The following is a 72,089-nucleotide window of genomic DNA, read 5'->3' on the forward strand; positions in this document are numbered from 1 at the left end:
AAAATTACAGTTTCAGTGCAGCTTCAAAGGGCTTTAAACGATACCAGACGAGGAATAAGGGTCTTATCTAGCGAAACGATAGGCCATTTTCTAAAAAAAAACAAAAAACAAATGTATATGCTTTATAAACACAAATGCTCGCCTTGCAGATCGTTTCGCTAGATAAGACCCTTATTCCTTTTCTGGTATTATTTAAAGTCCTTTGAAGCTGCACTTAAACTAATTTTGACCTTCAACCATTTGTAGACCATTGTCCACTATAAGGAGAATAATCCTGGAATGTTTTCATCAAAAATTATTAATTACTTAATTTCTTTTCGACTAAAGAAAGAAAGACATGAATATCTTGGATGACATGGGGATGAGTAAATTATCAGGAAATTTTCATTCAGAAGTGAACTAATCCTTTAATATGTCAATGTAACCCTTCTTATTCAATTATTTATTGTGTTTTGGTAGTGAAAAAACTGGGGAAAGGAAAAATATTCCAGAACTTTCTGAAAATACAATATGAGAATTAACTGCAGTTACTAGAAATGCGTACCTTGGATATTATACAATTTGCATATACATACAAAATTTGTGGGAAAAGACACATTTTTTCAAGATGTTTCCAAATCTGACTTTGAACCAGTTCTGCAGAATGGCCCATATAGCAATATAACTGACCTAATAAAGAGATTTTTTTTTTTTTTTTGGAGATCTTCTAAAGTGTTTATACTTCAGTGTAGATCAGGGGTGTCAAACTCAGCTCCTGGAGGGCCACAGTCCTGCCACCAGCCAGAATTAAGGAGTTTACATACCTTGACTAGCTGGTTCAACCATGGAACAGTAACCATCTTGTCGAGGGTCACCACAAGACAGTTATCATTTCAATCAATAAAGGGCAGAGTTTATCTTTCACATTAATTGACTCTACATTACATCAACAAAACAAGAACCTAACCTACTGTAGAAACAAACTAATCTGAAAGTCTTTTCATTTGTTGCATTATCCACATATTCATAAATTATGTTAAAAATAATAAAGTCATTCCTGTATAAACCATTATCTGTGATATTTAGAATTCTTTATAAAGAAAATAATACAAATATTTCATATCACAACATTTAAAAAAAAAAAGGGAAAATAATATTAGTCAAATGTTATGTTGTGTATTCCACATAAGAAGGGAAAATACAGGAAAATCAGGATACATGATTCAAATAGTCCTTCAGTATTTTGGGAATGTCCAGACAATCAATGGAGCACATTTTGTTTTCCGTGGGAAGAAACTTCCATAAAGCAAGTCGCGTCTGAGACATCAGTGTTTTTGGACAAACTGTGTATAGAGAGGATTTGATGTTACAGTTACATAGGAATGAATGACAGAATTAAAGCAGAGCACACACACACAATCACAAACAATCTTTGAGACTGTATTGAACACTTCTCATTTTCATACTAAGCTACTACAAGCTAAGGTCTACATCACTGGTTCTCAACTCTGGTCCTCTGCACATTTTTTACTGTATGTCTCTCTTACATGACACGCTAGCTGCATCTGAAAATGTAGGCAGCTGACTTGTTGCCTCACTGCCCTATCAGGCAGTGACTTTGTAGGCAGTGTTTGCGTACTAATGTACTTCACAAAACTGATTTAGGACACTATTCTGAGGCAGCATAATAGTTTAATGATCTACAGCAAAATAGAGAGAGATTTGGTGATAACTAAGAGAATTTTTACTACAATAGTAATTTCTCATTTGAAATGACATCAAAAGTTAAAAAAAACATCAGACAAAGTGTACATTTGCATACAAAGTGGCCAACAACCGCAACTTTCAGATGCCATCTGTATTTATTTATTTTTTGCTTAACTGTGACAGAATGGAACACACAGGATTGTGGGATATCAAAGGCAGTGAAGGATACATCTATGCTGCCTTCAAAAATCGATTAGATGAAGGTATCTCAGAAAACAGGAAGTGAAGCTAACATTGGATTCGGGCATGCCTTGATGCCTTCTTATCTTTGAATGCATCCTCCAAAGACATTGTTTTTTTTAGTTTTTTTTTATTTAGGACACAGCCACATGGAGCTCTCAACGAGCGGATGATCACAATCAAGTGTGTTAAATGGGTCCCTAGGACTGGAGTTGAGAACCACTGCTCTACGTAATTGCTCCACCCTAAACTGCTACTGACATTTGGGATGGGAGGGATGGGTGGATTACTGAAAGCACAAATGAGGTATAAAACATGTAAATATTTAATGAGGCAAGCACCGTTCAGTTTATTAATTGTTGTTTGTTTGTTGCTAAACAATTTAATTCTATCATTATGTACTGTAACGCTTAAAAAATACCACCACATTTTTATTTATTTATTTATTTTTGAGGTTAAAAATGCAGTGTCCTATCTAATTAACAGTTATAAGCCTTATCTTTCAATTGAAAATCTACCTATGCACCACAACTGTCAGTCAACAATACTGTTGTCCTGATAGGCTACAAACCACCAAAGCAGATTCAGCTACACTATGCAACAAGACTTTGAGAAAGAATTGTATTATTTTTATTATTATTTATTTTTTTTAAATTTATTAAATTAATTTAATTTAATTACTTTGTTTAATTTGGAGTTGCAAATATTTGTATTTATTTATTTTAGTAATATCTTTATTCATTCAGTAGAACAGTAAAGAAGATTTTTAGCTGAAACCATGGTCTTTGGTGAATCCTAAAATGCACTTCAACGGCTACCGTCAGTTTGACAGTCAAAAAAAAAAAAAAAGAAAAAAGAAAAAGAAACATATACAAGCAAAACAAAATTAATATCCGTGGCTCCTGATGATACTTTGAGGTCTTATGAAGGGAAATGATCAGTCTGTTCAAGAAACGGAACATTATTTACAACATTATTACCTGTAATCCACAGCCTTGGCAAACAGTCTTTAGCGCTTTCACGACAGTCTGAAGCATGAGCTTCCCATCACATTATGACGTATGCGCAGGAGCAAACTCAGACATGAGCTGACGCATTTACCCTATTAGTATTTTACTTCTGCGAACGTAAAGGGTACATTATTTATACATGCATACTAGGGGTATAACAGTGCATGTATTCGTCTCAAATCGTCACAGTTAGGACGTCACGGTTTGGTGGATACAGTCGGATGACGAATACAGTCAGTCACAGGGGATCCACACTCCAATGCAGAAGGGGGCTTCCACGGTTATGCAACACTGTTTAGTAAGCGCCATAAAAGAAAAAAAAAAATGCTGCAGAAGAAGAAGAGACAATCTTCTTCAGCATCTTCAATCCAGCATCTTTTCCTCAGTGCATAGAAAAGTGCATGTGTAATCTCTCAGCCAGTGTCTCAACCACGGAAAGACATCAATAAAACAGCTTGAGAAGAATATCTCATGTAGCATTACATTTACCTCAGGCAAGTCATTTACTTTCCATAGCATGTTAGTTCACTAGAGAAATAAACTGTAGAGGGGAGCAATTCACTAAATATATACACTATATTAGCTTATATATTCATTATATTTACATTAATTGTTAGTAAAATCTATTATTTAATGTTTAAATAAATGTGTTATTAAAACAAGCTATGACAGTAACTGTGTAAATGAACATATTCCAAAAATCAATTGAAGAAAAATAATTGAAAAATAATTTTAAAATTAGATTTAGAAGTTAATGCGAAATATTTCTTATGTGTTCACGTTTATTTATTTTTTTTATTATTCTTATTTTATTTTTTATTTTTCATGAGTGTTAATTATACCAAAAAATAAATAGCAACTGAATATAATAGTTTGGGCTCTGTTGTTAAATGTAACCTGTAATATTATAGTAATGTGCCAGAAAGTAGCTAAATATCTTCTTTACTGTTCTACAGAAGAAAAAACTCACCTACATTTTGGATGGTCTGAGGGTGAGTTAATTAATTTTTGGGTGAACTATCCCTTTAAGAAGTTGAGATAAGTGTAGATATCACAGATGTGTGTACAGACTTACCTCTCTCTTTGAGCAGAAGCATTACTGCGTCATTTTGTTTGGCTGTTTTGTCAATGATTAAAGCGGGTAGATACACGTTTGCTCCAAAGTCTATGAGCAGCTTAATGTATTCAAGCCCACAGCCATATCTCAGACACATCTCCAGAACAGTTTTAGGCTGTTTGATCCTTGTCAGCATTTTTTCCTCAGTGCAGTTGTAGTCTGGGTTTGCTCCATGCTGCAGTAACAATCTGAAACAATCCAGATGGCCATAAACAGCTGAAATGTAGAGTGGTCCTCGGCAGGTCGTGGCGTTTGAGGCCCAGTCCGGCATTTTGGGCTTGACGTCTACGTCAGCTCCATGTCGCAGGAGCTCCCTCAGGATGTGCACGTCACCCTCTCGGGCTGCAGTGAGCACAGGGGAGCAATTGTTATACAGGCTACCATTAGGGTTTGCACCAGCTTCTAATAAAGCAACAACACAGTCTAAGTGTTTGGCAGCGACTGCCGTGAAAAGTGGAGTCTGAGCTTTAACATCCAGGCTGTCCACCTCTGCCCCGTGAACCAGGAGGACCTCTAGACAGCGCAAGTGACCCTGAGCCGCAGCAGTGCGCAGTGGAGTAACCGGGATGCCCCAGCCACTGCGATGGTTGATGCATTTCCTGTACTTATCCTGAGACAGGAGATCAGTAAGGAGTTTGTCGTCATCCTTAAAGACAGCTTGATTCAGTTCCTGGCAACAGTTGGTGTCTTCCTCCTCATCTTCTTTGGGTTGAAGAAGAGAAAAGATCTTAGAGATGTCCATCAAACTCATGCTGGTGGACTTATCCAAAAGCATTCTTCAGCAAACTGCTCAAGTCTCCATTCGATCAAACAGACAGCAAGAAAGAAAGAATTAAAATTACACTCAAGCTCTACAACATAAAAGAGTACAACTGTTTTTACATTTAAAGCAAAGAACACTCACAATCAAATAGAATCCTTTGATTCTAATTTCACAGCCTACACTTAACAGCCTTGCGGATATTTAGAGCAAGATATTGCTTTTATAAACAAAGTTAATATTGATTAACTTACTTTTTAGTCTCAACATCACCAGTTACTTTGTCTATTTTTGATTACTTTTTCTATTTTTATTTAGTTCCAAACAAAACAGGATCAACCATTGCATGTCTCTGAGCAGCAAAGTATTGGTGCTTCATTACTGAGTCAGTGTTTTTGTGCAAACTGGGTGAGTGACAGTCACTCGTTGCCACCTACTGAAGTAGTGATTCGGTCACATTTACGCTTGCACAGCAAATTCTGTGGGGAAAATACAGTCATCTCAGTCTTCTACAGTCAACTGGACTTTTAATAGCAGAAAAAGTGAATTTCATGTTTCATTCAAGTTTGTTGAACTTTAAAAATCTCACCACAAATGCAGAGACTGATAATCTACACTATCTGGAGTAGTCTAAACACAGATAAGTGAAATGATACAAACAGTTAAAAGTCCTAATGCTGCTGGATTTAATATCAGCAACTGGGCAGTCAAATTTGATATTTACTGTTTTCCCCCTACATGTATAATTTCTCTTGAAGATAAGGAACGCTTTTTGGTAGAACTGTCCTCATGCCCGGTACAGAACTCAATTTTAATGTGCTAAATTAGATACTGGGTAAACATTTAAATTAAATATACTAACATATTTTATATATTTATGTTATTTATTTATTATATATGTTTATTTTACTTTGATCGTTTTTTAAATATTTATAATGTATGCTTATATATCAGTTCAGAATTTTTTTAATTTTTTTATTATCTTAGCTACCTGACACATTAGCATGTCCCAAAGAAAAAAAATGTTAATTTGACAAAAAACAAACAAACAAACAAACAAAAAAAACTTAGAAAACCGACACAGTTCATGATCAGAAAGGAATAACAATCTATTCATAATGAAAGAGGAGGAAGTAAATTTAAAACAAATTCTCCTTTAAAACAACTTTTTGCAGGAATGTGGACTACACACTAATGTTAATGTCTGCACAGATGAAAATTCTGTCTGTATCCTTTATAACTGCACTCTGTCTACCCTATATACGTAATGAACATACACAGCTACTGTTTATACATAGTCCAGTACAAGCCTATGCTATAGTAAATATCTGCAAAAACAAAAAAATTTCATGTGTGGGGGATTGGGTTTAAGTAACACACTATTTTTACTATTTTGTTTTGATGTGGAAACCTGACATTAAAAGCAAATTATAGCCTAATAACAATTATGAAGTACAAAGCAGCTGACAAAAATGCCAGATCACAAATATTTGATAATAACAATATTTAAAACACATGGCAATTTGCCATGATCTGACATTAATGAAAAATGTATAGAAATTTGACTCAAAACCATATATTTACTGATATATTGCCCTCTGACAACTTTCCGCTGTGATTCCAATGTGAACTAACTCTGGTGTCCACTATATATAGCTTCTGTTTGAGTGTAGTCACAGTACCAAATGCCACCCATGAACAGAAATCTAAAAAATAAACGTATACATTTATTCCAATATAAGTCACTGCTGCTGTAAATACTTCAAAAACAAACTATGCCAGTGTAATTTTTAAAGTAAAGTCACATTCTGTCAAATGCCATCATTAACAACATTAATAATGCAGCAACAAACAATTCCACCAAGAGAAGTTTAGAGGTCCTTTAAATAATATTAATGCAGGTTATTTAATGCTTCTGCTAATAAAGTACAATTTCTTGTGTAATTGTAGCTTACCTGTACAGTGTGTAGTATCCACAGAGAGAAACACATGTAAGCTTTGTAGCACTGAGGGTCAGTGTGACACATACAGATCTGAGCAGCCACAGGGGCTAAGTTTAGGCCACAAATGGATCGGACCAAACTTCCATTCTTGGAGGGCCAGGGGATGGAGTTATAATTAGAAAGGTGATAGACCTGTGACAGTCTCAGACAACACGAGCTGTTAGTGTAAGTTCGGAATGTCATTGGAATGTGATCTATAAATGTACAATAACCGTTGAGAACATTTGCAAAACAACAGTATTGTGCTGAAACTATTAAGGCTGTAGTAGTTTGTGTTATTAGTGTCATTTGGTACTTTTGTCATGATAACTGTCACAGTGAGTTGCAGCTGTTGAGCTGTCAGGGGCTATAGATGATGTCAGCTGCTGATGTACCTAAGGCCCTGACAGACAAATGTTCTGAAGTTATTTTTGTTTTATTACTGTTTTATAGTTCCGATTTCTACTGCTAAACAGACTATAAATAGATTTGATGGGGAGGGGTTGGGTCCTAAGTCCTAATTTGAAACCATTTTTCAAAATCCACCCACTCATGCTTTTTCACTAAATTACATTACATTTGTCCCAAATCAGTGTTAATATAAAATAGTTTCTAATATAATAATGTTAACATTGTTTAATGACAATGTTTATAATTTAATAGAGCAAGCCCTGGATTCTGTAGTCACTGTAGCGCTGTTTCATGATGAGGCTAAATACTGGGTCAACAGTGGAACATTAATCTACTGTGGGTCTATACATATATAAATATAGACAGGCAGTCAGTACAAAAATTGTTGCTCAAAGTGTTGAGAATGGACACATTAAAGAGTTTTCATGAAGCAAGTGATTTATTGATCTATTGATTTATCATAGATTTATTTATAACAAATAGATTTATTCATTTTATATAAAGGATAAATTGTTACATCAGTGCTTTTTTTAATCATGTCCTATACATTCTGCATTTGATTTTTTCCAAGATCTTTCAGCTTTTGATTTCCAGTGTTTAACTATATCGATTATAGATACTTGCATGTAAAATGCTACAAATAGCTAACTATCTTCAACTAACAACATGTCTATGTGACTGTGTTGAACCTCAACAGAACAAAACAAAACAAAACAAAACAAAACAAAACAAAACAAAACAAAAAAAACTAATAAAAAATTGCATAAATAATTACCGTAATTTGGTTTCTAATCATTTCTTTTTGATTTCTTCCTGCAGTTAAATTTCCTACACAAGGGTTTAATCTGAAGAGAGATTCCAGGGCTGCCAATGGATTAGAGGTACAATGGACCATATTAACTAGGGGTAATCCTGGCAAATATTGCAAGTCCTTTCATATGACTCTGACGAGAACAGACCACTACAAGAAGACAGCAGTCAGGACTCAGGAGCTCTAAAAATATAGTCAAATGTCTGTGAGTACTGTTTATATATTTATTATTACAATAATACAGATCATTTTCCTTTTAAAAACATTAACCTCATGTAGTACACAACTATGAATTTGTTAAATTAGTAATTAGTAATTTATTGTGCTATACTTTTATTTTCTTCAAATACTGTTTTGTTTAACACATATATTTATGCTGAATAGCATTGCTGAATAATATATGTATATTTGGCTGCATAAATGTTTTAGTTGAATTGAATGGAATGTGGTGGTTCACAGCTTTTCTTTCCCCCACAACCTAGGATTTCTGCCCAGTGTCCACCATTTTGTTAAATTTGATGCTATTGTAAATTGTGTCAAATTATAATAAACCAAATAAGGCTACAATCCTAATCATAATTTACTCTAGGTGTGGCTGTAACAAATTCTCCAAGTTCTTAATGCACCTTCTCTGAATACTATATTTCTCCAGTACACTTTCATCTCCATATGTTTTGAAGTTATTATTATTATTATTATTATTATTTTTATTTTTTTATTTTTTGTTTTTGATACTAGAAATTTTAGTGCAATATTCAGTTATTCAAATTAGAGCTGTCATGGTATCTAATTTTTCACTACATGGTAATCATGGGCAAAAGAATTCATGATAATGATGTATTGCGATATCTATAGAAATCTTGAAAAAAAATAATAATAATGCTGTCAGTCAAATAAAACAATAAAAAAAAAAAAATCTATACTATTCCATACAGGCTATGTTGATTGACTTTGCATTATAAATATACATTATCCTTATGATAATACCAGGTTGAAGATGGGTTGAAGAAAAAAGATAATGGTGTGTTAATTATCTTCATGTTTAATCATTCAATATGTCTCTATCTGCATTCAGCTTCAGTGATCGCTGAATGTCTTTGTCCATATTAGGGATTTCCTGGAACTTATTAGTATCACTTGTGGACTTTCAGCATGAGGGCACCATCCAGCATCAAGTATAAATGAAACATTAATTACATGTGAGAGTTTAGTGCTCAATAATGTTCACATTGTCCTATTTTAAGTAAAAATGCTCTCTAAAGATATTTGAAGTAAACATATGAAGAAAGTTTTTATCCAAAACAGCACATTTTTGGACTAAAAGCCTTGAGGCATGTAAATATAATAAAACACAGAAAGGCGTCAGCAGTTAACAGGTTAATGTAACATTTCCAGTTTCAGGACTAGCAAAATAACCAAATCTGAAAGATACTGGAGGCAGAGGAGGGTGAAGAGGTTAGTGGTTTTGTGCCCTTTTGCGCTCATTGTTGATCGGCAAGTCCTGCAGACTGGGGTGATTAACGAGTCATTTTCGCATAATCCAAAAAACTTCCACATTGGCAAGCTAAAGTTTTTTGGAGTGTGGGTAGAGTGTCGTCTGTTATATCTGACGACATCCTTTACGCAGCAGTAGCAGCTGTGTGCTGTGTCTACTTGTGTTTTTTATGACAGGTGGCAACCAGTGTTAAGGTGCAATTACAACACTTACTGTACATTGGGATGTCAACCAGATACTGTACTGGCGCTGGATAATTTACATGCCATATTATCATACGTCTACTATTCAGTTAAAATAATATGGTTATCGCCAATTCAGGTATATTGCGACACCCCTAATTAACACTACAATAATATTTAATTTTTTAAAATATCACGTTATTGCAACATCCATAGTTCAAATGAAGTTAAACTTATGACGGATCTTTTTACAATGCTTTTAACAATGGCATATATTATTGTACATGTATTTGCTCTTTTCAGATAAACGTACGGGTCACTACAATGGATGCTGAGCTGGAGTTTGCCATTCAGCCCAGTACAACTGGTAAACAACTTTTTGACCAAGTATGTATTTTTAGACAAAATTCGATAAATGCAACATCAACATATAGACCATAAAGAGTGAACAATTAGTGACAGCATTACATTTGTCCTTTTGAAGGTTGTGAAAACTATTGGACTCCGAGAGATCTGGTACTTTGGACTGCAGTATCAGGACAGCAAGGGCTTCTCTACATGGCTGAAACTCAATAAGCGGGTTAATCTTGATCATACTTGCATATTTGACCATTTTTTTGCCATACGCTATCTGTCTTGTAAACAGGGCTCAAGAAACAAGAAACAAACTAAATTTTGATCAAGAATATAAACAAAAAAATATTATTTTCTATCTATCTATATTATTATCTTTTAACCAGTTAACAGTATTATTTTCCACTTTGTTTGACATCTATACCTATACTCACTTTGCGACATCAATCAAATGGGTTAACCCTAACTCTAACCCATAATTATGTACATCGTAGAATATATGTGACCCACTCTATCATTATGCTCATTTAAAAGTGAACAGGAGCTGCATTTTTTGACCAAGGTATCACAGGTGCTTTACACTAACTGTGCAAACTGCAAACTGAAAGTTTGTTGGGATTTTTATTGCTTGAGTGAATTACAAAAAATGCCTCATTAGACAAAAACTTAATACAATTCCAGTATATCCAAGTAGCAGCAAAAAACAACAACAACAAAAAAAAAAACTTTTCCTATGGGCACTGTCTCTCTGGCTAGGAGATCTATTGTGTAGTCCCATGGTCAGTGCAGTGGCAGTTGGGAGGTTAGTTTGGAACAGAAGACAACCTGGAAGTGGGAGTAGCAGGGTGGTATATCCACAACCTGTTGATCAACTAGACTCTCAATGGAGGTAGAATTTATGGCCAACAGTGGATGTTCAGGCAACTTGGGCATGGGATAGTGAGGGAAAAAGTCTGGAAAACAGTGGGAACCCCACTCCAAGACGTCTCTGAAGGGCCAAGAGAATGTGAATGTTTCATGAGCCAAGGTTGCCGTAGGATGACATCACTGGTGGATCTCTCTAGAACCAGTAGCATGAAGTTCTCTACGTGCATACAGTCCACTTGCAGCTTGATGGGACCAACACAATACCGGATACCTCTACCAAGTTTTTTTTTTTTTTTTTTTTTTAATTATTGAGTGGATCTTGGATTCACAGGGCATTTTCCAGAGACGGAAGTGCTGGCAGCAGTGTTCATTTTGGCAGCCATTTTTTATTTAGTCTTAGTCTTAGTCTCCATCTTCAGATGAAAATGCTTATTAGTCTTAGTCACATTTTAGTAATTTTTGTCTTTCATAGTTTTAGTCTAGTTTTAGCCAATGAAAAGTCATTGCATTTTTGTCAACTTTTAGTCATTACCTTTAGTCAAACTACAGTTACCAACATTAGTTTTGGTAGCTATTTTATATGTAGTCTTTAGACAAAAATAGTGCTGTGCTGTCTGCTAATTTATAAAGTAGGATCACACATTAAGGATAGATAAAAGTGGTATTATAATTCAAGAATCAAGTATCAAGTAAAAAACAAAATAAATTCTGGCTGTTGAAGGAAAAACAGCATTTATTTGAAAGTTTAAAATTCAAATAAAAGTGTAATGAATACAGAATACAGATGTTCAAAAGCAGTCAGTGCAATGGCTGCTGAACATATATTCCTGAGTCTGACATACCTTTGTCTGCCAGTGAATTCAAGAGTACAGTAATTACAACTATTGTTCTGTTAATTCCAGTTCTGTATTTACAAACATAATGTGATAAATCCGTTAAGGGTGTACACATTTGGAAGCAAAATAACATTTGAAATCTTAAACAAAAAAAATTACAGGCTTACTTTGTATTTGGACTTATACAAAAGAAGGATTCATTCCAGTAACTACATTTACGGACAATATTAGTTTGCTAATCCTTCCTTTAAAAACATCACCCTACTGTTTATGCAGCTTCCGTCACGGTAAGTAAGCTAACCGATAAGTCTTTAATCCAACTACTTTTCTTAACGTTATATCAGTGTTACTGTATGTGTCAACATAGGTTAATTCGCTAGCAAGCCATGTTGGCTTAGCCAAGAAGCAATTGTTTTCTTGCAAAATATGTTTTAGCCTTCTGTTAACTAAGTTACCTAACTTGTGTTAGCTAACATTAATTCAGTTCAATTTAATTCACATGTATTTGTATAGCACTTTTCACAATTAATGGTTTCAAAGCAGCTTTACAGACAATGCATGACACTGATCTAACGTAAAGAAAAGTACAGTAGTTGGATAAAAGACTTCACAGTTAACTTATTTACAGTGACGGAGGCTGCATAAACAGCAGGGTGATGTGCCTTCAGATGTCTTTAAGATTTGTTGTATTCTTTCCGCATAATTTATAGCCACAGGGCTTCTCTCCATGTTCTGTGACATTGCACAATGTTTTCCCTTCAGATAACATATACCAGTTCTTCATTTCATCCCAACAGGTGCTGAAGCCATTCTCCGGCTGTTTTCAGCCGGACAGATGTTTTCCCAGCTACAGAGAGTGAGTGCCTTCAATGAGCTGCTGATCATTCAGCTGTGAATGAGCACTCTGAACAGGCTGCACTTTTTCTATGTCAGTGGCGTGTTGGCCGGTTACTCTGTGTGCTTCAGCACTAAATGAAAGCATTTTTTCCTAGTAGAGCTTGCATGGGTCTGAGCTTGAGTCTTTTGAAAGATGACATTCAACCCATGGGTTTCTGGATGCAGTCGTTTCCTGTCCTCATTGACGGCCAAGATCGCTGTCTTACATGCCTGGGCACAAGCATGTTAAGACAGTATTCGTGGGTGGTTTATGTTTTAACATGAGAACATAACCACGTCGGTACACCAGTCGACTCCTTTTTCCAGAAAGCTTGAGTCCCTTCTGCTTTTGGCCAGCCGCTGATTGTGTGTAAAAGCACAGCCACAGGTCTGCTCGATAATCTGGGAGACAGGAGATCAGCAAGGCAAAACTTGGACAGACCTCTCGCTTCTCTGAGAGTTGTGTGCCGTCTAGCTGCGGTACTGCAGCGTGGGTTGTCAAGTCCCCACCAGGAGAGGTCTACTTTGGTGAAATAGCTTGGGTGACCTGAGAAGTATGGAGGGCTTCTCCTTTGGGGGAAACAACCCCCTAGGGCTTTAGGATGGATTGCTGGTCCTTCTCCTGGGGAACCTAGCATTTCATTCGGGGCTCCAGCTGAGGACCAGATGTTGATCGCTGCATCGGAGAGAGGGCTGTTATGCTCTGGAAATGAGGATGATGCTGAGGTTCCCACTGTTTTGGTGTGGGCTTTTTCTGACTCAGATTCAGAGTTGACAGCCATGCTTCCCCAGGTCATTCCCGGATGTGCATGGAAAACTTCTGTGCATGGAAAGCCCACAGTATGGAGCTATATTGATGCCAAAATATGGAACGCCAGTGGGGCCAGAATCTGCATAAAAGTTGTCCCCTCTCTCAATACCCTGCTGGTGGGGTGGCTGTGAAAAACAGTTCACCTTCACCTGCATCTGAGGCCAAGACACTCTTAAAATCCACCAGGGTATCTCTGAGCTGGGGTTGAGCTGACTAACCATGATCAAAGTCTCGGTCAGACAATGTCCACCTTGGAGGTCCAGAAGCACCCCCTGGCTTGCCTTACAGAGGTGTGAGAGCTCGTCTTTCTTGATGCTCCCATTTCACAAGGGCAGCAGTGGGCGGTTCAAGAGCATGATCAAGTCTACTCACGCCCCCTCTGCCAAACCGTGGAAACAGGTGGTGTTGCACCGCACACTCAGACCCCACTACGGGCTGCCTCAGAAAGAGAACCCCCCTATGTGATTCAGTTCGCCTGGCATCCACCCAAGTTCAGAGGCATCCAGTTCAATTCAGTGAAAGCTGCCAATGCCCATGTCTTGTGAATGGACATCGCAGTCCTGGATGTGATAGAGCCGGTCCCTCCAGCTGATATGAGGTCAGGGTTTTACAGCCCCTACTTCATTGTTCTCAAGAAAGGCGGTGGGTTATGACCAATCTTGGACCTGCAAGTTTTTAACTGAGCCTTACACAAGCTACCATTTAAAATCTTGATACAGAAACACATTTTCAAATGCATCCTTCTCCGAGATTGGTTTGCAGCACCTGACCTAAAGGATGCATACTTTCATGTCCCACTGAAATTATTTCAGAGACTCCTGGGGCATATGGCAGCCAGCAGCGGTAGTAACACAGCTCGGTTTGCTTCATATGAGTCCCAAGATGGGCGTGACAATGCGGCACTCACCAGGTGGAAATCACACCAGCCTGTCGCTTATCCTTCAGACAGTGGTCGGACCCCTTGGTTTTGTGGGCAGGACTACAAGGAACAGGTGTCAAGGCATGCTGTGGTGTTCACAGATGCCTCTGCCACAGGCTGGGGTGCCACGTACAACGGGCATACAGTCTCAGGGGTTTTGAACGGAACCCCACCTGCAGTGGCACATCAAAGACGTGCTGGTCCGTATGGACAACACTCTGGCCGTTGCATACATCAACCATCAGGGTGGTCCGTGCTCCCGTCTCATGTTGAAACTCGCCTGTCATCTCCTCCTCTGGAATCAGAAGCATCTGAGGTCGCTTTGTGCCATTCACATTCCTGAAACGCTCAACCGTGTGGCCGACGAGCTATCATGAGCTGAGCTCCCAGAAGAATGGAGACTCCATGCCCAGGCAGTCCAGCTGATTTGGCATTGTTTCGGAGATGCACAGGTAGATCTGTATGCCACTCCAGAAACCACCCACTGCCAGTTGTTTTATTCCCTGACCGGTGGAACACTCAGGATGGATGCACTGGCACACAGCTGGCCCTGGGGCCTACGCAAATATGTATTTTCCTCAGTGAGCCTTCTTGCACAGACACTGTGCAAGGTGAGGGAGGACGATGAGCAGGTCTTTCTAGTTGTGCCCTTTTGGCCCAAATGGACCTGGTTCCCATAACTGATGATCCTCGCGACAGCCCCTCCTTGCTCGATCTGAGGAAGGATCTGCTACATACCCTCTTGGGAACTCACTCTGGTGCTCAGAGCACTTCAGATTGTTCCATTTGAGCCTTAGCAGTCAGTTGATTTAAAGATTCTAACCATGATGACTTTGCTTCTGGTTGCATTGGCCTCTATCAAGAGGGTAGGGGACCTGCAGTCTTTTTCGGTCAACGAATCGTGCCTAGTGTTTGGGCCGGGCCCTACCCACGTGGTACTGAGACCCCAGCCTGGCTATGTGCCCAAGCTTCTTACCACTCCTTTCAAAGACCAGGTAGTGAACCTGCAAGTTTTGAATGTCCGTGGACCAGAAGCAAAGCTTTAGGACCTCAGACCAGCTCTTTGTCTGTTATGGAGGCCAGCAGAAGGGAAAGGCCATCTCCAAGCAGAGAACTAGATAGTGGATGCCATTGCCTTGTCTTACCAAGCACAAGGAGTGTCCTGCCTGCTCAGGCTGTGAGCTCACTCTACTAGAAGTGTTGGGCACTGGGTGCTGGCACATAGCACCTTGCTGACAGATATTTGTGGAGCTGTGGGCTGGGCGACACCTAACATGTTCACTAGATTCTATAGCCTTTGTGTCAAGCCGATCTCCTCCTGTGTTCTCACCTCAACCGGTTAGAGACACAGAGAGGCCTGGCTTAGTGTCATCTTGCTGTGCTAATAGATGCGCTTTATTCTCCAGAGAGTCCCTACAAGGCAGACCCTGTTGAGTCCTCCAATCCCCCTTCGGCAGCCGGTTGTGGCAGAGCGTCTGGCGTCAGGCCTATGTCTGATGTATTCTTGAGAAGTTCTTGGCTGGGTGCCCATATGTGTGACCCTGAGAGGATCCCATATGTGTAATGTCCACGGTAAGCTCCTGAACGGAAGCTCTTTCTGTCTTTCCCTTGGCAGAGCCCCTCTTCTGTCTCTGCCATGTTGCTTTGTCCCAATCTGGTTGAGAGCCACTCAGAGACCGCCGTATGAAGTACAGCCCTACTGGGTTAGCCCATACATGTTACTCCACTAGACTTCTTGCAGGATGTGGCCTCCGCAGCATGCCTTTCCTTCAAAAGGGTACGCTTTCCCAGTGTTATCAAAGTTCACTGAGTGGGCAGTGTTCTTTTCTCTGTGTAAGTTCTGTCCCATCTACGAGTGGGCCCAGCTGTCTTATGCAGGGCACTGGAAGGCGACAGAACTTGTGGTGCTTTGGTAGGGATCCCAATTCGTTGGTCATCCGACGTGACGTCAAGAGTGACTGACTGAAAGGGGTCGTCAACTTCGGCTCGGCTCCTCAGCAAAAACCTGATAGGTGCTTGCACCTGCTACTCATTTATACTCGTGTTGTGAGGCAGAGCAGCTGAATGCCATAATCGCATGCCAATGTGCATTGGCTCATTTTAGTTAAACTCAAAGTAGATTGGTCTCAATTCTTCGGTCATCTGACGTGAAGTCTCTTTTCCTTCCTTCAGGGAACAAGGGTAACATACGTAACCGAGATGTTCTGAACAACTATGTGTCACATTACGTGTTAATGGAAGCTCACAAAGATGAAGATAAACAGGAAACAGGATGTTTAATGACGAAGCTCAGGAAACTCTTTACAAACACTATGACAGACGCATACATTGATGAAATCAGACAAAGACTGAGGGAGAACACAAGGTATAAATACTCAGGGCAAACTAGATAACTAATGAGACGACAGGTGAACTAACTGACTAATCAGACAGATGGGAGAAAACTAGGTCATGGGAATGAACCAAAAACACAATGAATGGGGAGACACCGACTAGACATGTAACATTTCGCCGCCTCCCAGGAAGGCGCATCCTCAGTTCAGGTGGATGGTGTGGAGTAAAATAAAATAAAACAAAGTCCAGGGAACAAGAAACTGTCCATGGTGGTGTGGAAGATGGGAGGAGCCAGAGAGGAGCCAGGAGCAGGAGAAGCCAGGTGGTTTTCCAGAGATCAGCCAGGACAAGGCCCCAGGGTGTACTCAAAGGTAGGAGGAGCCTTGGTTGAGTTGACTTAGTGGAAGACGACACCCTGGGGATGACCAACAGAGATTCAGGCTGGAGACGGAGACAGATTATCTTCTGTGCTGGTCGAAGATGATGGCCTGAAGACATTAAGCAGCTCTACATGGCATGTAGGAGATGTAGAGGGGCTGAAGGACATCAGCGGAGATGGGGCTGAGGAACTGGCTGACTGAGGAGGTGGGAGAGGGAGGCTGGGAGGGAATTCTGGAGATACTAGAGATGTTGGAGAATCAGAAGGTGCTGGAGATACCAGGGGACTAGGACAAACCTCTCCACAAAAATCAATAAGGTCCTCTTCAAAATTGTCCTTTAGTTCCTCATAATAGTTGCCAGAGAACAAACTAATCTCATCCACCATGGTGGAGTTGTGGGCGGGGCTTTCCTCCCATCCCTTGAGCTCCATGAGCACTCCCTCATCACGGCAGGTATGCCTCCTTGGCAGAACCAAAAACACAATAAAGGAGGGAGAAACCGACTAGACATGTAACACTATGTGGGAAATACTGTGTTTATATAACCTATAATAATACCTAACTACGAAAGGACGATAATTTGCACTTTAATTTTAATGGCTCAAAATCACACCTCAACAGGAAAGTGATGCCCTTAATAGATTAAAATATTCTAGAAGAAAAACTAAACCAAACAGATTACTACGGAAAGTCTGGAGCCACTTCAGTTTGAGTGTTCATTGAATTAATTTGTTCTTGGTTTAATATTAAATGCAGAGAAATAGTTCTTTCAGAATTAATTTATTTTAAATTAATTAATTTAATGTACCTTGCATTTGCACCTACATTACGTTACAGTTCTTAGGCTCATCACTGGTTTTATTTAGTTGTCCAGTTATCAAAATCTGTGGCACAGTTGTCTGATTGCAGTACGGAGTGGATGCATTTACATTGTGGTTCAGAGTATGGTGTTTCATTCCTAAATGAATCCTTTGAGTGAAAGATTCAATAACTTATTATCAATGTTTTAAACAAAACAGTTGAATGGATGACTTAATGACTCATTCATTAGCACAATGACTTGCCACCTCCTACTGGTGGTCATAATCTAACTTCCCTTTTGAAAGGGAACTTCAACTCTGCACTGAAATTGCGCTATGGGGAACGTCACTCGTGACAGGTGTTCGAAATGCCAAGAATCACACAACTCCAATCCTATTGGCCGGCGACAGCCTATGATGTCGAACGGCGTGAACCATGACGTATAAAGGGAGCGCCTGAGGAAGCAGCCAACATCTTCTTATCTTTTCGGGACTGCTTTGTTTGTGCCTGTCTCACCACTCCGGTAAGATTATTTCTATCATGTCTGAAAAACGTTTCAGGAAGTATGCTGATCCTTGTCCTAGGTATACCCATGAAGACGCTTTATTCTCGTCTGGCCCTCTTCTCGAGGGAAGAGGCGTCAACACCGTTGCCCGGTGGTTCTGAGGCAGAGCAGCAGCTGAAATCATAGGGCTCTCAGGTGGAGCTTGCCGAGGAGTTTGAGAAGGGCGTGTCAATCTCTCAAGCCGAGGCGACTGACGAGGACGCACTCCTGGATGACGATGACGTCCTGTCTCTGACGTCATCAGATCCAGGAGCGAGTGCTCTGCTGGCTGATAGCAAGTTCAAGGAGGTGAGGGTGCATTCGGCTGCATTCAGATCCTGTATCCCGATCAGATCTGGATCTGGGCCCAGACAGCCGGGAGGTCCCGGGCCGTCTCGAGTTGAGGCTCAGAGACAGGCCCAGAGAGCTAGCGTCGCCGCTCGTGCGCCTCCTCCGCCCCGGAGTAAGCCGCTGAAGAAGAAGATCTGAGGGAGGTGATTGAGCATAGGCGTCAGCAGCGCAGATGATCAATCACTTCTCACGGGGATGTAACATCTCACCCCGCTTGCTTTCTTCTTCCATCTCCCAGCAGTATTGAAAGAACATGCTGTGTGTTTCGAGCTTTTGCAGTCAGGCCCATGGCTAGGGCCTATGATGAATATTTTTCTGACGGCCTGCCGTCTGGCTTGACAGTGTTTGGTTGTACTCCCCGGTTGAATAAGAAAATGTGTTTCACTGAGTGCATCACTTGTTGGATTGCACACTCAGGTTAAATGTAGAGGTTCTTATTCTGGTTAGAATAGTGTTATCTCTGTTTCCTCCCTGTTGATCATGAACCACAACAGCTGTCTTGCATTGCTGATAGATTGTTGGCTCTTTGTGGTAGCCTCTCTCTTATCACAGCTTATTTTCAGGACGCTGTTGGTGACGATCATGAGTTTGCTCATGTTTTTTCATCACTGCCTCAGGCGTTTGCTCACGCTGTCTGGGGTGACAGGCCTGTTTGGCCTTCCTCAGACTGTGATAGCATGTTTTTATATGTACTGAGGTACATTGCCTGTTGGAATGTGTAGGCTTAAGCTCAGGCTTGGTAGTCACTTCCCCATTTAATGTGTAAGTTTAGTTCTGCCCCCTTGAGCTTGGGCCCTGTTATGGCCACGGGCTGACGCCACATGGTGCTAAAGTAGTAGGCCTGGCCAGGTCTCCTTTGTAGCCTCTGTGTCGATCCAGCTGGGTTAGTCCTGTTTTAGACTCTTTTCATGGTTCGTTATGTTCTTGACTTGCGCCGCTTTCGGCCACGCCCACCTCTGTACGAATAGGCCCCATGTTAGGCCTTTCGTTGAGTTCTGGTGTGTTGTGTGTACTTCTTTTACCCAAGAGTTTTTTAAGTACCTTGCCTGCGGGCTTGCCCTAGTCACGAACATCACCATGAATGGGTCTTGGGTAATGCCACTAGCTGACGCCGTGTGTACTAGCTGACGCCGTGCTGTTTTTGTGGTCACCCACAGCTACCTAATTACTGGGTTGGTCATGTTTTTCAGCATATTTGTCAGCTCTTTGGCCTGGTTGTTGGGTTCGTGTTGTATATCAGTTCATTTGTTAGAACTCATAGCCATGTTGTAGGCCCCTTTTTTAGTCGGTCTCCTTGGTCATGTGCCTACAGTACGGTCTGTCTGTTAGGTGAGCTTTGTACTTCCCTCCGGGTTGCTTGTGTAATTGTGCCTAGCTCCCTAAGCCGGTCTTGGTAGAACTTCTATGAAGTCTCCTGTTCAGACTGGCCCCCAGGCTGGTTTGTGCTCCCCTGTACCTGGGTTCTCTAGCGCACAGCCTCCCCAGCGCTTTTCAGAAGCTGAGTAGATCCTAGGATGAGTGGTCTTACTCCCCTCAATACGAGGGTTTATAGCGCTCAGCTGAGTTCCGCTCTCCAGGATCTCTGCGTGTGGGTTTGAGTTGCTTACTGCCCCTTGCAGTCGCTCTTTCCTGCTCTCCTCTTGGAGTTCGTGCATTGGAGATTCTGTTATCAGACAAGGTTGGCCCTCGCTATGTTTGTCTTTGCTAAATTGGTACGGCCTCCTTGGTGGCGTCAGGGATAAATTTTTTCCCCCTAGTGACTGGCCGGGATTCCTATGGTTTCCTGGCCGCATTCCCTTTAAGTGACCACTTCCTTTGAGTTGTTGGTTTCAGATAGCTTAGCAGCCTTGGCAGGCTTTTTAAGAAAGGCCGCTTTTAGGCTCGGCTTAGGCAGTTGGCCGTAGGGAATGCTGTCACTGACAGACTTGGAGAGTTGCTCTCGGTTTTTCCCTGGAACTGCCGGACGTTTGTCCAGACCTCTTGGGCATGCACTCTCCTTCAGCATGGAGGCGTGGGTATATCGTTCCCCATAGCGCAATTTCAGCGCAGAGTTGAAGTTCCCTTTCGAAAGGGAACGTCTCAGGTTACGCATGTAACCATGGTTCCCTGAGAACAGGGAACGAGACTCTGCGCTTTCCTGCCATGCTTCAGGGTGCCTGCGGAACAGTCCCTCAAAGACAAGAAGGTGTTGGCTGCTTCATCAGGCGCTCCCTTTATACGGTTCGCGCCGTTCAGCGTCATAGGCTGTCGCCGGCCAATAGGATTGGAGTTGTGTGATTCTTGGCATTTCGAACACCTGTCACGAGTGACGTTCCCCATAGCGCAATTTCAGCGCAGAGTCTCACTCCCTGTTCTCAGGGAACCATGGTTACATGCGTAACCTGAGACGTTTTGTTTTATTTTGTAATTTATTCATATTTCTATATTCAACATATGAAGATTAATCTCAAAACATTATGCGTTTGTAATTGCTGAGCAAATTGCTGAGCAGCATTAAACTGTGTACAGTTAATACATCCAAAAGCCACTTTAGATGCAACTTCTGTGCCACTTCTGTTGATAGTGATTTCATTTGAAGAATTGAATGTACCCTTCCCTGGGTACATTATTATTATTATATTATTATTATTATTATTATTAGTGTTTACTTTTTTCAATATGTGTTATTTCAAATAAAAAATAAATAATTAAATAAATTGAGAATCTCTGAAATCTCAGTGAATCAATTTACCTCTGTTTTTGAGCAATTGCTGCCTTTTAATTAATGAATACATCAACCACATCATTAGACATTTAATTCAGCAATGACAACAGCAATAATTCATAATAGAACATTGCTCAATAAGTGCTCTCTCTTATTTTGAAAGGCATTTGAACTGATGACTGAATAGAAGTAAGAAACTTCAGTGCTTCTGTTTTCTTTTCCCAAGTGTTATTACTGTGTTTGAATTTGTTTCCATGGTTCCTGATTATGTTCACCTGTTTCTAGTTTACTTCCTTGTTATCCTACGTATATATTGACCTGCATTTGAGTAGTTCTTTGTCTGTCATTGTCTATGCATATTGAAATGCTATCTGTTACATTTGATTATTATCATTTTCTTCATTTTCACAGATCCTCTTCTTTTTTTGGTTTAAACAAATTAATATGATTACTGCCTTTTGATCATCTGCTTCCTTGCTAAGACATTACAGCTTCACTACAACATAAAAGCTCCTGTCCAGTGGTTCACACAGTTTTGCCACACAGATAGCTGGACCAAAATAAAACAAGCAATGAGCCTAAAAAGTAGGCTAAAGGTATAATGTGGGAGCAGATGTGAAGGACATTAATGTTTCTGAAATAAATAGCTAATATATCTCTGGTACATGTAGGTTGCCAAATCTATACCTACAGAGAAGAAAACCCTGTCTGGGGCTTGCCCCAGTACATTTTGGCCACATTTACACTGCAGGTCTTGATGGCCAATTCAATTTTTTTGACTATATCTTTGACAACCCACTTACATATTTTTTTAAAAGTGAGCGGTATCCAATATCTGCATTTACACTACACTTGGCGAAACTAACAAAAAATAGCATTATGAAATCAAGAAATCAATTTCAAGAGTATATTGAGTTAACTTTTTGACATGGACTTCATAGAAACATTTTAATGCAATAGTTTCATTCTTGTAATAGTAATTATATAGTACAAGTTCTTAATGACAGTGATTATGTACACAGATCTGCTGGATGCGTGACAGGTGGTAGAACTTTTGTTGAGCATGTCAGAGGTTCTGGGTTTGAATCCGCCCTCGTATAGTTTTTTTTTGCTCATTGAAACCAAATGTGTTCATTGGTGATTGTATATAAAGGGCAGGGACATGTTTGTGTGCATTTTATTTTGGGGTTTCACTGGAACGAATTGGGAGTCTTCACAACGGGGCTGAAGCGTGCGTCTGTGCACGAGTCGCCATCACTGACAACAGCGGCAACGAGCAATTTCAAAAGCAACACATTTCAGTGCCAGATCACCTTTTATATAACACAAATAAATGAAATGAGTGTCTGCTAGTCAACTAGATGTTTCATTTGTTATAGATTTGTTATGGATATATAGATTTGTTATAGATATATCTGTACCACAAAATGTTTCAAAAAAGTTTTCAATGACGTATGATTTGCATTAACAGGAATAATGTCCTCTTACATGGCAGGCGCAAATGCACGTATCCGATTCATATCAGATTTATCCATGCGCTTTTTTCCTGCTTACACATTCATGGGTCATATTCGATCTGTGCCACATGGGAGAAAAAAATCGGAATTGGGTCACTTGAACCATGCAGCGTAAATGCGGCCTTTGTGTTAATGCATTCCTTAATCCTGTTTGGTTGGTTACAGAAAAATTATATATAGTTATTTTGTTGCATGGAACTGAGAAAGAACTGATGATGGCACAATGACATAAGCTGAGCTGAGGGAAATATAGGCCACTGCAGTTCAGCATGTGGATTTCCTCCAGGTTCAATATAGGTGAATTATCGTAACAAATTTGCCCATAGTTGTGAGTGAGGGTGTGAATGTGCATATGTCTATTTGTATTAGACTTGTGATGGAGGCTTCTCTCTCACTCATCTCGGCTATGGGGGCCACTCTTCTCTCACTTGTATCAACCACAGAGGCCGCTCCTTGCTTCCTCATATCGGCCACAGAGGCTGCTCCTTGCTCCCTCTTTTCAGCCTGGAAGGCCATCACAGTCACAGAGGCTGAGACTTTCTCTTTTGTCAAGACCCATAGTATCCCTATTCCCCCTTCTCTAGTTGCATCTGCTCTACCATGGTCCCCTTCCGCTCCTCCTTGGTAGTCCCCAGCTCCCTCTGCTGCTTTGGTCCCCTACTCCACCTTGGCCTTTCAACACCCTGGTCACAACCCATGTCCATCATGCCCTGTGGCCTTCCCCTGGGGACTTTGGCGTGTCAGTTGTCACGTTTAGGATGGGGTTCTGATTGCACACACCTGTCATCAATTTCCTACATATCCTGGACTGAATTTATGACTGAATGCTCCTTCATCCTCTCCATCATCTTCTCCAATGTGTTTGCTCCATTCTGTCTGGTTGCCTTGTGTGCTCATTTTATCTGCCAAACAAAGAACTGTTATTGTCCAGTTAAGTGTTTTCATTGTTTCTTCCATATCCAACCTACTTACCTGCCTATCCTGTCAATACTACAAACCTTTCAATAAACCACACTGTCTCTGCCTCTGAGTCTCATGACAGAGTGTTCACTGCTTTGAGAAAAGCTGCACTTGGCGATGCAACTAAATAACTGCTACCTCTGACCTGTTAACACTTAGATCATGTTTTTTTTTTTTTTTTTTTTTTTTTATAATTTATTGATTGCAAACATTGTTTCTGTTATAAAATTGTGGTCAAACAAGTTATATTGTACCATTTATATACTACATCTTTTTGCAGCACAAATTAGAAAAGAAATCTGACTGGCTGGTAAATTATCTGTTATTAATCTGTATTTTACTAATGATCAGCTATGTTTGAAAATTCTGTAAATATGTAATTGTATTTATATTTCTTTGAATATGGAAAATTTGGACTTGAACAGTCAGATTCATTGTGTGTGTGCAGATTTGGCCAATAAAACTCTTGATACTGATTTGCATGATAGCATATTCTTTTAATGATAGCATTAAAAGAATATGCATCTAACAAATACATTTGTGTTTATTTGTTAGGTGACTGCTCAAGATGTCAGAAAAGAAAATCCACTGCTGATTAAATTTCGAGCAAAGTTCTACCCTGAGGACGTGGCTGAAGAGCTGATTCAGGAAGCTACACAACGCCTGTTCTTCCTCCAGGTGAAAGAGGGCATCTTGAATGATGATATCTACTGTCCACCTGAGACGGCTGTTCTACTGGCCTCATATGCTGTGCAGATGAAATACAGTGACTACAGTAAAGAATATCACATACCTGGATATTTGTGCAGAGACAAATTGCTGCCACAAAGGTGTTTTTCTATTCTTTTAAGAGCTTAAATGGATAGTTCACCCAAAAATTATCCCATGATTTACTCACCCTCAAGTCATCTTAGGTGTATTTAACCTTCCTTCTTTCAGAGGAACACAATCAGAGTTATATTATAAAATATCCTGGCTCTTCCGAGCTTTATAATGGTAGTGAATGGCACTGCTGATTTTAAAATTCAAAAAAGTGCTTCCATCTACATGGATATCCACATGGCTCTAGGGGGTTAATAAAGGCCTTCTGAAGCGAAGCAATTGGTTTTCGCAAGAAAATATCCATATTTAAATCTTTATAAACTAAAATTACTAGCTTCCGGCAGATGGCCTAAACAAATTGACTTACGCCAAAAGAATAATCTGTAACCTGATGAGTGACACATTGATGAACACAGAAGCACAGAAGATAAAGTCAACTTGCGAAGGCTGTCTGCCGGAAATTAGTTACTTTAGTTTAGAAAGTTTTAAAGATGGGTATTTTTCTAACAAAAACCCATCACTTTATGTCAGAAGGCCTTTATTAACCCCTGGAGTCTTTTATGGATTACTTTTATGATGGGTGCTCTTTATTGGACTTCAAAATCAGGAGTGCCATTTTTCTATCATTATAAATCTTGAAAGAGCAAGAATATTTATGTTGGCTTGAGAAAGCTTATTAGGGGCCAAGCACCGAAGGTGCTTAGGCACCTATTGTTATTGTTGGCGTTCCGTACGCTTATTATTATTCTTCCGCTTCTTCTTCCGCTCTTGAAGTCTATGGCAGCCCATAGAACCGCTTGCGGGAAAGTTGTGAAATTTGGCACACAGTTAGAGGACAGTCTGACCTTTGTCCATAGCAAATTTGGAGTCTCTAACTCAATCCCTCTAGCGCCATCAGCTGTCCAAAGTTGCACTTATGTTTATGTTAATAACTTTTGAACCATAAGGGCTAGAAACAAAATTCTTTTTTCCTCTGATTCCTTGGGTCAAGACGAATCGATTGCACCATATGACGTCATTTTCCGTCATGAAAATTTTTCCGCCATTTTGAATTTTCTGAAAAACGTACTTTTTCGAACTCCTCCTAGGCCGTTACTCCAATTTTCACGAAAATTGAACCAGATCATCTTCAGACCATGCCGACAAAATGTTATGGAATTCAAGTTGATTTCTCAAACCGTTTTCGAAAAACACGCAAACGAATTGTACGTAGTGCTTGCGAAAATAGACATAAGGCTGTATCTCCGCAACGCTTTATCGTATTCAGACCAAACTTGGTAACTGTCATCACAAGCATGACCTGAGGCAACATGCAGCGTTTCGGCGCAGCGCCACCTAGTGGTGCGGAGATATGAAAAATGGCTATTTTTACTTATAACTTCTGATGGGTTTGGCCAAAAATCATGAATTTGGTCTCGTTGGATTCGGGGAATCATGCCGAGTCGAATGATATCCAATTTTCCCATATTGGACATTTTGGCCGTCGGCCATTTTAAATTTGGTGCTAAAATGCTGTATTTTACGAACGCATTAGTGTATCGTTATGAAACTCGGTATGGGTCATCAGCACAATGCCCTGAAGGAGCATACCAAGTTTAGGACCAGCGCCACCTTGTGGTCAAAAGTTATAACAAAATTTACAAAAATGCTAATAACTTTTGACTATATTAACCGATTGTAATGAAACTGTTTTCAGTAGATTCCTTGGGTCATGCTGAGAACATAGATATCAAACTTTCCATAGTCAGCTGAACTTCCTGTCCGCCATATTGTTTTTCTTTAAAAAACTACTTTTTCGAACTCCTCCTAGACCGTTGCTCCGATTTTCACCAAAATCGAACCGTATCATCTTCAGACCATGCTGACAAAAAGTTATGGATTTCAAGTCGATAAGTCAAACCGTTTTCGTATACCAGAGCAACGAATTTGAGGCATGATGCAAAAATGACTCTTGAAGCTGTATCTCTGCAATGCTTTATCATATTCAGACCAAACTTGGTATGTGTCATCACAAGCATGACCTGAGGCATCATACAATGTTTCAGCACAGCGCCACCTACTGGAGTGGAGATATGAAAAATGGCTGTTTTTGCTTATAACTTCTGATGGGTTTGACCAAAATTCATAAATTTGGTATGGTTCATCAGGACAATGCCCTGAAGGAGCCTGAGAAGTTTCGGACCAGCACCACCTTGTGGTCAAAAGTTATAACAAAATTGACAAAAATGCTAATAACTTTTGATAATATCTACCGATTGTAATGAAACTGGTCTCAATAGATTCCTTGGGTCATGCTGAGAACATAGATATCAAATTTGCCATATTCAGCTGAACTTCCTGTCCGCCATATTGTTTTCTTTAAAAACCTACTTTTTCAAACTCCTCCTAGACCTTTGCTCCGATTTTCACCAAAATTGAACCGTATCATCTTCAGACCATGCCGACAAAAAGTTATGGATTTCAAGTTGATAAGTCAAACCGTTTTCGTATACCGGAGCAAAGAATTTGAGAGATGATGCAAAAATTACTCTTGAAGCTGTATCTCTACAATGCTTTGACATATTCAGACCAAACTTGGTACGTGTCATCACAAGCATGACCTGAGGCATCATACAGTGTTTCGGCGCAGCGCCACCTACTGGAGTGGAGATATGAAAAATGGCTATTTTTGCTTATAACTTCTGATGGGTTTGACCAAAATTCATTAATTTGGTATGGGTCATCAGGACAATGCCCTGAAGCAGCCTGAGAAGTTTCGGACCAGCGCCACCTCGTGCTCAAAAGTTATAACAAACTTGACAAAAATGCTAATAACTTTTTTTTCTAATTGCTCACTGCTGCTGTTGGTCTGATGCTCACGGCCATGTTGGCTGGCTTCTTGTGCCGTTTTTGTGCTTGGCCCCGTAATTGCTGCTTGCAGCTATATTTATTATTATTATTATTATTATTATTATTATTATTATTATTATTGTTGTTATTATTATTATTATTATTATTATTATTATTATAAGCAGGAAAGTTGAACAGTTTTTTTTGTTGTTGTTGTTGTTTTTTTTTTTTTGGAAAATTTGTTAAAAACCACAGTGGAGCTATATACTATTAGATAGCTTAGATATTTGCACCACTACAATGACACTAATAATTCTTAATTTCTGATAGAAATGCAAAATCAAGCAGTAGTTATTAATAGAATAACGAGACACAAACCTTTACATTCAATCGCGTTTGGTCACATTTATTTTTGATCTCAGTGCATACACATACAATCTTTAAGTCCAAATGTGCGCAGATTTGTAGAAATACCTCAGATTTGTAGAAATACCCCCCCCCCGAACACCCTAGCAACCATGTAGCAACATCTTTGAATCCACACGGAACGCCATAGCAAACAGCATGACCTTAAATTTAAAACTACTTCAAACTGAAAACCTTCAAATTTCAAACTTTTAAAATTACTTCAGTCTTTCTGGCTAGGCTTTCTCAAGCCTAGTTTGTCTACAAACTTTTTATTCTAGTTTTTAATATAACTCTGATTGTGTTTGTCTGAAAGAAGATCATATACACCTATGATGGCATGAGGGTGAGTAATGGGATATCATTTTCATTTTTGGGTGAACTATAGACCAATTCTGTTCTATTTTTTTAACACTAAAATCACTTTATAGTACATTATTATGTTTTGAAAGTTGCTGCTTTATACTTATACCTGCCTCTAGAGTTCTAGAACAACATAAACTGACTAAAGAGCAGTGGGAAGAACGAATTCAGGTGTGGCATCAGCAACACAAAGGCATGATCAGGTAGAATCCATATGCCCTATTTATAAAATTAAAAATAACTTCACAACTATGTCCTGAACCTAAAACTAGTTGTTTGAGTATGGTCAATGCAGCTTTATCTCTACAGAGAGGATGCAATGATAGTATACTTGAAGATTGCCCAGGATCTGGAGATGTATGGAGTGAACTATTTCAGCATCAAAAACAAAAAAGGATCAGAGTTGTGGTTGGGTGTTGATGCTTTGGGACTCAACATATATGAACGTTCAGACAAGTATGCTATCTATATTATATATTTTTTTAAACTCTTGTTAAAACTCTATGTGATTTGTTGACTGTGTTATGTCAATATTCCTGTTTTTCAACAGGCTGACCCCTAAGATTGGATTTCCTTGGAGTGAGATACGGAATATTTCTTTCAATGACAAGAAATTTGTCATTAAGCCCATAGACAAAAAGTCACCGGTAACTTAAAATAATAAGCTTAACCCTAAGTTTATTTCTCAATAATTTATTTATTCTTTCATTCACTCCTTTTTGGAGATGGATTTTAGTTATCTTAGACCTGTTGTATTACAGTTGTATTACTCCTGTCTGAAATGTTATGATATTTCCACAGGACTTTGTGTTCTATGCACCTCGTCTGCGCATTAATAAGCGTATCCTGGCTCTGTGCATGGGAAACCATGATCTTTACATGAGACGGCGCAAACCAGACACCATTGAGGTGCAGCAGATGAAAGCACAGGCCAGAGAGGAGAAGAACAAGAGACAACAAGAGAGGTGAGAACATTTATAACAAACATATCTGACAGCACAGACAGAACATATACAATGCTATTTTTATACCAAAGGCACAGTCACTTTATTTAGTGATGAAAAGAAATAATGTCTTTCATGCAAATTTACTAATTCTGTGTTTGTTATGAAAGGAAATCACTACCAGAGTAGTTCTGTTCCAATTCCTAGTGAGCTGTGTAGTTACAATATACAAATTCTAAACACCCCTTTTATTTATTTATTTGTTTTTTGTCAAGTAAAAAAAAAAAGAAAAAAAAAAGTGAATTAAAGATAAATAACATCAGAAGTTTTGCATGTTTAATATAAAAATTACATAATACCAGTTAATACCAAAGTGACATATTTGAAAGTGAAAGAAAGTGAAAGTGGCATGTGAAGGCCAAGTATGGTAACCGATACTTAAAATTTGTTCTCTGCATTTTACCCATCCATGTTACATTAGGAGTAAACTGAGTAAACAAAGTGTGTGCAGCCATTTTGCTGTGGCGCCTGGGGAGCGATTGGGGGTTAGGTGCCTTGCTCAAGGGAACCTTACAAGTCCGACTTTCTAAACATTATGCCATGACTGCCCCTATTTTATTTCAGAGTAAAATCAATCAATCAATCAATCAATCAATGAATAAATGAATAACTGTAATAACTGTAATAACTATAGATAACAGTATTCCAAGTTACAGTGCATGTTAGTATTTTCTCCAATACCCACATTTCCACACATTCCTTTTCCCTTTAATTGTAATTATCCAGTGAGATTTTTGTATGCACGGGAGTCTGACAACAGCCAGCACGTTCCGCACGGAGATCTGATCCCACCATCTTCAAGTGATTCTATGAAGAAAAAGAAAAGAAAAAAAAAATGAGCCAGAATAAATCCATAAGAACTGTGGCAATGTCTCCAAGATGCTTGAAGAAACAAGACTTTTCAAGCGCCTTATTACAACCTATATTTACATTTTAAAGTCATGCGCCCTCTAGCTGGTGAAAAAAAGAATGAAATGATGTATGACCATTGTTACCAATCAAAATACGTGTTCATTTAAATGCAATGTGTGGACTTTTTACATGGTCCCTTACCCGTCATTTGTCCTATTTCTATTTAGCAAAACTCATTTTTTATTAACGGCTACACCTAGCCCAACCCTAAACCTACCCTTGGTGATTTATAGTACATATACACTTTATGAGTACGTGCGTTCCCTGGGATCAAACCCACGATTGCATGATAACATGATTGCGTGTTGTATAATGAAATGCTATATCAACTGAGCTATGCAAAACCCAAGATATGATGCAGATAAAAGGATACAACACATTAAAATGAATAAAATTCTAAACAAATGATCTATTTATGGCACTATTTTTTAAAGCATACTCACTTTACAGCATTTTTAGACAAGTGCCTAAAACTTTTCACAGTACTCTTTGCAGGTAGGTTTCTTCATGTGTCTTGGAGATGTCACAGTTCTTCTGGATTTAGTCTGTCTCAGTTTCTTTCAATTTTTTTTTTTTATGTAATCACAGACAGACTCAATGGTGAGATCAGACCTTGTGTGTAGCATACTGGCTGTTGTCAGACTCCTTGTGCATACAAAAATCAATGGCAAAAGGAATGTTTGGAAAAGTAAACTGATATTTCCTACTGACACTACAGCAAAAGATATTAATAACTGGCTTAAAGGGTTAGTTCACCCAAAAATGAAAATTACCCCATGATTTACTCACCCTGAAGCCATCCTAGGTGTATATGACTTTCTTCTTTCAGACAAATACAGTCAGAATTATATTAAATAATGTCCAGGCTCTTCCAAACTTTATAATGGCAGTAAATAGAGGATGAGATTTTGAAGCCCAAAAAAGTGCAACCATCCATCATAAAAGATATCCACGTGGCTTCAGGGTGTTAATAAATGCCTTCTGAAGCAAAACAATGTGTCTGTGTGAGAAAAATATCCATATTTAAAACATTAAAAACTAAAATAACTACCTTCTGTCAGACGGCCATAAACATTGATTTATGGCAAAAGAGTGAACTCTGAGCCAACGCATGATGTAATGACAAGCGTGGAGGCACAGAGGCACAGAGGAGAGAGCAAAAAAAAAAACCAGTCATGAATTAGAAGTCTAAAACGAGATTTTTTTAAAGAGAAATGTAGGAGGATTTAGATATAAGAGAAGAGGAGCTTGAGTTTGTTGCCCTGCCCTATTTATTTGAACAGCGAGAGGCGTCAAAGCTTACGCCACTCCTACATCGCGTCAGGGGTTACTCTTTTGCCGCAATTCGACATGCGTATGCCCGTCTGCCGGAAGCTAGTTTTAGCTAGTTTAGCTATATTTTTCTTACACAAATGCATCGCTTTGCTTTAGAAGGCCTTTAATAACCCCCTGGAGCAGTGTGGATATCTTTTATGTAGCTCAGTTCATGTAGCTTAGTCTACAGCAAAGTGGGGTAAGTATGAGATCACCATAGTAGCATAAGGTCTGACCTTGAACACAATCAATCTATATGAAATCAAGTTCTACTATTTTGAATGTTAGGAGTTGAAAGGCAGGCATGATCGCTAAAAGCTTCTCCCTAAGAAATGACAGTAGACGCAAACAGTCATTAGGGCCCGAGCACCGATGGTGTGAGGACTCTATTGGAATTGCTCAACCAATTATTCTTCTTCTCCAAAATGAATCGCATTTTTGAGGGCCTAAACATTCTCAAAAACTCATGAAACTTTGCATGTGAAATTTACATGTGATATGGGTTTCAGAATTAGGTGTGGCAAAATGGCTCGACAGCACCACCTACAAAATTTCAATTAAGCGCCCTTCGTGCTATGTTTCACGTACAGTTATGAAATTCGGTAGACAGATGTAACAGCCCAATACCTACAAAAAAGCCCCTGGGTGCAAAGTTTGTAAACTCAACAGGAAGTGAGATATTTTGAATTTTCTCTACAAAATTTTGGCAGTTTTTGCCATTTCCACATGTTGTACTTTAACGAACTCCTCCTAGAGCTTTAATCAGATCAACATCATATTTGGTCAGTCTAATCTAAAGGCCTTTGAGACGTTAAATTGCGAAGATCTAGAGTTTTCACTGAAGGGCGTGTCCGTGGCGGCCTGGCAAAGTTCGATGTTTTGCCATGAAAAAGGAAGTTGTTGTAACTCGGGCATACAATGTCTGATCTGCCCCAAACTTCACATGTTTTATTAGAGTCCTGACCTGAAGACATCTATATGACAATATTCAGTTACAGTCATAGCGCCACCTGGGGGCAACAGGAAATTACTTGTTTTACACTGTGATTAACTCCTCATAGAAATTAAACCAGATCAACATCATATATGGCCAGTCTAATCTTAAGGCCTTTGAGATGTTAAATCGCAAAGATCTTGAGTTTTCGTTGAAGGGCATGTCCGTGGTGGCCTGACAAATTCTGATGTTTCGCCATGAATGATGAAGCTGTTGTAACTCAAGCATACAATATCCGATCTGCTCCAAACTTCACATGTGTAATAGGAGTCCTGGCCTAAATACATCTATATGACAATATTCAGTTAGCCATAACGCCACCTGCTGGCAACAGGAAATGGCATGCTTTACACTGTAATTCACTACCAGATTCACGTTTCATTATGCCACGAAGTACCAAACATGCTAGAAACACGTTAAATTATGGAACACTTGGCTGAGTGCTAATGTATGCAAATAACGCCACGAAAGAAACAGGAAGTTGTTGTAACTCAGGTATACAATGTCCGATCTGTTTCAAACTTCACATGTTCGATGATAATCCTTGCCTGAAGACATCAACATGGCAATATTCAGTGACAGTCAAAGCGCCACCTGTTGGCCACAGGAAGTGTGGCATTTCGAAATGACTGGCATAATTCTCCTGTATTCACTCGCTTACGTGCATGTCGCCCACTGTTCACTGTTTTCCTAAGGCCAATGGGTGGCGGTGAGCCCGGGTGCGAGGGCCCTTTCATCGCTGCTTGCAGCTTTAATTTTTGACTGTTTTTTTTTTTTTTTTTTTCATGGGTCAATGTGAATAAAATCTAGATTTAAGTTCAAAGAGACAAGATAGTCTATGCATGACCTGACATTTTATTCTTATCCAAAATGAGGAAATGTGAACATTATGGAGTGCTAAACATTCTCATGTAATGTAAGTTTCATTCATACTTGAAGCCGGAGGGTGCTCTCATGCAGAAAGTCAGAAATGAGAAACTCATAGAAGCAATAACTTATGACGTTCCAGGAAATCCCTTATATGTACAAAGGCATCCAGCTATCACTGTAGCTGAAACAGTTTGACGTGAAGACAATAAACACACATGATTTATGTGTGTTTTTCAAGCCATCTCGATATACACTGCTCAAAAAATAAATAAATAAATAAAGGAACACCTTTTAATCAGAGAATAACATCAAGTCATTTAAACTCCTGGGATATTGATCTGATCAGTTAAGTAGCAGAGATGATGTTTTATTAACAAAATTTGTGAGGAGCAAGTTCAGATAATTAACCTAATTAGCACAGGTGGAGAGCATTCAGTTAATCAACTCAACCAATGTCAAAAGGTATAAATTCAGCAGACTGACTTCCGTTCATCTGAGAGTTTATCAGCATCCCTCCTCCTCCCTCCTCCCTTATTGTTCAATCTACTCTTACCACACCGGGGGGAGTACTCTGGGATCGGGACAAAATTCAGAGCTCGGAGCCCTCTCCCCGGACAGCACGCCAAATACGCATAACTTTAATCTATTTAATTATATGGATATGTGAACATGTGAAGTGGTGTTAATCAGTTTCAGCTGCTTTGGTGTTAATGAAATTAACAACAGGTGCACTAGATGGGATGCGATCCCAAAAACAGGAATGGTTTTACAGGTGAATGCCACTGACATTTTTTTCTCCTACTCATCTTTTCTGACTGTTTTTCACTAGTTTTGCATTTGGGTAAAATCAGTGACACTACTGGTAGCATGAGGAAATACATGGACCCTACAGAGGTTGCACAGGCAGCCCAACTCCTCCAGGATGGCACATCAATACGTGCCATTGCCTGAAGGTTTGCTGTGTCTCCCAGCCCAGTCTCAAGAGCATGGAAGAGATTCCAGGAGACAGTTACTCTAGGAGAGCTGGACAGGGCTGTAGACGGTTCTTAAATTATAAGGTACCCATCCAGAAAGGGATGCCCGGTTAGAGATTGCATGAAGTCTTAATTTCTGTGAATAACCAGGGGTACTGTAACACAGGAAAGTTTTCAAGGGCCTGGATCAGAGAGGGGGCCCAAATTTCTTGGGTGGCACCACTGAGCACGATTGTTCCCCTGGCCCCCGCAGTGTTGGTCTAGTTTCACAGTCAACTTGACTCAACACACTCAAGCGCTGTTCGCTAGTGCTCAGGAGGATGCAAAACATCTGGTGGAGTGTGCTCCAAGGGGGTAGGGCTTGGTATGCCAAATAATTGGCTTCCACAATTCAGTGGGCGATCCTCTTTTTGGAGACAGCCTTCCCCTTCTGTTGTCCCCTGAAACAAGAGCTGCTCAGAGATTCTAAATCTTTCAGTGCAGTCCAAATAGATGCACATGCCACACAATGAACACAGTATGCATAGATAACAAGGCAGCTCACTAGATTCTGGTACCGAGCGTAACATTCTTATGGAGGTGACAATGTTTTTATGCATTTTAATTTTAGAGCACTTCTGGAAAATGAGAAAAAAAGAAGAGAAAATGCAGAGAAAGAAACTGAGAAGATTGCAAGAGAGACGATGGAGCTCGTGGAAAGACTTCGACAAATTGAAGAGCAGACCAAAAAAGCTCAAGAGGGTTGGAACTACAAATGTCTACCTAGAGCTACAAATGTCACATTATTAGTTTATGTGTTTAAAGGTGAAGCTTGTAATGTCCTTGGCATTAGTGCCATCAGATAGATTTGGTAAAAACTGTTTTTAAATAGGTTTTCTAAATACTACACCTGTTTGCCATTAGTCACACAGTCCCACCACACACTAAAGGCACCCACACACTACAAAGGGAACAAACTGTTAAATCTATATGCTCAAACAATCAGAGACACCTTAAATATGTCTATAATTTTTTTTACATTTCAGGAAAGTTTATTTCTATGACATTTTTGTTCTTGTTCAGAGCTGGAAGAGCAGACCAAGCGAGCATTGGAGCTGGAACGGGAAAGGAAATTTGCTCAGGAAGAGGCTGAACGACTGGAGAAAGACCGCAGGATTGCAGAAGAGGTGAAATCTACATTACTGCAGCAATCTGAGAACCAGATGAAGAACCAAGAAAATCTGGTATGAAGAAAAAAGTACTCAAAAAATCTTCTAAAGATACATTAAGATCTTAAAGAGTTAGTTTTATATATAAAGTAAATAAATAAATATATATATATATATATATATATATATATATATGGATTATTTTATTCTTCAGAAACACAAAGATATTTTGAAGAACCATGGTTTGGAATAGGCATGACAAATACCTTATTCCAGAGGTCTTGAACCCTGCTCCTGGGGACCCACTGCCCTGCAGAGTTTAGCTCCAACCCTAATCAAACACACCTGAACCAGCTGATCAAGCTCTTCTGGATTGCATGAAATCACAGGAAGGTGTGCTGAAGCAGGTTGGAAATAAATTTTGCAGGACAGTGGGTCCCCAGGAGCAGGGTTGAAGACCTCTGCCTCATTTGAAAAGGCACAGATAATGGCTTCGAAATGAACAAATTCTGCCGAATAACTGACAAAAAAACACTCGTTGTGTTTGCTGGATAACAGGTGAGCCAGGGGATAGCACGATATTATATATAAACATCAAAACCACTACGCAATGAGTATGTGTGAAGTGAATGAGTGTAAACTCTGTGAATGAAATGAGCACAAATCAAATAGCCACGTTGCCGTCTCCACGTCTCTCAGAGAAATCAAAGCTTGGCAAGAATCAACCAAATTACTACATTATACACATTTTCTACTATTTGACATTGTCATTATTCCCCTGTGTTCCTTGTTCTAGGAATTTTATTTTGATATTATTTTGTCTTACCTTGTCTGTTTTTCTTTTCCTGTGTTTAGCTCCTGTTGTACTTTGTTTCCATAGCTACCATTGTTTATTACCGTGACAGATAATCACCTTCACCTGTTGATTGTTAGCCTGTGTGTTAACCTGTGTATGTATTCCTCCATGTTTCAGTCTGTGTTTGTCGCTCGTTGTCTTTACATGTCTTGTGGTAAATCTGTTGCATTTCCCTCTTTTGGATTAATGTCCTATTCCCTGCCTGTATTTGTTTCATGCTTTGAGTATCAGCCTCTGCTTTCTTATTTGAATGATCTTTTTGTGTTTATTTAATAAACAGCTTCACATAGATCTGTGCCAGGTATGTCTATTTAAATTATTTAAACATTGTACAATATGATATACCAATGAATGCACAGAACAAAGTACACCACAATTGCAAATGGAATACATGATATTTCACTGTCTCACTCTCAGAAATACAAGCATTTATGTGTTCTTTATAATTTAAGATTTGCATTTGTATGCATAGTAATTGTAGTTGTTTCAGCAGTTTTCAACAACTGAATATTTTCTTTTAACTTCCATGTTCTCAGCTATATAGAATCTGATTCCTCTTGTTTGAGGTTGTAGATGATTGCTCTGACAATTAGAAGATATTTAAATAAATTCTATAATTATAATAAAAAATAATTATTTTATAGTTATACAAATTATACAAGCCATTTTTCTTAAATGATAATTATGAAGGGATATACATTTAAACTGTCTTTTCATATAATTTAATGAGCTTTCTGTAAAAGTCCCGCCCTCTTTTGGTTTTATCCGAATACATATACAGATACAAATCATTTTGAGATTTTTACAGATACAGATACAAATATTGGCTCTGCTGCACACCCTTAGTTTGGAATGACATGAGTATGGATAAATTACGACAAAATGAAAACTCTGTTATTATTTTCTTGCCCTCATGTCATTCTAAACACATGAATATCTTTCTTCTGCAGAACACAAAAGGTAAAATGATAAATTATGATGTTTGTACACAGTGCTCTTTTCTATACAGTGTGGATGCTGGATGCTGTCAAGCATCATAAAATTAGTCTGTATGGCTTGCATGATTTAAAGTTAAAAAATCAAAAAACAAACAAAAAAAAACATATTTTTTCTCATTCTGTACATTGCTACAGCAGCTCTTTTCACCCACTGCTTGAAACATTCTGTATTAGTTTGTGTCTCTTTAAAGCCCACCTTTCCAAAACATCCAGTCTGCTGTGTTCAGCACACTCTGTGGCAGGTGCAAAGTGAGGCTACATGAAGGCTCCATAGCTACAGCTGAGGGTGCCAGATTGAGCGCTCACTCAGCAATTGACTCAGCAAAGCCACCGGAGAAAAGTCATATAGCCTCACTTTCAGCTACTCATGGGTCATCTTCCTCCAACAAGAACAAGTGTCCTCCTTCAACGTGAAGAGGTCCACTTCCACTCACCTGAAGACACTTCAGATTATCTGAACTGTCTGGGGGTGAAGTCTTAGGATGTGCTGTGCCCACAGGAGCAGGAGTTTTTCCAGTCTGTTCAAAGGGTGCAATCTCGGGCCTCCTTGGTGGTTTATGTATGTGTCCACCATCATGGTGTGTCCACCACACAGCAGGACTTGGTGGTCTCTTAGGTCAAGCAGAAAGGTCTTGAGTACCAGGTGCACCATCATCATCATCGGATAGTTTATGTGCTAGCACAGCTTCGGATCTGACCAGGTGCCAAACACTGGCCTGTCATTGCAGATCGCGCCCTATCTCGTGTTGGAGGCATCTGTTGTGATCACTTTCCTTTTGAAAGCCAGCCCAAAATCCACTCCCAATCGGTGCAATTGCAGTACCTTTCAGGGTGAAAGGAATTTAATACAGCCGTGGGTCAGCCTGAGGTTCAAGCGTCCCGATCGGCAAGTATGGTGCAGGATGTGGGCTTTCAACCAGAAATGAAGCAGCCACATATGAAGCAGGCCTAGCGGAATGACTGTGGAGGCTGCTGCCATCAGGTGCAACATGCTTTAAAATGCCTTGAAGGTACAAAGGCACCAAAGGCTTTCAGGTCCACTCATAAAAACCAATACCCTGGGTGAATCTGCATCAGGGTTTCCACACTCCCAAATCGGGGGGTTCTGCAAGCAAACTGGAGAGAAACCTTGTTTGATCATGTTAAGGACCCAGTCTGACACCTCCTTCATGGCCTCTGCTTCATTCCTGACTTGTCAGGAAGACCGCTTGGGGTGCTGCCCAGGGTCCAAAATTACCTGGGGGTGAGAGCCCTGATGCTTTAGGAAGGGGTAGCGCATAACTCTCCAGGAGCGATGCTGAACTTGCTTGCTGGACTTGCTGGACTGGCTTTGCTTTGGGCTTGGCCTGAGCAAGTGCTGACGTCAGCTCACTTTTTTGAGGCAAGACTCAATCTGTCTCAACGAGCACTGCCACAGCATGGGCACTGCCCAGGCAAGCAATGCACTCAGAGTGCTCGCTGAGGGGTGCCCAGCAAGTGCCACATTTGATAACAAACGCCGTTGAAATTTGCTATTTTTAAATGTGAGATCACTTACCACCTAGCCAAAGAGGAGCATCTCAGCCGAGTACATTTCTTTAGCGTTGCCAAGCCCATAGTGAAATCACAACTGTTCTTTGAAGGCACATCAAAGCAGCCAGTAGGCAGACATTATGCAAATGTGTATCATGGTGACAGCTAAATCATGGACACAATGCCTACAAATGAGGCGTTTCAGGTGTGTTTTCTGATGTTGTTTTTTTTTTTTTTTTTTTATTAACTATGGCATGGACTTTGTACTTTGTGACTTTGCAGATTGTTTACATGCACAAACATCTATACTACATACTAAAACAAATGTAAGATTTAAAAAGCATAATGGGAACTCTTTAATATCTTATACAGTGTCACTGCGCAAATCATTTATTTTCCAGATTTTTGATTTTTTTTACTGTTGATTTTCATTGTATGGAAAAGAATTTTCGACAATAGAAATAAGTTTGCTTCATTACATCTTTAAAGGCAACAGAGTTGGCCGAGCTGACATCCAAAATCTCTCTTCTGGAAGATGCCAAAAGGAAGAAAGAGGACGAAGCCAGGAAATGGCAGAGAAGGGTGAGAGTCTAAATGTACTTTCGTATCTGTTCCACACAGTTAGTCTCAGACAAACACATTAACAGTCTCATAATAGTTCACTGAGATTTCTCTGTATGAGTATCTTGGCAGGCGATTATGGTTGAGGTAGACCTGGAGAGGACAAAAGAGGAGTTGAAGAGTAAGCTAATTGGGGTCCACATCCAGGCTATGTCCCAGACGGAGAATGACCATGATGAGAATGATGAGAGCAGTGCTGAGGCCAGCGCTGAGCTCACATCCACTGGAACATATCAAGACCGTAGTGAAGAGCAACGTTTAACAGAAACTGAGAAGAATGAACGTCTGCAGAAGCGCCTACAGGTGAATATAAGAGACAGCCATCATGTTTATAAAAAAGAGATGTCATAACCATGGCCTAGTGCAGAGGTTCTAAACTGTCCCATGAGCTCCTCCTAACCTCCAAGACCTAAAATGGGTGCGTCAGACCAAAGAGACATTCAAAATGTGCACTGTTGGGAAGGCTCCAGGAAGAGGGTTGAGAACCACTGTCCTAGTTGCTATAGCAAGGTTTTTCAAAGTCAAAGACATTGGGCATCCCTTCTAACACAGCATACACAAAGGCATACATTAAATTCAGCACTAATGTGCCTTGAATTCAGTACTCACAGACGGCTTTCTGTGGCGCACTTCCATTTCTCTTTCGTGGTTTATTGTGCTTTTAGTAACTCATCATCAGGAACCTCCTGCTCTTTCCTCTCATTCATCCATGTTTCTTTACTGCTCATGCTCAAATATTTTCATAAAAAAAACATCCATGTTAAAAATGGAGTCTTTTCAAAGACGAGGGAATTTAGAAAGCTGTGATGATTTATTAAAAATGAACTAATAAAAAAGCTACTCTGCACAGTTCCTCAGCAGTCTACAACCAATATGATCAAGGCCTGGACTCTTTCTAACCTTAACGTGACCAAAACGGTTACAAACAAAAGCTATATTAATTTGATATTTGATGAGTGTCTAAAATAACTGAATTCCCACAATAATCAGTTAATTCAGATGTAAAATCATCAGTGTCAAATTGTGTATAAAATGAATTAAAATCATCTGGTAATTCATGACTAAGTTTACCTCCTAAATTAATACTGTTGGTCCTCTGTTGAGTTTCAATTGTAGACTTCACTCCGTCCCAAGGTAGATGAAAATTTCCCATTTGTAAACATAGTTTCTACCTTTTCCTTGTACCACAATTTCAGTAATTTTACTTAAATTCTCGCTATTTTATGAACATCTCTATACTGAATACTATTTCCTTGTTTAAAATAAATATTCCTTAAATTAATTGTATTTTTAACATGTGAATGTGTGGTTCAGAATAAACTGATGATATCAATAAATTTTAAGGCAAACAACAAAGTACTGCATTCATTAAAAAAAGTCCATGGCTTCTGCATAAATTGTATAGTAACGTGGAATAGATGTTTAAGTAATGGCTATAATTTGGAATAACTATGGGTAAAAAATTAAAATAATAATAAAATAATAATAAAAAAAAACATGAAAAAAATAAACACTTCACACTTACCTGCACAAAATGCAAATCCCCAGTTACATATTACATGAGCGGTTATATTACCCTTTCTGTCATTTAACTAAATTAAAAAAAACTTTGTGTCATTCAAAATGCTTTCTATCTGGGATTACTAGTGAAGAAAACAAGAGAACAAGTTTTAAATGGCTCTCTCCGGAAATAGAAATGAGAAGTGAGAATCCAAGTGTAATCTAGTGAAATAATTTGATAAATCATTGAATATTGTTGATTATGGTTATTGATAACTAGCAGAATAGGAGATCAATGTCTACTGTTTTCTTCACATTGCGAAAGCAGAATAATAATAATAAAAAAAAAAAACAATATATATTAATTTCTAGCTGAATCAGAATAACGAAAATTCATTAAACAAGATACAAATAGAAATTCTGAAGAACAAATAATGATGATAGTCCAGCAAAAATTATACTCTGCAGCTTTAATGCTTATGCTAACCAATTTGTTCCTAATGTCTTTGTAGGCTCTGAGCTCGGAGCTGGCAGATGCCCGTGATGAAAGCAAGAAGACTCCAAATGATCTGATCCATGCTGAGAATGTGAGGTTGGGGAGGGACAAATACAAAACCTTACGGCAAATACGACAAGGAAACACCAAGCAGCGCATTGATGAATTTGAGTCCATGTGAATTCCCAGTTGCAAAGATTGTCTGTCTGTATGGTATGTGTGTATGGTGTGTATGGTCATCTGTTACATACCATTTTCAGCTGCAGTGTTTGTGTCCAGATCAGTGCCAGGTATACTGAAGTGAAGTGATCTTAGTCTTTTGAGGTGAATTAAAAAGTTTAACATGAAGTTAAAACAATGATAAATGTTGTAAACCTCTTGATTGTTTGAATTAATCAAATTAGACTGTATTGAGTTTCACATGATAATTAAATAAAATTCAACAAACAAAACCATTATGTACCCATACCCCTGATATACAGTCTCCAGTGTGCTCCTATAGCAGCTTATAAGACAAATTGACAAGTTTCAACCACATCATCCTAGTGTTCTGGTCAGGACATTTCCTTAAAGGTTGATATTCTGTTGATATTCAAACTAGGTCTGAGTTTGGTTTGCTGTTATAATTATATATAATTATTATAATTATATAACTATATAATTCTTTTCATGCTGCAATCATCAAACATGCACACACTCTAAAGTCTGTATCAAACCCTTAGTTTACAGAGGGGTGCTTGCACACTGGGCATGTTAGTTTACAGCTTTAAACAGGGTAGAGTTGTTTGGTTTCATAAAACCAAAACAATCCTCTTTAGTTGGCTTCATGGTACCAAAACAATCCTCTTTAGTTGGCTTCATGGTACCAAAACAATCCTCTTTAGTTGGCTTCATGGTACTTCCAGTGCATAGAGGGAGTCATGTGAGCTTGGCCAGTGATTTGGGTGTAGTTTTTGTTTTTTTAAAGCTTGTCCTAAAATCCTTGAGTAGTCCAAAATTTGGAGAGGACATAAAAGAAGTTGACTGAGGAGCTAAATGAGGTCCACATAAAGGCAATGTCCCAGAACAAGAATGACCATGATGAGAGCAGTGCTGTGCCGCAGTGAAGAGCAGCGCATAACGGAAACCAAGAAGAATGAATGCCTGCAGAAGTGCCTACAGGTGATTCTAAGAGACGACCAACCATTTATTCATGAAAAAAGGAGATGTCATGGCCTGGTGCCAAAATCATGGTTTCTCAACTGTAGCCCTTAGGTCCAACTTAAACTTGCTCATATTGTTGTCTTGTTGAAGAAATAGTTGCCCATTTATTTTGTGATTGTAGTATAACCAATACATTTTGGGTTAATTTAAGTTCTTATAAATTTATCCTTAAAGATATTATTTTTATTACGAAAACCCAAAACCCTGATCTCTTGAATATGTTGTTAATTTCTCTATTTTATATGCAAAAATGTTCATCCACAAACAAAAGTGGCTTAAATCTCCTTTTATGTTTTCCTCTTTTTCTTGTTGAATTTAACTCTCGGTTCATCCCTCAGGCTTAGAAGTTTTTTTTTTTGTTTGTTTGTTTTTTTATTATTATTATTATTATTATTATTAAAAAATTTATGCACTATGATGAATTATTCATAGATATTTAACCTTGTCATTGTGCTTTTTTTCTGTGTATCTCATACCATGATGTACGCAAACCCATGATGTTTGTTTTTTTAAACATTATTGTTCATTGTTAAAGATACAACCATGATATTTACCCTGATCTTGTGAAATTAATACGTTCTACAATACAAAAAGATATGAGTTACAGGTGTACTAACACATAGCATCAGTAACTCAACAACCCTACCTAGTATAGTTTTCCTCAGCATTTGCAATGCTCAAAGATCTCACCTTTAGAGAAGACTGTTGATCTTGTACTCTAAAAATGTAAGTATCACTACTTTAAGATTAACCCAGAATTGGACTGCAAATCACATTGCTAGCCCACACTAACACTTACGCACAATAATAATGATACATTCTAACCAATACTTAGTTGTTGTTTTTTTTTTTTTTTACTGAAAATGCTTTAGTAAAACAAGCAAAATGCATTTTTTTTTTTGTCATATGACATTCTATGCATGAATACACACTAGACAAATGCAGATAAGGTGAATACATCTCAATTTACAGTCAAGCAATGAATTAATGCATGAATTATTAAAATAATTTTATTTACTGGCAACAATAAGAAACATGAACAAATGTGTAAAAGAATGAATAAAAGTAACCATCACAATAAATAAATAAATAAATACATATACAAGTCAACAACACATGAAACAAAGTTTTATTCAAACTTATTGTTCTAACAATCACATATTTACAGGTGGATAACCCCACATCCTATGGTCATCTCAACACAGCTGTGCCCATTCTGCGGCTGACCACAGTGAACACTTTTGCCTGACTATGCCATCCATCATGTCCCTCACTGCTGCTCTTCTCAATGGGGACACAGTTGATCCAGAGGATGAGGAAAACCATGTCATCGGCCCCCCTGAACCCCACAACCTTGAAGCAAGAGTGGGAGAAGATGTGCTGGACAATCTGGCTGCCGCTGTGTCTGCTCCAAACATTAGTTTGCCTGCTCTCCATGAGTATGACTACCTGTAAAACATTTAAACAGGTTAAAACATTTTAAAATTTTAAAATTCATTCTGTTTCGTTACATGCTTATTTTTGTCGTAACTTTATTACTTTTGTGGTGTAGTGGACTAAACCACTGAACTGGTAAGCAGAAGGTTGCTACTGTAGATCGATCTCCACAGCTGTCACCATTAGTGTGTCCTTGAGCAAAGCACTTTACTCCAGGTTGCTCCAGGGGGATCGTCCCTGTAATAAGTGCACTGTAAGTCGCTTTGGACAAAAGCATCTGCCAAATACATAAATATAAGTGTGATTTTTGTAAATCCTTTTTTTGTAAGTGTCTCAGGCACAAACATTCAATAAAGCAGCTTATTTCTTAAAGTTTATGTCTTCAAAGTACTATAATATAAATCCATACATACATTTCATACAATTTCTATTTGGGGGCATAAAGGGTTAGTTCCCCCAAACATAAATTCAGTCATTATTTACTCACCTTCACGCTCTTCAATCCCTGTGGGGAATATGTGATTTTGGTTAAGTTTGTCCTGCTGGTTTCTGTTCATACAATATCAGTCAATGGAGTCTGACTTCCAGAAGCTTCATGACATTTTATGATGCTTTTGAAGCTCCATTGTATGAACAGAAACCAGCAGAACAAACTTAACCTTAACCAAAATAACATCCTCAATGTCTTTTGGTCTTTTTCTAGATGCTCTTACTGGCTCTGGGCTCACTGAGGATTAAGAGACCACAGAGACATCAGGGCCAGATGAGGCAATAAGGGCAGGTGGAGTGATGGAGGGTCTCATCCATGGTACTATACTATTTCCAGGATGCTGCTGTGGGCTCTCCATCCTCAGTGCTCATACCAGTCTGTGGACATTTCACATCCTACAAAAATTCACAAACATAATACAAATGCAGTCATTTTAACAGCATAATACCAATTGATTTCTGTATTAGAAGTAACAAAATGATCTTACTTTACATTATTTTGTGTCAGGTTTACCCTCTTTGTTCACAAATGCCGCTGTCACATTGCCTTGCAGGCCCTGCCTCACCACAAAAGCTCTGCAGCAAATGCACAGAAATCAAGAATCAGAAAAGTGCTGTAATAACTCTGTTTGAAAGTACAATAATTAAAATAAACTACAACTTAAGATTTAAATAGACTTTGTATTAATTTCTGTAGCATTATTCTGCCCCTTCTATGATGATTGGCAAAGTGCTCAAGCCTGATTAGCTTGGCAGATAGTCTATTAATAAAAAAATATGACCTAAATACTCAGACATATTTTCAAGGCCTTTGAAACATGAAACTGCATGGCATGGAAATACAGCATTCAGTTGAATTTCTTCTGATGCAACACTAACTACAGCAACTCTAGAATGACACACTTAAGACATCAATTTCACTATGGCAACTGGGTGTCGCTATGGGACTGTTTTACTGAGGTCAGCACACTCGGACACTCCCCATCTGGTATAATGTCTTATACCACTGTCCCTTTACACAACAACAACACCTCTGAAACTGGTCTTAAATATACTTTGGGAGTGCCTTGTTTGATAACTTTTACCTCCACTTTGCATACTCTGAGGTTGACTAGGGATGGCATCTATCACAACTCCTTTAGGCCATTCATTCCTCTTGAGTAATGCATCTTTTAGAAGAACAACATCTCCAACTTGAAGGTTTGGTTTGCAACCCCTATCAACCTTTCCCCCACTCCACCAATGTGTGAGGAATGGGGAGAGTTGAAGATCCAGGTACACCCTTGATCTTGTAGATAACTTTTAAACTCTGGATCCTCTGCATTTATTTTAAACTCTTTACAGGCTCCAATAAAGTTAGTTCCAGGGTCAGACCTAAGTAGTCTGATAGGTCCTCGGACAGCAATGAATCTTCTCAATGCATTTATAAAGCTTGAGGAGGACAGGGATTTTGAAATGCACACCTCGTGTTCCCAATCATGTGAAAATAACTGCCCATCGCTTACTCTCTGCAAGACCTCCCCTGGTCCGTTGAGAGTAGATGTTCCACGGACCAAACAAATCATCGTCGACAGTGGTGAATGGAGGATCTGAGTTAACCCGATCAGAAGGTTAAGTTGGACATTTTTGGCTCTTCCAGCCTTCCTCTAAGCCTTTTAAAGATCATACAGTGATATATGACACTTGACACTAGTTTTTTGCTTCCAATTAACCACAGTCCAGTTGACCGGCGAGCACCTTCTGTGAAATGTCTACCCTGGTGTGCAACTTGCTCGTGAAAGTGTCTAACGAGTAGAGTAGCGATATGATTGTTTTTGGGAATGATGGGATGTTTGTCTTCCCAACATGTTTCAGCTGACGATGAACATCCTGCAACTCGTATTACTCCATCTTCTTCCAAAATAGGGTTCAACTTTCTTATGATGCTGCACTTGGGAACCACATAATTTCTTGCAAGGCACTTGCAAGTTTCAGTTCCTCAGAAAATGTTTCTTGTTGAAAAGTTCTGATAATCACAACTCTTGCTTGTGTTAACTCATCTGTTAGGATTTCCAGAATAAGATCTGGCTTTACGTACAAGACAAGCCATGTCATGTCAATAGCTCCAGGATGTGTTCCATGGTCTGCAGGACTTTGGTCTGTACTGATGAAGTACCACTGACTTGGGTGAGTAGACCCTCTTATCTTAGCAACTCTGTTGGCGACATACACATAAAATCTTCTGCTTGTGTTTTGAATGTAACCTTGGACAATTATACTGTTTGTATAGAATTTCACTCATTGGAGTTCAATGTCCAGCTCAGTGGTTAACAAGTCTGCCATTTCAACAGCCAAAACCGCAGAGCAAAGTTCAAGACGTGGAACAGTCAGAGAAGTACGAGGGGCCAACTTGGATTTACCCAGGAAAAAGCCAACATGGCTGCATCCCTCTGTGTCAAATGCTCTATGGTAAGCTACAGCTGATATGGCCATGGTATATGCATCTGCAAAGATACAGAGTTCTCCGTTTGGGTGAAAAACATAGAGAAAAATTAAGGTATGGCCTTTTAATCTGTATCTACTCAAGCTTCAAAAGTGAATCAAGCCATGTTCTCCACTGATCTTCTTTTTCAGCAGGAATGAGACAATTCCAATCACACTGATCACTGGCCAGTTCTCTGACTAAATCTTTACTTTGTACTGTTACAGGGGCTAAGAAACCCAGAGGATCATAAAGACTGTTGACCACAGAGAGGATGCCTCTTCTGGTAAATGGTTTCTCTTCCCTTGACACATAAAAGGTGAAAGTGTCAGTTTGCAGATTCCACATGAGTCCCAAACTTTGTTGCAAAGGTAAGGAGTCTGATGGTAACTCAAAGTCTTAAAAATCTTTGGCCAAGTCTTCATGACAGAATGCTTCCATAACCTTTCTACGGTTAGAGGCTATTTTGTGCAAACTGATGTTTGACTCTGCAAGTATTTTCTTTGTCCGTTTAAGCACAGTGATGGCTTCTTCGCTGGATGGAAATGAAACAAGTCCATCATCCACATAAAAATTCCTCATCACAAATTGTTTCACCTCTGTGTCATGTTTGTCCTCTCACAGCAGAACAGCTCTTTGCAACCCATATATTGCCACAGCAGGTGACAGACTGTTTCCAAACACATGCACTTTCATATGGTAGTCCACAATATGTTTGTTTGGATCATTATCTTCAAACCAAAAAAATCTGAGGAAGTCTCTATGGTCTTCACGGACAATGAAGCAATAGAACATGTGCTGTATATCTGCTGTGACTGCCACAGGTTCCTTGCAAAAGCAGATGAGGATGCCTAACAGTGTGTTGTTCAAGTCTGGTCCACTCAGTAACACATCGTTGAGGGAGGTACCTTCATGTTTAGAACTTGAATCGAATACAACATGTATCTGGTCCTTCTTCTTAGGATAGTAAACACCAAATATGGGCAAATACCAACATTCCTGCTGTGGTTTCATTGGGGGTGCAAGTTCAGCTTGATCAGCATCAAACATTGTCTGCATGAAGTGTTCTTTCATATCTGGTTTACTTTCCAGAGTGTGTCGAAGAGATTCAAGCCATTTAGCAGCTTGGCACCTGTTATTAGGTAGGCGAGGCCTATTTGGTTTGAAGGGTGATGGTGCTACCCATGAATTAGAATCGTTCATGTAGACCTCTCCGTCCATGATGTCAAGGAATACTCTGTCCTCGATTGATATTACTACTTTGTCATCATGGGATGTACTTTGAAACACACTGCTGCCAAGGTCCACTGCATCTGAAACAGCTGTAGATACGTTGCTTCAAGGACTGCAGTGCAACACTGTGTTGTCAAAATTCTTCACATATATGCTACTAGAACATGGTGAAAGGATGGATGAGCGACCATTACTCAGAATGATGGTTCTGAAAACACTGACATCAGCAGTTTTATGTGTTCTTCCAAGACACATCTCTCCAAAGATTACCCAGCCAAGCTCTAGACATTGCGCGAATGGTGCATTGTGAGGGCTGCTGCACTGTTCTAGAACCTTATGCATTCGCAATATTTCTCAGCCAAGGAACAAGAGGATAGCTGCACAGGGCTCAACTATTGGAATCTCATCTGCCACAGCTTTGAGATGCGGATGGAGTCTAGCAATCTCTGGTGATGGTATCTCAGACCTGTCATCTGGAAGCATGTCACATTCAATTAAGGTGGGTAAGGAGATTTGGGTTTTACAATCAAATGACTCAACAAAGTTGCTTGCACATCTGCTTACTGTTTCCATTACTCCAGAGCATGTTTTCAAGGTGTATGGCATTCCATTTCCTTTAATGCCAAAATGATCAAATAACTGGGTTTTGGCCAAAGACCTGTTGCTTTGTTCATCAAGGACAGCGAAGGCCTTGATAGCTTTCTCTTTTTGTCCTGCAGTATATACTCTGACAAGATAAATTTTTGAGCATGATCTTGAGCTTGTTCCACTTCCACAAATTTTAATGCATTTGGATGTCACTGAGAAGGCATTAGTGGTTGGTTGCTCCCCGCCTTGGTCTGTCGAGGCACATTTGCTAGCTTTCCAAGGTGCTGGACCTGGATGCACCATTTTGCTCTTTAAATTGTGCTCCTAACGTGATCCATTTCTCTTGCAGGTATAATGGAAGCTTCTGCACAATTGGGTTGACATCACATGATATGTTAAGATAAGCGAGACCTGGTAAGTACCCATCGGCTTGTGCTGGTTCAAGTTCCATCAGAGTACCACCCAGTTCCCTCAGTTTAAGGTTGTCTCAGCTTAATATTCTTGGGAATTGTTCAACCTTTTTGAGTAAGGCATTTTCTATGACTTCAGATGAATCATAAAGGTCTTCTAGTCTTTGCCATACCATTCTAAGACCAGCTCTGGGGTTGTGAATATGAACTGCTCAGATTCTCCGAGCCTGCTCTGAGGATGATGGCCCAAGCCATTTACAAAGCAAGTCAAGCTCTTCTGTGGCTGAGAGATTCAAATCTTCTGTGGCATGAAGAAAGGATGCCTTTTTAAGCCCAGTAATTCTCTGCATGATCATCAAATTTTAATAAGCCTGAGCTTACCATCTTATGTCGTAGTAGATATTTTGCTGGGTCCATTGGAGTTGAAGGGTTTGCTTTCCACTGACTGGACTGGAAATCATTACGTTGGAATCTTGCACCTTGTGGCTGTTCACTTAAGTGGTAGGGCTCTCTTGGAGAGCTTGCCTTAAAGGGATTGCTAACAGAATTCCAGTTAGTGCTTTGCTTTACAGGATGTTGAGCAGGTAACTTGCTGAACTCATAGTCACTGATTTCACTTGACTGTACATTACTGTTTCTCATATAGTTTCTTGCTGTCTCACCACTGTCCTTCCACTGGTGCAATGGTGGGCATGAGATCAAGTGCCTTTAAGTCTGGAAGTGGAACTTTTACGGTCTACATCTACAACTTTTACAGTCAGTCTCTCCAAGCTGTTCATCAGCAGCTAAAAATATAATTTAGGGGACAACAAAACTTAACACTTTTACAGTGGTTCCAAAAAAAGTTAATTATTTGAACAATTCTGAGACAAAAACTAACCAGGGCTGCATTCCACATCAATTTTAGACACACACTCGTGAACTTCCCTAAGCACTTATCCTCGGGGGAATCCCTGATTCCATTTTGAAGGGCGTTCCACTTTGTGAAGTGGAAAAGGGAAGTTTATGGACAGACCCTTGACCCCTCAGTTTTGACCGAGGGAGCGAGTCTACTCTGATGTACACTTCAAGCAGCTCTATATCCCACAATTCAACTTGATTGTGATGTCACAGCAGCTCACGCTTAACTGAAGTGTATGATATATTGATTATTTTGGGAATTAATCGCATAATAGTGTATAATATATATTAATTATGTTGAGATTTAAACGCATAGTCTTATTCTTTACTTCAACAGCTCATATACCTAAAGGATTTTATATATTTTCTCCAACAACTTATAAGCATATAGAATGTTACATAAAACAAATTCATAAGTACAAAAGGGGTTTAAATAATAAATCAGCTCCATGGTGAATTCCAAGTGATCAAGGGCTTAATGCATTTCAGTTAAACCTTATGCACGAGTTCTGCCAGTAGTGGGCACTCGTGCAATGTAAGCAATGACACACATCCGAGTTCATGAGATGGAGGGACGTTAGCAAGTGAAGGGCATAAAAATTTAGAGTGGAACGCAGCCCATGTGGTCATGTCATGGGCTTCACAAGGGGCTTCAGTAATATGACCTTGAATGGGGTCCTTCAACTAATTAAAGTTGTGCCCGATTTAAAATCAGGATATGGTGTCACACCAGAGGACATGCTTTTCAGTGACAAAATGTATCAAGATCCTATGCTTTCAGAAATATATTTAAGAAAAAAATGATTGCCATTTTCTAAAATAGACACTTGTAAAATTATGCCTGAGATATTTATTAACATTTGTATGTTTTTCTTTTTAATTTATAAAAGTTGAAATTTATTGAACCATGCTTAAGACAGTCACACCATAGGCAAATTTTGAGATTTGGCTAAAAAAAATAAAAAATATAAAAACCAAGCAGTTTTTATAACAACAGGTCCGTGTAAGAAATGTTTACTAATTTACTGCATTTTAAATGATGACAATACTAATTATATTCATTTTTGTCTTGTGTGACAGTCAAAATGCCATGTCATGTTCACAACCCAAATATTATAAAATAATTAATTAATTCATTAATTCATTCATTCATTCATTCATTCATTTTAATAAATTTAATACCACTGAATAAACTTTTTATAACTTTAAATTTAATAACATCTCCCACTCAACAAATACAGAAATTACTACAGAAATGAAAGTAGTAATTACATTTTTGGTAACTGGAAAAATGCAGCAAGTGCACCAGTGATGACTTGGGCCCATCAGTGCATAGCAGGGTCTTAAATAGTACTATTGATCCACTAAAAACACCAAATATATAGTAGTGGCCAAAAGTGTTTAAAGTATTTAAATGTTTTAAAATAGGAGAGAAGAACAAAACACTAAACTAAGTGAAGGTATTGGCAAAAAGGCAACTAAAGATACAGGTTTTAGAAAAACAAAAAAGCCCACAGAAAAAAAGAAAAAAAAAAACAAAAAAAACAAAGGGATAGTTCACCCAAAAATGAAAACTATTTCATGATTTACTCACCCTCAAGCCATCCTAGGTGTATATGACTATCTTCTTTCAGATGAACATAATCTGAGATATATTTAAAAAATATGAAGTGTCTATTTACACTAAGTGCAAATAGCGTCCCTTGTTGGCAAACGTTTTACATGGTGTAAATAGTATCTATCTCTATTTTCACCTAGTGTAAATAGCATATCGCTAAGAAAATGCTGCTGTTGTCACTTAGTGTAAATAGAATATATTGCTATTTTCACTTTGTGTAAATAGCATCTACAGCTATTTGCACTTAGTGTAAATAGCCGCTGCCTTAAAAATATCCTTAGTCCTCCAAGGTTTATAATGGTTGCGAATGGGTGGCCACATTTTGAAGACAAAAAAAAACAAAACAAATGCATCCTTCCATAAAAAAAATTAATCCATACATCTCCAGTGGGTTAAAGGGGCACTATGTAGGAATGACACCCAGTGTTCAAAATAGTTACTGCAGTCCAAATTCAAAATATTGTTTGGCCCACCCAACCTGGTTCAAAGACACAGTTGCCAGCAACAATAGGGAGTGCAATTGACAATGAAAGCTGAGAAGATTTACACACTGTAAGCTGATGAGTTGATTTATCTGTTTTAATATGCTGTTGTTCATTAAGATTTTTAGATGGATTCTTAGGCATTTTAGGTCAAGTAGAATCTGTGATTCTATGACCCAGTTTGTTTGTTGGTTTCCATGGTTGCAATATGTGTGTTTTCTGCCAAATGGCAACCTGTGATGTCGAAATACTATTGGATGAACTGGCAGCACATGGTTTCACACAGACCAAAACAAAGACAGACATTCCGACACAGAACGCACATTTTCAAAGTAGAATATCTGGATGTAGTATTATTTTTCTGAGAAACAAGTAAGTGAACTTAGCATGTTTCCTAAATATCTGCAAACATATTGGGGTATTTTTATGATTTATTAAAGTAAAAATCTTACATAGAACCCTTTTAATAAAGGCCTTCTGAAGCAAATTGATATGTTTGTGTAAGACAAATATCCTTATTTAAAACTTCATAAAGTAAAAAAATGAGCTTCCAGCTCGATAGCCATATGCATTTGACATACGTCTAAAAAGCATTAACTTCTGCTACGTGGTACACAATGCCATGACATTGTGATAATTTTGCCCAATGCAAAGAAATTTTTAACATAAATTTAAATATTAATGTTTCAGTGTCTTATTTAAATATTTTTAATGTAATTACTTTAAATGATTGGTGTCATGCTGTGGTGACTTCACCCTCGCAGGCTCAGTACTGGCTGATTCAGAAGTTGAGGGCAGCTATTTGGGTTGACATTATTGTAGTCCTTAATTTGCATCACTTTGTCAACTCAGTTCCCTTTCGTGGGAACTATCGACGCTGCGTGGTAACGCATTGGGAACTTTCTGCGCGATGTCGTAACTGAAGCACTCATGTATCTAACCAATCGCGTAGCGAGACGTCAGAGACAGGTGACGTCACGGACCAGGAAACTATAAAGCATACCCGGATGCAGAGCACGCTAGCTTCTGTGTCTTCAACAAAGCGCTCTATGTTATCTTGTCTGTCTTATTTGGTGTTGTTTGTCTCCTTATTATCAAAAAAAGACAAAAAACTCTTTGTCTGAGGACAAGAGCTGTAGTACACCACACTTATATCATTAAGACAGTGATAATGGCGGAAGAGAAATGATACAGGAAATGTGTGCATCCCTGTCCCAGATACATCCCGGACGGGGACACACACGACATGTGTGTCGTTTGTCTGGGGGTCGAGCATGTGCGATGCCCCGGGTTGAAGACACGCTCGCGGGCTATCTCTCACCCGAGTTGGCGCCGTCGCTAAAGGCCCCGACATAGCCCACCAAGCCGCTAAGAACTACATCTAACTTGGTGGGCAAAGCATACACGGCAGCAGGTCAGGCGGCGGCATGTCTACATACTATGTCGCTGCTCCAAGCCTATCAAGCAGACCTGCTGGGGGAGATTGATGAGAGCGGGGAGGCCACATTTGATTGTCTCCAGGAGATCAGGATGGCAACTGACCTCGCTCTCCGTGCCACCAAAGAGACGGCCAAAGAAATCGGCCGGTCTATGGCAGCCTTGGTGGCCACAGAGAGACATCTTTGGCTGAACCTCTCGGACATAAGGGAGCGAGACAAAGCTGCCCTTATGGACGCGCCGCTGTCTCCTGCGGGCCTCTTCGGCGACGCTGTCAATACAGTCGTCGAGAGGTTCCAGGAGGCTAAAAAACAGTCAGCGGCGTTGCAGAGGTTCATCCCCCGCCGCTCTATGATTCCCCCTGAGTCTGCTGAGCGGGAGCAGCCTCGGCCGTCCACGAGCTCCTCAGCGCACCACAGAGCGCAACAAAAAGTGAGCGTGGCCGCTCGCGCTTCCCTGCAAACAGCTTGGGGATCGGGCCGGTCCACTCAGAATAAGCCTTCCAAGGGCAAAACGGATCTGCGGGCCGTTATTGTCGCTCGGAAGGCTTCGAAGCGGTCCTGATATCTGTGGGTCAGGACCCAATGAGGGTGGCCCCCTCCGAAGGAAGCCGGGGAAAATTACATCTAAACCCCGCTCCCCTTCGGCACCCTCAGGGGATCAGTCCGTCAACCCTGCCACCCAGTGTGCGTCAGGGCACGGCGTTCCCCGCCGACCCTTCGAGGAGGGCCGGTCACTTGATTCAGTTGTCATCTGCCGGCGCCGCGCCAGAGCATCGAGTCAAGTGCTCAAAAAACACCAGAGGCCGGTCTCAAGAGACTGGTTCCCTTAGTAGATTTTTTGGCAGAGTGGAAACTCCTTCCAAATATATCGAAATGGGTACTGCTCATGATAGAAGAGGGTTACAGAATACAGTCCGGGTCTTGCCCGCCGAGATTCAACGGGGTCCTTCCCACAGTGGTGACCCCCGAGCAGTCTCTGGTTATGGAACAAGAGGCACATTCACAAAGTGCGTGGATGCGGCACTGGCCCCGCTGAGGCTTCAGGGCATCCGCATACTGAATTACATCGACGATTGGTTGATTTTAGCTCAGTCAGAGCAACTGGCAGTCCAGTATCGAGATGTTGTTCTGCGTCACATGGAAAGGCTTGGGTTGAGGCTCAACCCCAAAAAGAGTGTGCTAGTTCCGGCTCAGACTATCACTTATCTGGGTGTAGTTTGGGACTCCACCACGATGCGGGCACATCTGTCTCCCGCTCGGGTGAGTGCCATTCTGACGGCCGTGAAAGGAGTGAAACTAGGCCAGTCACTCACTGTAAAACAGTTCCAGAGACTGTTGGGTCTGATGGCAGCTGCGTCCAACGTGATACCTTTTGGCCTCCTGCACATGAGACCCTTACAGTGGTGGCTCAGAACCAGGGGATTCTCCCCGAGGGGAAATCCTTTTCGCATAATCAAAGTCTCACGACGATGCCTTCGTGCTCTGGTCATGTGGAAAGATCCCTGGTTTCTGTCCCAGGGACCCGTGCTGGGGACCTCTGGTTGTTGCGTAATGCTTACGACAGATGCTTCTCTCACGGGCTGGGGGGCGATCATGAGTGGTCGCCCAGCTCAGGGCTTATGGGAGGTCCATCAGCTCTCCTGGCACATAAATCGGCTGCAGATGATGGCGGTGTTCTTGGCATTAAAACACTTTCTCCCAGACCTGAGAGGCTATCACGTGCTGGTGTGTATGGACAACACTGCAGTGGTCGCCTATATAAACCATCAGGGGGGTTTGCAGTCTCGCCAACTTTTATTACTTGGCCCGTCAGATCCTCCTGTGGGCCCAGGGGAAGCTCCCTGAGAGCAGCTTACATCCTGGGACACCAAAATATGTGAGCGGACGCCCTGTCGTGGCAGGGCCCAAGGCCCGGGGAGTGGAGACTACACCCAGAAGTGGTGGATCTCCTGTGGAAAAATTTCGGTTGTGCAGAAGTCGACCTCTTTGCTTCGGGAGAGTCAACCCAGTGCCCGCTCTGGTACTCCCTTACCCATCCAGCACCTCTGGGGCCGCCTCGGCCACGTCTGTACGCATTTCCCCCGATCACCTTGCTCCCGGGAGTTCTGGAGAAAGTACGCCGGGAGGGGGTCAGCCTAATACTGGTAGCCCCCTTTTGGCCAACCAGAATATGGTTCACGGACCTAGTGTCCCTATTAGACGGCTCCCCAATGGAGCTTCCCCTCAGACAGGACCTCCTGTCACAAGCGGGCGGTCTGATAATACATCCCCGCCCAGAACTATGGAAGCTGTGGGCCTGGCCTCTGAGGGGGCCAGGTTCATAGATGCTGGTCTCCCAAACGAGGTTGTGGAAACCATATTGAACTCCAGAGCTCCCGCCACGAGGAAGCTTTATTCATATAAGTGGAACTTGTTTTCTGCCTGGTGCAGGCGCAATAATGTGGACCCTGTCCACGCTTCTATTAGCTATGTGCTAACATTTCTCCAAGAAAAGTTCTCGGAGGGCCTATCCCCTTCAACATTGAAGGTTTATGTTGCGGCTATCTCTGCCTTTCACATTCCCCTTGAGGGTGGCCTCTCGGTGGGTCGAGACCCCCTGGTCACTCGCTTCCTCCGTGGCACATTGAGGTTGAGGCCTCCAGTGCGCACAAGGGTTCCGGCCTGGGACTTGGCCGTGGTTTTACAGGGATTGGCCGAGGCGCCCTTTGAACCACTAGAGGAGGTTCCTGAGAGGTTCCTCACTCTAAAGACTTTTTTCTTACTCGCTATCACGTCTCTGAAAAGGATAGGAGACTTACAAGCACTGTCGGTTGCTCCTTCATATCTTGAGTTTGCTTCAGGAATGGTGAAAGCATTCCTGTATCCTAGACCAGGCTATGTCCCTAAGGTCCCTACCCATGTCCCAGGTCCCATCGTGCTCCAGGCCTTCCATCCTCCTCCTTTTAAATCTTCGGATCAGGAAAGACTAAATCTGTTCTGCCCTGTAAGGGCTTTGGATACTTACATCCACAGAGCTGCCCTGTGGTGTAAAACTGATCAACTATTTGTCTGTTATGGGTCCCCTAAGAAGGGGGGCCCGGCATCCAAGCAGAGGATGAGCAAGTGGGTGGTCGAGGCCATCACACTTGCATATGAAGTGGCCGGACAGCCTTCTCCTTTAAATGTTCGCGCCCATTCTACCAGGGGTATTTGCGCATCAAAAGCTTTGATGTCGGGTGTCTCCATCAGTGACATCTGTGATGCAGCTGGTTGGTCATGCCAGCACATTTGTGAGGTTTTATAACATTGATGTCGGCTCCACTCCGGGGTCATCAGTCCTGTCAAGATAACTTGGCAAGTATTTGCCGCTACGGCACAGTTGGGATAGCGCTCCCAATGCGTTACCACGCAGCGTCGATAGTTCCCACGAAAGGGAACGTCTCGGGTTACAGATGTAACCCTGGTTCCCTGAGTAGGGAACGAGACGCTGCATCTCTTGCCGTACCCCCTGCATACTTGCGAGCACTTGTTTCAGACTTATCCAGAAGCTAGCGTGCTCTGCATCCGGGTATGCTTTATAGTTTCCTGGTCCGTGACGTCACCCGTTTCTGACGTCTCTCTACGCGATTGGTTAGATACATGAGTGCTTCAGTGACAACATCACGCAGAAGGTTCCCAATGCGTTAACACGCAGCGTCTCGTTCCCTACTCAGGGAACCAGGGTTACATCTGTAACCCGAGACGTTAGCACCTAAGAGTCAGTCTTTTAGACCTTGCTGAAAGTTGCTTTTAGCTTCTTTATAAAAGTCTCCTACTCTTAGACAAGTCCTATTTTTTACTAAGAATTTTTGACACTTAAGTCAAAGCTTAAGACAATTCTTAAGAGTATTTCTGAGAAGTTTTATTCATAGGGGCTCAGATTAAAGCTCTAGGAGGAATTCATTGAAGTACAATATCTGGAAATGGCAAAAACTGCACAATTAAAAAAAAAAACAACAACATCTGACTGTCTGTTGCTGTACCAGGAGACTGACTGTCTGTTGTACCAGGAGACTTTTGGCTGTTACATGTGTCTACCGAATTGCATACCTGTACATGAAACATAGCGGGAGGGGCACTTATTTGAAATTTTGTTGGTGGTGCTTCGAGCCATTTTGCCACACCTAATTCTGAAATCCATATCAGACGTAACTTTTCACGACTTCTGACACGTGTGCAAAGTTTCATGAATTTTGGAGCATATTTAGGCCTTCAAAAATGCGATTAGTTTCAGAGAAGAAGAACAAGAACAAGAACAAGAACAAGAATAACAAGAAGAAAAAACAGAGCAATTCCAATAGGGTGCTTGGGCCCTAAATGGTGATTTTTGGCAGGTTTCTTTGCTTCAAAAATACTAAAATGAGAACACTAAATACTCCGCTGTCATTTGTTTTTTATTATTTAAAAAGCTAAGAAAAGTGTTTAATTTTTACTTTTTGTTTTTAAATACTTAAGCACAAGTAAATATGGATTACATTTTTTTTTCAATGTTTTTTTTTTACACCTCTGAAACAAATGTAACATGCTATATGTTATCTTATATATTACATCAAGAAAACAACAATACTCATTTGTGATGAAGTGAATCTATAATTTTTGGATTCTTTTTATTACATGAACAAAAACTACCCACAGCAAAGAACTACATTTGACATCAACACAAATAGCATGAGAAAAAAGAAGAAAATGTACACCTGAAAATAAATAATATTAAAAAAGTAACGGCTGCATTTACAGGAGTGTCACCTGCATTACAGCTTTCTCCTGCACATTTAGGCACTAATGTTTTTCTGCAAAAATAATTTTGGTCATATAAACGGTTTTAAGGACTTCATGATGGATGTACATCATCTTGGTAAACAATTTCAGTCTAAATCTATTTCTAACCACAGTGTTACTACTGGTTTTGGCTGCATTTCAGACAATTACATAAAGGTAAAACAGAATGCTAGACTAAAAATTGTCATACAGTTAAGCCAATACTTTACAAAACTGTAGGTCTGCACAAGAAAAAGTAACTCCACAAGTGTGAATAGCTATACCAGTGATGAGATCTCTGTAAGATCTATTAAACTTCTGCATTATAAGGTCAAGGTCAAATGTTTGCTAACACTTTTTACTATATTTTCAATTTAACCTAAAAAATAACATTTCTTTATACAATGTCAGTAAAGCCAACATGTCATACAAGTTGTTTATATTTTCTCTTGCTTCTGAAAAATGAATTACTTAGGCAAATCTCTTTAATAAATTTTGCTATAATAATCACTCAACTGAAGACAATATTTCAGTAGTTTTCATGTCATATTGATGCTCCACAATATACACTTTTATACTTTTGGTCCTGACTTTATAGTTTCTGTTTATGTTTATCTGTGTATGTGTGTATACTGTGTGTATGGCTGGTGCACTCTTTCATGTATGCTCTAATACAGTACTACACATAAATTCTTGGAAAAATATATCCATTTTTGTCACAAAGATGTAAAAAAGAGTGGAAATGTATTTAAGTCTTAAGCACCACTGATGGTTTTGTTAAATACAAAGAAATATTACATAACATCATTTAATGTCCTCGCATGGATTCTTTTGAGGCTACATTTACATTATATAGGAAAGAAAAACAAAGAAGACTGCTTGTTAATCCCATGATAAATCAACATTGTGTGCTATAGATACACAAAAGACACCAGCAAGCTTTTTTTTTCTTTTCTTTTTTTTCTTTTTTTTTTCTTTCATCAATTCAGTTCATTCCAAATCATATTTTATATTTTGGTCAAACAAACAAACAAAAATTGTGAAGATCACTGCACTGCAAACATTAGAAAAGATGAAATGCAGACATTGGGCAGAGAAACTTTTTTCCTGAAAAATCTTTCATTTAGTCATAGTAATGCAGAGTAATGTGGAGGAATGGAGCACTTTTTTAAATTCTGAAGACATACAATCCTGGTGAAATATTGAATACAAAGGAGTTTCCAATCTTACTCCTGGAGGGCCACCTTCCAGGAAAGTTTAGCTCTAGTCTAATTAAGCACAACTGAAACTTTAATCAAAGTCTTTAGGATCACTGGAAGCTTCCAAGCAGGTGTGCTGCAGCTAAATGCTGCAGGAAAGTGGCCCTCGGGAGCAGGACTGGACACCCCTGGAATACATCATTCGTAATCTACTAATAAGCATACATGATAAATGAAAAAGCAGACATCCAGTAGATGTACGAAGAAATATCACAACATATAAAATACTTAATATAAACAGAAATCAGAAAAAAAAAAAAAAGAATGTAACATTGGTATTAGCAGGATCAATTAGTTTAATTGTTTCAGACAACAAAAGTACTTTACGATGTAATAAATTGACTGCATGCTGATTATTTCTCTTGCACTTTTTTCATGCCAATAGAGCATTAAATTTCTGAAAATAGTTTTCTATCAAACGCATTTATCTTTTACAGTGTTTTTTATTTGTTTCTGTGTTAAAACAAGACTTTTCAGCTACCTCTGATAAGAGAAGAGCAGGCCTAGTCAATTTTTTTTCTTCAAATTTTTTTTTATAGTCACTATATATTGCCGTCTTTTCTGTCTTACTGTTTTTAAACCATTTATCTTGTCATTGTCATTTTCAATTAAATGCATGTGACATGTTTTAACCTTCATATTGCTAGTGCAATGGCTCCAATGTTTTTATGTATAATTCTCACTGATAATACCATCATCAGTTCTTAATTGTCCAACACTTAGGTACTCAAACACTTTTTTTTTTTTTTTTTACAGTTAAGTGTTGGGACCCAAGTTCAAGGGTAGATCGTTTGTGGTGGAAATTTTAGGTTGCATGACTCAAGGATTTCCCTGTGTGTCTTACTATGTTACGTACCTAAGCCTAAACTAGTCCAGTCTGCATGTGTATGTGTAGTGGGTAGGGGTGGTATATAAGTGGGGACTGGCCATTTGAAATGTAATAGTTACTGAAGTTGTGTTCTGTCATGTATGGTGCAGGCTGGTAGTAGCAGGTAACATTATTGGCATTAGGAATGATATTCTGCTCACCCAGGACTTTGAGTGCTAGAATGGTAATCATATTGAGAGTCTGACGGCGCTCATGCCCCATCAAGCACACAGTGCTCTCATTGACCACTCTCCGAAGTGTCATCAAGTAATCATATTTGCTTTTCTCTTCTCCAATAAAATGGTTGCGCAGATATGACTCAATCTTGCGCTGCTGCTCATTCACATCAGGGAAGTCAATAAAAAAACGTGAACACATGTAGCGCTCAAGTGTCTTAATTTCAGTTTCACATGCAGGTTTAAAGTCCCGGACAAGAAGATTACTGTATTTAAGCAGGCCTCCACCCCTGATCTCTTCAGGGTTGCGTGTTGCTATTAGCCGGTAACGTAGGTGATCCATAGCCTGCTCAAAGTCACCATACATGCTCTCAGCCATCACTGTAATACAAGGCAGCTCTTTGGAAGGGAGTATGGGCTTGTTAACATCTGAAGCTGATGGATCTGATATCTTGGAAACCACCGACTCACTTACTGAGGACACAGACGTTTCTAATGTATGTGACATTGATACTGCTGAGGGTTTCAAAACCTGTGAAAGTACATTAGAGGATTCTAGAACTTCAAAGAATACTTTAGAGGGCTCTATAACATGCAGAGATATAACTGATGGTTCTAAAAGAGGTTCTGAGATTCTAGGAGTCTCTGTTGCTGTTGAGGATATGGAAGGTTCTACTGACTTTGAAAAATGTGGTGCTGATACAGTGAGGCTTTGAACCTCTGGTAAAGAGATAAGTGGTTCTAATACGCATGATAATAGTTCTGGAGGTTCTTTAGTCTGTGGACTTGCCACAAGAAGTTCCTGAGTCTGTAGAGTGGACACAGGGTAGTTGTGAATTTGAGGTGATATAACATGTTCAGAGCATGAAGAATCAGTCTCTACCACTTGTGAATCAATAGTATGGTCTGCAGACAGTGGTTTCAATATTTGAGAGGCAGAAATTGTTGCCTTAGTGACTGACTTAGTGTCTGAGGGTGGAGTAAAATATTTTGGTGATGTGGGGTCATCAACTTGGGCACAAGTCTTGGTGTCTTCCTTTTTGGGAGAGGCTGAGGTGAGGTGATAATTGTCATTTGCCTGAAGTAAAGGCTCAGAATTCACATTAATGAGAGGTACCACTGCCTGACACTGTGCTGTCTGAATGCTTTTGGTAAAAGGCTGGTTTATCCTGTTTTGATCTTTGGGGAGATTATTGGGATTGGATGTAGGGATGACAATATTGACATGTGTAGCTTCACCAGTTTCTGGTTCTGAGCTTTGCGCTGGACTTTGAAGGCTTTCCTCTGGTAATAGACTCATGTACAGTGTCTCTTCTGAATGCATACCACTCTCTGGAGCAGCAACAGTAAAAGCTCCAGTACAAGTGGCTAGTTCTTTTGACTCTTTAGAGTTTTTTTCTGAGGCACTAGATAATTCAAAGCTTTTTGTAGTAAGACCTGACAATTTAACCTGCATAGGTAATGATTCGTTTGGGTAAGCTTTAGGTGGATGCAAAACCTGACAAGTATTAACATCCAAATTATTTGACACTGATTTTTCTGGTGAACATGGCACAGGAGTTGTCTTTTTAGACATTTTACGAGGAGGTTTGGGTGAGGAATGCTTGAGAACAACCATTTGTGAATTTTGGCTGTTTTTCTTGGCAGGGGGTGGCAGGGGATACTCAGCATATGATTCTAGTGCTGCTTGTGTAAGAAATGTAATGGGAGCAGGTTGGAATGTGCATCGCTCACCAAAGGTCCCTTTTGTTGAAAGACAAGAGAAGTCAGTATGTACCATTTCTAGCCATGGTTTGGAATTAACTGCCTCTATGTCTAACATGTCAGAATCCATTTCACTAATATATGTTTTAACTGGGAGATTTGTTTGCTTAACAGACATGGTTTTTAGCACTACCAGTTCATTTCCCCCTCCTGAGTCAATACCTGTTTCATCTGAATTTACATCTAGCAGCGTCTCCGTATGCAAAGACACATTTTCATGAGGTTCATTCTTTTCCTCCACATGCACCATTACAGGGTGCTCTGATAATTGCTCCATAGGTACAGGCATAGTTGTAGTTTCAACCATTTCTGTTTCAACATCTTTGTCTATTTCAAGAGTTGGTTCTTGTTCTGAATATTTAGACTGTTCTTTCTGACTGATTTTACAATAACACTGAGAGTCAGAGAAAGTCTGCATATCATCAATTTTGCAGCATACGTCAGTGTCACTTTCCTGGTGATGTCCTGTGTCACAAGAGCTGAGGAATGGTTCATCCATTAGGGCTGACTGAATCCCTTTTGTTTGAGCTGAAGAAGAATCCTGGCCCTCTTGCCCTTCTACAACCTTCTTCCTTTCAGCATCCAAGTAAGACTGTAGCATGCTGTCCAGGATAATCTGAAAGGAGTCCACACTGAATTCAAACTGTCGTCGTAGAGAGCTGACAAACTTGAGCTCTACGTTCTTCCCGCTATTATTTGAGAGGGAGATAAGGCTCCAACGATCATGCTCAGTGAACACCTTGACCATTTTTTGTACATATGCCTCTTTCATGGTGAGAGCTGTGATTTTATCTTTGTTGACTCCTTTAGGTAGAAAGTCCAGCAGACAGCTCAAAACCACCTCCTTGATAATCTGAAAGTCCTCTAGTTTGGGAAGCTCCACACCAAAGATGATATCCAAGTCTTTATAGCTGGTGCCATTCTCTTTGACCAGCACATGACTGGCTGTAGAGCCATTGAGACGGACATCTCTCACCTTGATTTTCTTCAAAATCAGTCTGTCTCTGACCACATGGATTATGTCTTTAGGCTTAATTTCAAGGGTTGGAAAATTGCCCCTGCCATGAATGGGAATGACCTCTGTAAGAACTTGGTCCAAAGTCTCCACCTGCTCTTGTGTCAGTTTGTGAAACCGGCGGTCATCTTCCATCTCTATCAGGTTCACTAGATCTGGTACAAATACAAATAGAGAGAACATTTATTATAGATGCGCAGCATGTATAACATTCTAGTTATTTTTAATAAAGTGCAACATAGTGGCCAAACTTGCCAGTAGTTGTTGAATTAGATTTTTATGCTAAATTAAAAAAAAATTTCCATGTACAAAACAACAACATATCATGCACGTTGGTGTACATGTAGTGTATAAATACACAATTTAATTAGCACAATATTAGCACTAAACATACTAAACTAGGTGTTACCACTGCTTTATATATTTCCTTGCAAACATGATGATTGAATTAATGAGTAGTCTTGTGTGTATAAGACTTTGACCCATTTTGTAGTCTCAACTTTAAAACTACACAACTGTGAAGGATATGAACAAGAAAGGATATGCAGCAAAACCAAATGAAATATCATCAGTGTTTCCATTAGTGGGTAAATGCCAAGCTGTGACTGTTAAAAATTTGCAATGCCTGACCACTTAGCACTGGCCACTGAGATGGCATCTCCCTCAAATTTCTATGAAAAAGGAACTTGGACTGCAAAGAGGGAGTGTGGCTAAGCTAAAAAGCATTTGGTTCCCTATTCATGGAACCAGGGTTGCCATTCGTCGGTTCACTTGACGGTGTCAGTAGCTGACACTGTCGGAACTGTATATCATTACATAGAGGTCTGCATGGGATTGTTTTTTTTTTTGTTGTTTTTTGTTTTTGTCCCGCTCCCACTAGGTTCTATTCAGTACCCGACAGCATTCATTCTGTGTTCACCCACTATCTGCTTAGAATGATTTTCTTCTTGACCTGACCGATCCCGCTAAATACCTCTAATCTCAGATTTAAAGTTCCCATAAAGAAAGAGAGAGTGATTGGGGATAACAAATAAAAAATGTTGGCTATACAACAATTTTATTTGTTATTTTTGTCTTATCATGATACTGCCAACATGGTAAAAAATGTCACAGAAAAAAATAAGCTAAATTACAGACATCTGTCACTCAAAATTATAAGCCTGAATCAGCTCAGTGACTTTTAATTCATCACCGATGAGACTGATTTAAGCTTTAATATATGTATATTAGTGCTGTCAATGTTAACGCGTTAATGCATGCGATTAATTTTTTTTCCAGTTTAACGAATTAAAAAATATTAACACAATTAACACAGCATCTCTTTTTTTCTGTCATTCTTTGGCTAGCATTACAATATATGATAATGCTATTATTCATGCAAATGCTTTTAAACCATTTACATGTGGCAAAAAAGAACGCGCTGTCTGTGAATGCCCTGTCACACACGAGGCACAGAAAGACGCTCACCGTCCTGCGCATGGACAGTGCAGCAGAATCGAGTTCTCTTTCACGCTTGAACGAACAATAACACATTTTGATTGACAGCACTATATATATATATATATATATATATATATACAGTACAGTCCAAAAGTTTGGAACCACTAAGATCACCTGAGCTGATTTTGGACAAAATTGGACAAAAATTGTAGGAGGAGTAGTGAAAAAATGGAATACTGTACTTTTCAAAATGGCCACTACTGTACTGGGTGGAGTCTTAATGTAAGATATTGAATGTGATCAGTATGAAGAGAGGAATCAGTTGTATTGACATTCATTTTTCTGGAACAAAGGGTTCAAAAGTTATAACCTTTACAAAAGTGAATATTTGAACTGGTGGTGGCGCTATAGACTTAGTCCTAGATACTCCAAAGTTGGTCAAATTACTTTTAATTACTATCACTACAAGCATGCCAAATTTGATAATTTTCCTTCTTATGGTTCATTGATTACCATACAGGGGGAAGAAGAATAACTACGAATTTGGACATAAAGGAATTGCATGTGATAGCTTCAGATTAGACCAGTTTTAGGCAGAATGCCTAGAACAGACACAAGTTCTGCATCTTTTCCTGCCACAGTACCTCATGCGGTCTGGGCATGTGTCACACTGAGTTTCGAACCCACGATGCAGAGCATTTGGGATCCGTGGCGTAACACATTGAGCTAATCAGCCATGCAAGTTCATCAGTATGCTAAGCAGAGGTTTCAGTGTGAGAAAGAGTTCACACAAAAAAAAAGCTTCATAGCATGTTAACCATATTAGTATGCAAAGTTATTTAATGCCAACTAAGTTTTGGTTAACCTGTTGACTGAAGACCACATTAGAAAGAATAGCAATAGTTTAGCATGCTAAGCAATTACTGTGCTAAGCTAACTAGTATAAGACAACAAACACAAGCAAGGTCACATTCAGAGATGAATATCTTGGGAATGGTAGCGAATATCAAAAATCCGTTCAGTCATTTCTGTGCGGCTCGGTCCAAAGATCATCTGAGCTGATTTTGGACAAAATTGACCAAAATCTGTGGGAGGAGTAGCGAAAAAACTGTTTTTGATTTAATTCAATATGGCAGACAGGTACATTTAAGGAAAATGACAAATGACACATTGTCGGAATCGGCATAAGCCAGGGAATAAAATGACATAAAGCAGTTTTGGATAATGTTTTCAAAAGTTATAAGCAATTTTGCAAAAATCATTATATCTGTGGAACACTAGGTGGCGCTGTGCTGAAACTTCTCATGTACCTTCAGGACACTCTGATGGTCATATGTACCAAATTTTGTGATGATATGTCAAATTGTTTAAAAGTTATTGCAATTTATGACAAAATTCAAAATGGCGGACAGGTGGTTCATCCGATGTTGACGAATGGCAGACAGGTACATTTAAGGAAAATGACAAATGACACATTGTCGGAATCGGCATAAGCCAGTGTGACGTCTCAGTGAGTCAGTGAGTCACTGTGTTTCTATGAGCTACAGGTGACTGGCCGATTGGATGACGTAATGTTGCACCTGTACCGAATCAACGCTCTGTCAAAAGGACACGTTTGAACTGATGGAGAGAGAGAAGAGCCTGGTGCTTGTTGGCGCTTTTTGGCGTTTGTTGCCCTTCATGGGGCTATCGGCGTTCTCGATGGTTATGGAGATTGCGGGAGACCACCGCCGCACTCGAGGAGTTGATCCGCCCTTCCTAGAGCGGATTTTGTTGGACATTATCTTTTGTTGGTTTTGTTAGTTTGTAACACTTGTATCACTTACAAACATGCTGACACCCTGACTATTCATTTACACTGATTGCCAAAACACTTCATGTTTATTTTCTATAGTTTAATAAATTGTTCTTTTTGCAAATTAAGCGGTTGTGTGGCGTCTCCCTTGTTTTGTTGCGTTCCTTGCGAGGAACCGTAACAAATGGGGGCTCGTCTTAAAGATTGTTAACTGGATAAAAATAAATACGTATTCGTTTGATTTAAATGTAGAAATATAGTTTAGTTTATTTGGGTTGTGCTCTGTTTGAGGTAAATGTGAAATTGGCAACCAAATTATTGTTTACTCGTATTATTTTGGAGGTGCATGCAATTTAAACACTTGAGTTATAAAATGTCCTGCGAGTTCGTAGTCGTCATGTAAGGTAAGTGCATTTTTATTATGGTTATAGATTAAACATTGTTCATGTTCCCCAGTAGGTATTAGCAACGCTTGCGTTGATTTGTTATTTTGCCTTTTTGATTTTTGTGCAGGCTTTTGGGTGAAGCACACCGCCGTGGTAACAAATTGGGCTGTTTTGCTCAGTTTTGAAACTATCGGTATATGGTGTTTAATGTCGCTTTGCTCTTGAAAGCTGCACGAAGATTAGGTATATAATAGTTTAGTGTGTGGATAGGCAGTGTAGAAGGGGAAATAATGGACTGATGTTTTCTCTGTAGCTGTTGTTTTTAAATGCACTGGCTTTTCAATTAATTTAATATGGCATCCGTTGAAGAATTTATTAACGCTCCATCAGAGGACGTGTTGAATTTGTTTGTGAAGCAACAGTTGTGGGAACTTGTAGAGTACTTTAAAATTAGTGAGGTAGACAAACGAATAAAGAAAAACGAACTTCGTTCTATTGTGAGAAATTGGTTGATTGAAAACAATTTTTTAATCGTTTCCGCACAGAAAAAACAAGAGGTTGAGAGAAATCTTGTAGATATTTTTTCAGGGTTGTCTTTTGAACAAAGAAAAGAGATTTTGCAAATGCAACAGGATCATGATAAAGAATTGGTCAAGGAAACTAAGCGATTTGAGTTTGAGATTGAAAAATTAAGAACCGATAACTTACTCAAACAACGTGAAATTGAATTTGCACAGAAACAATTAGAGGTTGAAAAATCAACACGTGAGTTTGAGTTGCAAACGGAGCGTTTAAAATTGGTAAAGGAACGTAAACTTTCCCCAGAGCGTGGTGAGAGGAACGATTATGGTGGTTTCGACTTGGCCAGTAATTTAAGATTGCTACCTAAATTTAATGAACATGATCCTGATGTATTTTTCTCTTTGTTTGAGACTATTGCTGAAGAAAGGAATTGGCCAAATACTGTCCGAATTGTTATGCTCCAAACTGTGATTACAGGCAAAGCACAGGAGGCATATGCAGCGCTTTCGATGGACGACCGGAAGGATTATGATAAGGTAAAGGTGACAATCCTAAAGGCTTATGAGTTAGTTCCTGAGGCATATCGCCAGCGTTTTAGGAACTGGAGGAAAGGTGACCGCCAAACGCATTCTGAGGTGGTAAGAGAACTTGTTTCTCATTTTGATCGTTGGTGCAGTGCTTCCAATGTTGATAATTTTGAGAGGTTACGTGATCTTATTATTTTAGAACAGTTCAAGAACATTGTGCCTGACTATATTGCTACATACATAAATGAAAAGAAGCCACATGATGTGTGTGAAGCTGCAGTCTTAGCAGATGATTATGTTTTGACGCATAAATCTGCATATAGAGTTGAACGATCAGGTCATCACTATGGTAACTTTATTGAAAATAGAGTTGCAACAAGAAGATTTGAACCAACTTTTTCTTCAAAATTTGAGAAAAATGGTCGTGGAAAACCCGATCGAGATTTAGTATGCAATTATTGTTTCAACGCTGGACACTGGAAAAATAAGTGTCCTGTTTTGGCCGCAAAATTGAAATCCAGTCAAAAGTCAAATGCTAATGTTAGTCCTGTGTTAATGGCGGAGACTGCAAAAGTTAATGATTTTCAATCTAGTGCCTCTATGGATGAGACTGCGATGTACCAGTCAAAAACTGAAAACCTCTTTGTACCTTTTATAACAGAGGGTTTTGTTTCTTTAACCAAGTCAGAAGCGGCAGTCCCAGTTAAGATTTTAAGAGATACAGGATCTTCTGAATCCTTTATTCTTCAGTCTATCTTGCCTTTTTCTGATGAATCAAGTAAAGGTAGGGATGTTTTGATTAAAGGGATTGGTTTAAACACTCTTTCTGTTCCGCTGCATAGAGTAAACTTGACTTCGGAGTTGGTCTGTGGAGAAGTAACCCTGGGAGTCCGTCCATCATTACCAGTGGAAGGTGTCATGGTAATACTTGGGAATGATTTAGCTGGAGGTAGGGTATGGCGAGAGGTAATACCACCACCTGTAGTAATGCCCACTCCGTTGATGGAGAAAGCTGATTTGTTAAAGCAAAAGTTCCCTGAGGTATTTACGTCATGTGTGGTAACTCGTTCAAAGAGTCGTGAGACATCTTTTGAAGAAAAGGAATCAAAGTATGTTGTGCCTGGTTTGTCTACTCTTTCTCCTATTTCTAATAGGGAGCTGGTAATGGCCCAACAGAATGATCCTGGATTACATCAGTTGTTTGAGAAGGTTGTTCCATTGCAAGAGGTAAGAAGTGCTGTCAGTGGATATTTTGTTCAAGATGCGCTGCTCTTGAGGAAATATGTTCCCTGTAAGAAAGGTTTAGTTGGAGAAGCTGTAATTCAAGTAGTGGTACCAAAACCGTTCCGTGAGATGGTAATGAAGGTTGCTCATGGTGAATTGGCAGGTCATTTAGGAGTAAATAAAACTTATGACCGAGTTTTGCGACAATTCTACTGGCCATGCTTGAAGAAGGATATATCAGCCTTCATTAAGACATGTCATACGTGTCAGTTAACAGGCAAACCCAATCAAACTTTGAAACCAGTGCCTCTATGTCCTATAGCTGTCACAAGTAAGCCTTTCGAACATCTAATAATCGACTGTGTGGGTCCGTTACCTACTTCTAAATCAGGTAACGTATATTTGCTGACAGTAATGTGTCAGGCAACCCGGTATCCGGCAGCTTACCCTCTCAGAAAAATTACTACTAAAGCAGTTGTGAAAGCTCTTACCCAATTCATATCTATTTTCGGGATACCTAAGATTATTCAAAGCGATAAAGGGACAAATTTCACTTCACGTATGTTTGCTGAGATTTTGAGAGTGCTCAATGTGAAACATAATCAATCAAGTGCATATCATGCTCAAAGCCAAGGTGCGCTTGAACGGTTTCACCAAACATTGAAAGCATTGTTGCGCGCTTATTGTGTGGAGTTGAACCGTGATTGGGAGGAAGGGTTACCCTGGTTATTACTTGCAGCTAGAGAAGTACAGCAAGAGAGCTTAGGTTTTAGCCCAAATGATCTGGTTTTTGGTCACAGTGTACGTGGTCCTCTTTCTGTTTTGAGGGAGGGACTGGTGGAAGATGATCCGCCAAAAAACTTGTTAGAATATGTGAATGGTTTTCGTAGACGTTTGTTTTTGGCAGGTTTAAGTGCTCAGAAAATCTTGTTGGAGCACAGAGTAAAATGAAAAAGCACTTTGACAAACATGCAGAATGTCGTGTTTTTACACCAGGTGATCAGGTGTTAGTTTTGTTGCCCTCATCTGGATCTCCTTTTTGCGCACGATTTACTGGTCCATACAGAGTTCTTTGTAAAATGACAGACCAAAACTATCAGATTGCAACTCTAGATCGACGAAAAGCAAAGCAGTGTTTTCATGTGAATTTACTTAAGCCTTATCATTCTTGTAGTTCTGAAACTCAACCAATTAGTCCAGTTGTCACCATTTCTAGTGCCTCTTTTGATGATCAGCCTCTTTCTGTGGAGGGGGGGGAGGATGTGATTGTCCCTGAGGACTGTGTTTTGCTTCCTCGATTGAAGAATTCAGAGACTCTTCGAAATCTGGAGGCTTTGTTTTTGCATCTATCTGATGTACAGAGGTCAGAATTGACAAAATTGTTGCTTGACTTTCCTTGTTTGTTTGCAGATGTGCCAACTCGTACGCATCTGATCCAGCATGATGTGGATGTGGGAGATGCGCGTCCTATTCGTCAGCGTTTTTATAGAGTTCCTATCAGCAAGCGAAAAGTATTGGAATCTGAAGTTCAGTATATGCTGGAGAATGATATCGCTGTTCCTTCTTGCTCCAGTTGGGCTTCACCATGTTTGCTGGTGAAGAAGCCAGATCTTACTTACAGATTTTGTACTGATTATCGTAAATTGAACGCTATTACTAAACCTGATGCATTTCCACTTCCTCGAATGGAGGATTGTGTGGATCAGGTGGGTACTGCAAAGTTTGTAAGCAAACTGGACCTTTTAAAAGGATATTGGCAGGTGCCTTTAACTCCTAGAGCTCAAGAAATAACTTCGTTCATTACGCCATCTGGGTTATATTCGTACTCGGTTATGAGTTTCGGCCTGCGAAATGCACCCGCAACCTTCCAGAGATTGATGAATAGAGTGGTATTTGGCCTGGAAGGTTGTGCAGTGTATTTGGATGATGTTATCGTTTTTAGTAACACATGGGAGCAACATCTGATACATCTTCGTGCTCTTTTGACCCGTTTAGCAGAGGCTTGTCTTACAGTTAACTTGGCAAAGTGTGAGTTTGCCAAGGGGACAGTAAGATATTTGGGCAAAGAAGTTGGCCAAGGTGAGGTACGTCCTATTCAAGCCAAAGTCGTGGCGATTCAGCACTTTCCTCCCCCATCAACCAAGAAAGAGCTGATGCGATTTCTGGGTATGGTGGGGTATTATCGAGGGTTTTGTCACAACTTTTCAACTGTTGTTGCCCCGCTCACTGATTTGCTCAAGGATTCCGTTAAGTTTGTTTGGAGTGTAAATTGTCAGAAAGCTTTTGACAATGTTAAGCTGTTGTTAACCGCGGCTCCTGTTCTAGCTGCTCCTAGGCTGGATCAGCCATTTAAAATCCAGGTAGATGCGAGTCAAATTGGTGCTGGGGCTGTTTTGTTGCAAACGGGTGACTCTGGACTTGATCATCCAGTAAGTTTCTTTTCTCGTAAGTTTAATACTTACCAAAAGAATTATTCTGTGATCGAGAAAGAGGCGTTATCTTTAATTTGGG

General features: G+C 39.7%; 3 protein-coding genes across 4 annotated transcripts; 1 reads left to right on the plus strand and 2 right to left on the minus strand.

Moving 5' to 3' along the window:
* Nucleotides 1–257: 257 nt before the first annotated feature.
* asb12b (ankyrin repeat and SOCS box-containing 12b) lies at nucleotides 258–6,855 on the minus strand. Of its 2 annotated transcripts, XM_067382522.1 has the most exons (3): nucleotides 6,769–6,855; nucleotides 4,012–4,849; nucleotides 258–1,322 (listed from the first exon to the last, which is right to left on the minus strand). In XM_067382522.1, the coding sequence occupies exons 2-3, from the start codon at nucleotides 4,826–4,828 to the stop codon at nucleotides 1,189–1,191; spliced, it is 951 nt and encodes a 316-aa protein (XP_067238623.1). In that variant the 5' UTR covers nucleotides 4,829–4,849; nucleotides 6,769–6,855; the 3' UTR covers nucleotides 258–1,188. The 2 variants fall into 2 exon arrangements, with proteins under 2 accessions (XP_067238623.1, XP_067238631.1); XM_067382530.1 differs by lacking the exon at nucleotides 6,769–6,855 and having other exon boundaries at nucleotides 4,012–4,993.
* Nucleotides 6,856–10,000: 3,145 nt separating this feature from the next.
* On the plus strand, nucleotides 10,001–41,747 carry msnb (moesin b). Its single transcript, XM_067382542.1, has 12 exons — nucleotides 10,001–10,081; nucleotides 10,179–10,274; nucleotides 24,504–24,778; nucleotides 28,487–28,570; nucleotides 28,677–28,823; nucleotides 28,918–29,014; nucleotides 29,169–29,332; nucleotides 35,046–35,176; nucleotides 35,498–35,658; nucleotides 39,439–39,531; nucleotides 39,643–39,873; nucleotides 41,583–41,747. The coding sequence occupies exons 1-12, from the start codon at nucleotides 10,019–10,021 to the stop codon at nucleotides 41,745–41,747; spliced, it is 1,707 nt and encodes a 568-aa protein (XP_067238643.1). The 5' UTR covers nucleotides 10,001–10,018.
* Nucleotides 41,748–60,723: 18,976 nt separating this feature from the next.
* LOC137032023 (terminal nucleotidyltransferase 5C) lies at nucleotides 60,724–63,819 on the minus strand. Its single transcript, XM_067403531.1, has 2 exons — nucleotides 63,235–63,819; nucleotides 60,724–61,302 (listed from the first exon to the last, which is right to left on the minus strand). Exons 1-2 carry the CDS (start codon nucleotides 63,817–63,819, stop codon nucleotides 60,724–60,726), a joined length of 1,164 nt encoding a protein of 387 aa, XP_067259632.1.
* Nucleotides 63,820–72,089: the final 8,270 nt, after the last annotated feature.

The sequence above is a fragment of the Chanodichthys erythropterus genome, chromosome 1 (genome assembly GCF_024489055.1).
Source record: "Chanodichthys erythropterus isolate Z2021 chromosome 1, ASM2448905v1, whole genome shotgun sequence".
In the NCBI taxonomy this organism is placed as follows: Eukaryota; Metazoa; Chordata; class Actinopteri; order Cypriniformes; family Xenocyprididae; genus Chanodichthys; species Chanodichthys erythropterus.

What these genes read in the sequence shown, in the direction of transcription:
- asb12b (XM_067382522.1), bottom strand. Translation starts at nt 4,828, where the DNA reads ATGCTTTTGGATAAGTCCACCAGCATGAGTTTGATGGACATCTCTAAG. An exon ending in GCTTCTGCTCAAAGAGAGAG is followed by an intron (nt 1,323 to 4,011) that starts GTAAGTCTGTAC and finishes CTCTATACACAG; the next exon opens with TTTGTCCAAAAACACTGATG.
- msnb (XM_067382542.1), top strand. Translation starts at nt 10,019, where the DNA reads ATGGATGCTGAGCTGGAGTTTGCCATTCAGCCCAGTACAACTGGTAAA. An exon ending in TGAAGAACCAAGAAAATCTG is followed by an intron (nt 35,659 to 39,438) that starts GTATGAAGAAAA and finishes ACATCTTTAAAG; the next exon opens with GCAACAGAGTTGGCCGAGCT. An exon ending in GTCTGCAGAAGCGCCTACAG is followed by an intron (nt 39,874 to 41,582) that starts GTGAATATAAGA and finishes ATGTCTTTGTAG; the next exon opens with GCTCTGAGCTCGGAGCTGGC.
- LOC137032023 (XM_067403531.1), bottom strand. Translation starts at nt 63,819, where the DNA reads ATGGAAGATGACCGCCGGTTTCACAAACTGACACAAGAGCAGGTGGAG. An exon ending in TGGATGCTGAAAGGAAGAAG is followed by an intron (nt 61,303 to 63,234) that starts GTTGTAGAAGGG and finishes CCTTCCAAAGAG; the next exon opens with CTGCCTTGTATTACAGTGAT.